Here is a 60,948-nt window from a genome sequence, read left to right as displayed (position 1 = left end):
ACAAATAGACCTTCTCGAACTTCCCAATATAGGAAAGCCGAATAGACCATCACTAATTCCCAATATAGCAAAGACGAATGCAACAATGCATGACGAAAAAAGTAAAGGCGTGTGAGCCTTTAATGAATTATTATTATATATATATATATATATATATATATATATATATATATATATATATATATATATATATATCACAGAATCAAAGGAAATAATTTTATGTCAAACAATCTGTGCTACCTTGTGTGGGTGATGTCTTATTAACACTGCTTGGGACCCGGAAATGACTGATTATTTTGCTATTACATCTTCGAAAGAGTCAATTAATCACCATATCATCGCGATGAAATATTCTTGGTAGTATACCATGACATGTAAATGCACACTGACACAGTCAATACAAGACGTTTGCAATTTGACTCACAAATACACGCACAAACACACTCTCATGCACTTGTGTTATGTCTACACTTACATATGTATGTATGTATGTATGTATGTATGTATGTATGTATGTATGTATGTATGTATGTATGTATGTATGTATGTATGTATGTATGTATGTATGTATGTTTGTATGTATGTATGTATGTGTTTTTATGCACATCCATCCATACTTCCATCCGTCCATCGGTACGGTCAATCCATGCAAGATATAAATCAACGTATATAACAACCGAGTGAAGGGCAAGGTAAACAAGATCGCCGAAGGAAAACAAGTCTAAAAGTATGATTTATCTGGATATTCTAATCAATTTATCTCCTACCAAATATTTGACCGATAAAGCATTACGAGTCGGGTTATCACCTGGAGAACAAGAACTTCCCATCGATACGTACTTGCTTATAATGGATTCTATAGAATTTAAGCGATTTCTTTATTTTGTTATTTTCACGAAAGAGATAACTTGAATCGCATATTCGGGTTATGTTATTTACTTTGTGTTCACTAATTAGCATGTCGTTGAAGTTTGTAAAATTCTTCGCCATTTGATTTATCAAAGATCAGTGTTATTACAAAAATAGGCAAGGTGACCTTTGAAAGAGTTACTTCCTCATAGGCCTGGATACGATTTCAAGTAAAAACACACTTATGAAACTATCGACAAAGTTCATCAATGATGCGATAACGATTTGTCATTGTCACCTGATGTAATTTAGGACATTCACTTCGGTTTGACCTCTTTTCTCTCATCTATGAGTATTGTTTATGTCCGTCTGGTCTACCATCTCAACGTTTTTGTTTTATTTACCAGGTCGCGTTGCAACAAGCCTATATCGAGGTCGAAGCAGAGTTCATTGTCTCGTTTTAATGAAAAATTGACTTGAAAAATTGACTATGTATAGTAAAAATTCTAATTTTCTTTATTTGGTAAGTTCCCGAACTGTGTACAGAGTAATAATTGTCGTCTCAGCCGGACCAGTAGCTGTAAATTTTGACAATTTTTTACGATTTTCCCCTTTTTTGTATGCCAATTGTAGTTCTTGTTCGACTCCTGAAAGCATGTCAAAACATTAACTATTTAGCTTGTCAACGCAGCGTCTTTAAATGCACAGTTATTGTTTAAACTCGATTTTCACTCCAGACCAGAAATTCACTGTAGACAGTAACAATGTAGTTTACACATTCACAGGATGAGTTGACGCACAGAATGCTGTGTATCTCATCAATATGCTTCGGGGTTGAACAAGAAATTGCAGTTGACATGAAAAGTAAAAACTCTGAAAAAAATCATTAATAGGTACTGTAACAACTACTGGCCGATTGTGGAAGTTTTTTCTTATCGGTCTTGTCTGTCTGTCTGTCTGCCCGTCTGTCTGTCTGTCTGTCTGTCTGTCTGTCTGTCTGTCTGTCTGTCTGTCTGTCTGCCTGTCTGTCTGTCTGTCTGTCTGTCTGTCTACATGTTTGTCTGTCTGCCTGCCCCCTGTCTGTCTGTCTGTCTGCCTGTCTGTCTACATGTTTGTCTGTCTGTCTGTCTGTCTGCCTACCTCCCTGTCTGTCTGTCTGTTTGTCTGTCTGTCTGTCTGTCTGTCAGTCTGATTTCCCTTTCTACTTTTATTCTGTTTTTGTCGACTTCATTATTACAAGCACAGAGTAATATCATAGACAGAGTGGCAACAGCTATTGTTTAAGGCGTGAAGCGGTTACGTAAGCAATCCATGTTTGCCTCGCCTCACGAAGCTCTTGGCTCTCTTTTCCTAAGAGTGCCGACCATGCACCCTTCGGTAATTTTCGGATTTTCACCAATTGTTAAGCGAAAGTATGTTCGACAAAGCTTGTGTTATTGTTGTCGTGTGGTGCTGATCGGAATTGATGTGCTGGCGAAAACGGGAGTGTTTCGAGCTTCAGGAAAGTGGGTTTTACCGTTTTAAAAATTCCTCTCATATTTTTATGAATATATAATGAGTGTGTTTGAACCAAATTTGAAAGTCTTTTATCGATACTGTCTGGTTTTACTCAATGGTTTACGGTCAGTCATACCGTCTTTTACACGTGCGCCAATAAAGGACATGTTTATGAAACTGCTGGCGTGTTATGTTTTGATTGGCGTGAGGCAGTGTTTCTGGCCTATGAGCTCACAAAGTAACTATCGTTGCTACGCGACTGGCAGAACGATGCCATCTCGTCGTATGTTTCGCATAATCTCGTGTAATTATCAACCACAAACCAAGCCTCCAAAAAGTTTAACACCTTTTAAGCTCATTTTAATATGAAAAGCCAATAGTCTACCGAGACGACCACGGAACAAAAGGCCTGCAAGTGTTGCAACTCTGTCTATGATATTACTCTGTGTTACAAGTATAACCCTTTGAGTGCCAAAGTCAATCCTTTAGAAAATGTACTCCAGTCAACTTTTTTCAGATGATTGTTAAAATTTTGTTAACAAACTGTAGCCAATGAAATATGATGTCCATTTGGTCCAAAATTATCATAAAACTTAAGAAAAATTCATAAAAATTGGCAAAACGTTGCAGTAAAATTTTGTTGGGAAAATCACAGCTCTCAATTTAAAGTAATAATCTGCGACCATACAATGGCCACTCATTTATCATTAGGAGGAAGCGATAAAAGACTGACAGACTTTACGCTTGATTGGATTATGTTCTAATGATAGTAAACGCATGGTAATGCTGTTTTTAACAATTAGGGTTTGGTAGCAGATATGTCAGCGTGACAAACGACCTTTCAAGAACAAATGTCCATCACAGTCGCCATAACGAGAAGGGTAAGATACGCGTACGCTTATCGATTATGTGCCAACTTATGGAACTTCGCGTCACCAATTGTGCCACAAATTCCTATGTTTCACTGGAAACCAAATAGTATAACTCCAAAACGTCACAAATGTCATTCTGAAGGCCGTTGCTTTCGCTGCTGTTACATTTTCCCGTTTTCTAATCGTCTGGACCAGTAAAATTGTCTGTCTTGGAAAAGTCGATCCGTCTCGAAAATTATAATGTCATTTTCTTATTTTCTTCAAGAAACGGGGCGTATATTATGAGGGGTTTATCGTTCAATGGCCTTTTTAAAAGTTGTCGGGCAAAATAGTTTTGGCTTTCTTAAAGCCTTACGAATGCCGTTTCTCAATTGTCAAGATGGAAAGTGTACTTGAAATGTGAAAAAGATATCATCCTATATGGACAAAGTCGACCTTTTTTCACATTTTTGTAATATCTTGGAAACATGGAATACTTACATAAAGTCACCCAGTGTACAAAATAAGACGGTGCATAACTGCAAAACTGTAAAAAATTACCGCTTTGCTGAATGCAAATATGATTCCGCTTGTGACCTGAAGACAAAATGAATTTTCCTACTCTCATTGAGCAAATGACAAATAAACTTCGACAGAACGTAATTATCCATATCAATATGAAAGGCACAGCTGATTGCAACTTCATTACAAAAGCTTGCATGCTGTCCAAGCTTTGTGTAACATAGTATGTTCAGCCCTGCATGGTGAGACTTGTACTCGGAACTTGATTTTTTGATACGTAAACTGTAAACTGTTTCAATGAATGTTTTTTTTAATCTTGTGTGGCTGCAAGCAGAGTTGGGGTTATGCACAGTCGACAAGTATTACAGCATGTTTCAAGAAGTCAAACATCACGAACTACTCTTCATCAATCAAAAATCATGACATGAAAAGCTAAGAAATGGGCGATTTTGTCGTGCTAATGAGAAGACAAACAAACGACGAAAAAAACCGGGACAACTTCCTCTGCATCCAAGGACGGTATGTAATTGATGCAGTACGCCTGCCTGTATTGCGACTCAGAGCATTAGGTATGGTCAGGCTTCCAGGTGGCTAAGGTGACTGACCTTGACAGGTCACCCGAGGTACACGGAAACAACGGTCATGTGAGATGCTACAGTGCGACAAATCATTCCATCAAAGACTGCTAAAAATTTGCATAAATTCCCATCATTCCATGCTTCTTTGAAATTAATTTTCCGATTCCTGAGTACATTATGACAGACAACGGTACAGAAGATTGTTTTGCAAAGATCTTCTTTTGTATATCATCAAGACTGACGGATTATACTATGCATAAACAACTCTGTGAATTGTGGCAAACTTATGCAAGAAGGACCATCATAACTTTGTTGATGACAGTTGCCATGGTTTTAACCCTTGACCGGAAGGTATTTACATATCTGGTCTCTGGGCTGTTTTTTTCGCCGTGTCGTGACTCGACTGGGTGCAGGGGCCACAAACTGCGCCGGGACGCGACAAGTGCAGACGTGGGTCGCTGCAAGCTGCAAAATTTATCTGAATTGTCTTCACCGTACAAGCAAACCAGCGATAAGTTCTTCTCCAGCAGTCAGCTGCCAACATTAGCGATAAGAAGCGCAAATGGCAAGCAAAGCAATCAAAGAAGAGATTTCAACAGACGTGGAGGGAAGTCCCTCTAGCCCGAGTCAATCTAGGACATCAGGTATGTGTGACTCACTTATTTTTTTTCGCAGGTAAATATTTTCGTCCTGGGGTGACGCCTGCCAAATTCATGCAACGGACGCGGCCATTTTGAATACTCACTAATATCAACAGAATCGTTCGAAGAAAAGTTGAACGATTTCGGAGAAGTGTGCAGCGGAAAAAAGATATAGTTTGGTTTGCGGAATATTTAATGAAACATTTCCAAACAACTTTGGAGGCGCTGCTCGCGGTTCTCAGTTTAATTTTAATTGTGAAAATGCCATCGGGGGATCGACAATGTCGAGCAGGCAGGTAAGAAAATACTATACGATTTCTTTACAGGCAAACAGGTGTAATTTTTCACCACTGCAATGTTTAAAGGCGTCGAAGCGAGTTTTTCTAAATTCAAATTGGATATGTAGTACAGATGTTGTACCAGGCGAATCTTCAGTTGGTGGGAAATCTCAACGTGTTCAAATGCTTACGTGCAATTCACATCATATTGGGGAAGTACTGTGGATCTTGGCTTTACACTGCAATTCTAGAAACTTGAATGGAAGTAGTGATCTGTATAAATACATCCTTTGTGTATATCTTTTACATTAACAAACAAAAACAAAAACAGTATGTAACCCGCACCATTTCTGTGGATTGAAGCTGTTTTTGTCCATGTGACCAGGGTGGGAAATAATTTTGGATATTCAGTATAACGCCCTCCTTTTGTTATTCAAAAAACATACCCTTAGACTTAATATTCATGTTGATGCCTTGCAATTTGCTGATGGCTATTGGTTATACAGTTTATGTCACCACCTATAGCGACCACGAATAACTGAAACGAGCATAGGGTTTGTGCGTCCATCTGTGATCATTACCTGATGTGTTTTAGGTGCCCGCACAAAATCATCTCTGCACACACTTAACAACCCACCATCTTTTTCGAACAATCTTTCTCTTGACAGTCAAACTTCAATGTACAATGACACGCAAAATAAATCAATATATTAGCTAATTATTAGCGTTATAACGCCATCCTCCGATGCAGTGTCGTAAGTCCGGGATTCTGATGCCCACACTGTCGCGCACCAACACGCCACAAACAATATGGCGATCTGGACCCCATTGAGCACCCATCGATCAATGATAGTGCGAGTTCAATTTATCAATTAAAACATGGTCTTCAAGATTAATGCAACATCCAGTTGAATGAGAAAAATGCTGCAAATTATTGCCCCATCAGCAAGTATGCTGCAATATATTGGAGATGCGTTCCTGTTTGCTGTTAAAAGTTGAAATTGCTTGAGTTTGTGGCGTTTGAGGTCGCCCACCGTGACGACAAGACCGGTTCTGTAAGGGCGGTACCTCCATCTTGGAAATTTGTTATTACAACGGTTTTTCTTTAAAATCAAGTATATGCTCTATATCTTAGCTCTTTTTTTCTAGAGATTTCGAGCTTCGAAGGATGAAAGTGTACATCGACGTAAAGCCCCGGGCCTGTCTGTTACTGTTTCTATCTCGAAAATTCAAATAAACGGTGGAAAGAAGTGGGGAACCAGCGTTAACTTCGGTGTTGTAAAATCCAGCAAGACCCCGCGGACCTAACTCGACTGGCTGACCCGCTGCTATTGTATGATATTGTGAATGAACTTTCCGTACCAGGACAAACTCAATACAGAAACGTTTCAGCCTGTGGTTCAATCATAACTTTACAAGTTAGTTTTTACACACATTGCAGACCATGAAGAGATTAATAAAGAAAATCTCGTTTGTACGGCGATACAACCCATTTGCACGGCTACCTCACCACGTACGCCTTACATGTCGGCCACAATGATTGTATTGAAGACTGCACCACGGCCATTCAACCAGGCATTTAATGATTTAGAAATGACATCGTAATTATCATTAAATAGCCTGTACCTTGCTCTGTGATAGTTCTCATTAGCTTCCTTACAAACCCGACTGCCCAGACAGAGAGAGGGCTGAGTTGAAATTTGGTCACAGATCTAATAATTCTGAATGGGGAGTATGACTTGACTGTGTGTATGTATAAGTATCTACATTGCATGCTTCGGTTTTTCAATCGACGACCCCAGCCTTGAACTACTCCAAGAACCAGACAAAAACTACAGCGTGGCTTTTGGTTAGTACTTCATCTGTTCAGGAACGCTGACGAAGACAATTCATGTCTATTTCGAAATTTATGCAAAGGGACAGATATATTTACCTATAACTCATGACTTACTGTTAACATATTTTGTATAAGCATAGACAAGATCAATAATACACATTTTGTGATATTGTGATCAGAGTTGTGAAGCCAGGAAATAAAGAAATAAAGTTTTTAAACTTTATCTTTGAATGTTTGCAGTAAGCTTATGTCTGGTCTTATAGAAATGTTGGTAGTATTGTAACTTTACCTGCAAATTCTTGTTATAAAAGAAGCATTCGACTTCGGCACACCGTTTGCGGTGAGCGGCCCGCCTTGTGTAATCTGATGTTAAAGTATATGACTTTTGACTTGGTTCCAAAATTTCATATTTAACCTTAGAACGTATTGGACATTGATTGGATGTTCAAAAGAGCATTTTATCAATTCAGATATTCTCTGTGGCCAACACATAGTACAAGCACTTATAGACTGGATGTTGTCCCTATCAAAGTTTGTAGATGTTGCATCATGAAGTGTTGTATATGTTTGTCAACAAACTGTCCTTGGCGGTTCCATATGTTACAACGATGGTCACGTTTGCACTCTACGTCGAAAAGCTAACACCTAGGTTTACACATGAAAGCTCTCTGAAGGACTAAAGATTCTGGTTTGTCAATAATTCCAATGTTTGCATTTCTAACGGTGATCTCAATGTACCAATCATGCTGCTCGATAATAGAACCGATTCGATTCGAGAACTTGACTGCAACAGCTGCAAGATTTTCTGCGCGTTTAAACCTCGACTGCTTGTGTTTTGAAAGTTGCAATTGCATCTGTATTTGTCAGACAAGCACACCCATGCCTATCTTTAGGCAATGGTTTGGAAGGCAGAAAAGACAATGCGACTTCATTGACTAATTTTTGGTTATAAGATACAAGAGAAAATTTACGGTTACAGGATCTAGGAGACGTTTCTATGCTGTTTGATGTCTGTCCAAATCTTTGTTATAACTGATCTTTACCCTGACCTGACAGAGCGTAGTGCTAGTAGTACAATATAAGAACCACACTGCCCATTTGGTAAAGAGAGTTGCTACGATATTTAAATCCCGCCCGGCTTGATTCTGCAGTTTTGATGTCGCGGAGTACATTTCTCGACGGCCGGCTGTCTAGGAACAAACTCTTCAACAATTAAGCCATCGGCGACAAAATGGAAAAGGTTAAGCTGCAAGCACAAAGGATAGCATTGCTGTGTCGAACATTAAAACCCAAACAAAGGTGCATTCACTCTTACTGGTTTTATGACAGATGGTAGCTAAAAACAGTAACATGCTATTTCCTTGCCTTGATTGAAGCCCCGAATAAATATTAAAAGCAACGCCCCAATCATTGTGACTGCAATCGTTGAAAACTGGTAACAGTTGAGCAAACCCTCCAAGCACAGTCTTGTATTGTAACTTTACCTGCAAATTCTTGTTATAAAAGAAGCATTCGACTTCGGCACACCGTTTGCGGTGAGCGGCCCGCCTTGTGTAATCTGATGTTAAAGTATATGACTTTTGACTTGGTTCCAAAATTTCATATTTAACCTTAGAACGTATTGGACATTGATTGGATGTTCAAAAGAGCATTTTATCAATTCAGATATTCTCTGTGGCCAACACATAGTACAAGCACTTATAGACTGGATGTTGTCCCTATCAAAGTTTGTAGATGTTGCATCATGAAGTGTTGTATATGTTTGTCAACAAACTGTCCTTGGCGGTTCCATATGTTACAACGATGGTCACGTTTGCACTCTACGTCGAAAAGCTAACACCTAGGTTTACACATGAAAGCTCTCTGAAGGACTAAAGATTCTGGTTTTGTCAATAATTCCAATGTTTGCATTTCTAACGGTGATCTCAATGTACCAATCATGCTGCTCGATAATAGAACCGATTCGATTCGAGAACTTGACTGCAACAGCTGCAAGATTTTCTGCGCGTTTAAACCTCGACTGCTTGTGTTTTGAAAGTTGCAATTGCATCTGTATTTGTCAGACAAGCACACCCATGCCTATCTTTAGGCAATGGTTTGGAAGGCAGAAAAGACAATGCGACTTCATTGACTAATTTTTGGTTGTAAGATACAAGAGAAAATTTACGGTTACAGGATCTAGGAGACGTTTCTATGTTGTTTGATGTCTGTCCAAATCTTTGTTATAACTGATCTTTACCCTGACTTGACAGAGCGTAGTGCTAGTAGTACACACTGCCCATTTGGTAAAGAGAGTTGCTACGATATTTCAATCCCGCCCGGCTTGATTCTGCAGTTTTGATGTCGCGGAGTACATTTCTCGACGGCCGGCTGTCTAGGAACAAACTCTTCAACAATTAAGCCATCGGCGACAAAATGGGAAAGGTTGCAAGCACTGCAAGCACAAAGGATAGCATTGCTGTGTCGAACATTAAAACCCAAACAAAGGTGCATTCACTCTTACTGGTTTTATGACAGATGGTAGCTAAAAACAGTAACATGCTATTTCCTTGCCTTGATTGAAGCCCCGAATAAATATTAAAAGCAACGCCCCAATCATTGTGACTGCAATCGTTGAAAACTGGTAACAGATGAGCAAACCCTCCAAGCACAGTCTTGTTTTCAATATTCCAAATAAGTCACTCATTTTACATTGCCTTATTTCCAAAAAGAACGTGGAAAAAATAATAATTAATGACGAAATAAGAAGGATTTTAGGAGTTCTATCAAGGCTGTGACTACACACGTAGTCCATTTGACGACTTAGGGTTAGGGATTTTGCCGCACTGTGCAATTGGCTCAGCTACAACAGGTCATACCATGGAAAGAAATTGAATAGCTTCAATTGCAAAAACTAGGAGGTTATTATGAAATGATTCAGCTCAGAAAACTGAAAAAGTGGAAGACGATGATGTTAAATGGCGATGACGTTTTGTAGATATCTGTTTATATGAGTGTTTTTGCTTGCTGGGCAGACATAATAATACTGCTGGAGGGGAACACATTTCAGATCTGACACACGTTCACGTTGTTTGTCTTTTCCCTGCCGCACTCAGAACGTAGTGGTGGAAGCCTCAATGGGCATTTGAGTTTGTCTTACATACGTCTAAAATTTACAAACATGAACGAACTCTTGCACTTGAGAGTTGAGTATTTCTGTCTCGACAGAGCAGAGAAAAAAACACCCGCAAACAATATCACAGAATATTATGCACAACGTGTCTCTTTCATCAACCTCAATGAGAAAATAGAGGCTGTTGAGTTTGGAGTTGAGCGCTTAATTTCCTCCAAAAAATAGTTATTTCATGTTGACTATTTAGAAAAGAAAAGTAATCACGTATATTTGCGGTGCTTTGAATGATAGAGGACACACACTGAAATGCTCCAGAGAGAAAAACTACACTTGCAAATACGTCCATGTTCAAACAAAGAGCAAGGCCGATTCTCAAATACTGTATATAAGAATTGACCATACCAATGATAGATTGCTGAAGATAAATACATATGATGTATTACTGTGTATTATGTTTAAGAAAGGGGAAATGAGAGGCCCCAGTGTCTCAATATTTATTAATTGGGGGAAGTCACTGTAATATTCCAAACAAGATAGATTTTGAGATGTAAACATTCCAGCGTTAAACAAACATTTATAGAAGAATGTTCAGAAATCATAGTGTCTTCAAACGTTGTCAAAATTCCCATCGCACGGTCAGACAAATCACAAGGCAGGATATGCAACAGAAGACTGAAAGTAACTGAAAGCTGTAGATGCAAAATGTATGCTATAAAGGACACTACATTTCATACAGTTTTGCACGCTTCGGTTAAATCGGACCTTATACTAATTCAGACATTACACAACGACACAAAACGTCCGTAAGAAGGAAGATACGGGTTCGACAGAATACACAATTAGCATGAGACGGTCACATATAATTCCAGTTACAAGTGTTATTTCCAAATAAATGCTGCAGTGACAGCCCGATTCATCTCAAGTGTAATGAAGTCGGGCCGTTCAAAGTTAAACGGGTATCGAAGGCCGACGACAAATTGCCCACGAAAAGGAAAACCATTGCTTTGGCCATACAAACAACAGTTTGAGACGACAATCGAATCTTTTCACCGATACGCCATTTTAAAATCAACCCTTCAGTACAACCACAAATGCACTTCAACATCAAAGCCCGTTCAACAGTAAGAAAAACGCTGTATTGGTGGAGTAGCATCGTCTTAGGCCAACGCAGAGCGTTTTAGTACGAAGATGCGTCACAAACTAGGCCGTGGTAATCAACAGAGCAATTGGAAAAATACCTCTGGTACAAGAAATGGATGCGGACAGCCAAAAAGAAAAAAAAGATTGTCGAGTAACCTTGGCAGTAAGGGTCTTACCTAAAACGAGGATGATACGAGTATCAAATTAAGAAGAATATACTGCGACGTTTTGAGTCTGAAAACCAGAAAACGCCGAAATGTTGACAAATCTCCCATGAAGGAGAAATGTTTACAGCAGCTCCTGTGCCCTGATCGAATTCTAGGAATTGCGGGTAAAGTTGATGCATTTGCATATTATAATCGCAACATTACACTTTCTATTCGAATTCAGTAATTTGCATGATACAGGGAATGCCAAAAAGCCTGTTTTTGAAATAACTTTTAGGGCTAGTTCAAAGGTCGGCCTTTCCATCGTCTGGTGACAGCATATTTGAGTGACATTACACCAAATCTGACCGCCATGTTGGTTCAGATGACTTTCGTAGGTCAATATCCACCTTTCCTCAATATAGTTTCGTAAAATTCATCAGGAAAGTTTTGGTGATAGGCAGTGTGGTCTTTTCAAACGGATCTGTCCTGTTGTCAGTGTTGTAAAACTTTACGGGATACCCACACGTGTCATGGAAAACATGGAGGACCTATGGATTCAACCTGCCAACGGCGCAACACTACCTAGGATAAATAAACTGGACGCCTCTTCAAGTCTTGCAAGTGATTCATTTACGGATAAAAGGCCCATCTGCCACTTTCAAGGTTATTATCGTTGGAAAACAAGCTGAAGCGATCGTTTCAGAATCAGGGATCTCCATATGAAGATATCTAACCGTGGCTGTAGAAGGTGACACCGTATCGGTTACACAGTGACCTCTTCAAGTTTTTGACACATAGAGTGGCATGGAATTTGAAAGTTTTGACCAACTGAGGTAATAACTAATCTTCACTGCATTTTGATTTGCGAAATCTTCATTATGAAATGGAAAAATAGAGAAACAAAAAAGTGGACAAATAAGATCAGACAGGACTTCTATGTGGAAAACTCATATTAACAAACACATGCCCGTTACTATCATAGGTTAGCTCTGAGGGACCTCTGTGAAATTGTCTGGTGTCACAAAGGACAGCCTTATTAACATAGCTGGGGTTTTCTACCTTAGTCGTAATTTTAACTTTATGAAGTAACTTAACTACTCTGAAAAGGCTGATTTCGATGAAAATTTGGCAAGAATGTGACAAGACGCCAACAGCTTCAGATATGTGCACACTCATGACTTTAGAAAGTTCAAACGTTTGCACAGAATCTCTAAGCGTAAATTTTGATGTCATTATTAATATTACTGACTTGATACCAAAGTCGAAAAAATACCAGAATTTGTTTTTGTCATTATATGTCCGTTTTGTTGTAGCTACCTAGACAGAGTAACAAGTACAGCATGTAGCTATCACAGCAGAATTGCCCAACAAGCCATGCGACTGACCTGATGCAGGGGGACATCAACTGTACAAACGCAAACGAATTAAAACATGTCAGTGTTAAGAATCCAGAACATAAACAGAATACTGCTCATCTCATAAACAAAATACCCTCACAGTTTGCCGTAATATCTCGATATGTTTACACCTTTTGGCTCTCAAAACCCTGTAGAAACACGCAAAGAATAATATCATAAGCTCCACGAGTTGTACCAGCCGATACCAAAAACTGCCGCTTAAAAAACTAGTGTTTTTCCCTATAAAATTTACAGCTGAAAATCTACCGAAAGGAAGGGTCTATAAAGCAGTAGAATTATCTTGCACATTTTGTACCGATGTACCCCCTCTGTAATTGTTGTGTATATCTGTCAGTCATCTTCATCAGAGTATTAAGACTACTCCACTTTTCGTAGCACGTTGCAGAGTAAATGTATGAGTGTCCAATGTGAAATGCATTCAAGACTGTTTACTGAATGCAAAGGGAAGGCATACACATTGAAATTAGCCTGGCTGTTTTATGAAACGTTCTGGAACTTTCCATAAAAACATCAGTTTGAATTCATGTATGTGTTTCCATTTCCAATCATTTCGTGATCACTGTTTGGAAAATTATCTCTCCAAGGCCCACTGCTGAAGTGTGTGACTGAGTGTAAACGAGATGTAAACACTCATGGAGTGTATAAAGCACAGAAAATTTAGCAAATTTGTTCTGGTGTAACTAATTAGACCATTCGCTAGTTGACATAGCCAACAATATACGTGTGTATTGTAAATATTTCACCTCATTTCATTATAAAATATTATCAACACTTTTTCAGGATTATAATAAAACGCAATGGCCTTTCCAAAACATTAAAAAGCACATACTTAGAAGACTGCAATCACGCTTTTGAAAAATAGCACGGCCAATTTCGACACAGAATTAAACACAATTTGAAACTTATGTGGACACCGATATGCACAAACAACATTGATTTTAATTCCTTCGACAGAATAAGAGTTTCCGCCAACAAGTACTAAAAACTGGCAGTCGTATCTGAAGTAAAACACGCTGCTCTTTACCATATCGATAATAAAGTTCGACATTTGTTATAAAGAGTTGAAGTTAAGCTGTCATATGTAAGTGTTACTTGCTTTGGGCTATATTTGAACTTGATCATCGATTCTCATCGAACCAGAGGACATCCTAAGTTATTTTTTTTACCTGTTGATACGTGGGTGTATAAGTGGCAGGCAATATCCAGGCCAGCGGAAAATAACTTGATCAAAACGTATAGGAATAACTTAGCCTGCAAAGTAATTACAGAGGTGAAAACTGTCTCCAATGATGATAATTATTGACATTAAGGGCAACAGTGTCTACTATCTTAACTATTAATGTAGAAGATGAAATCTGTCGACTTACACAAACATACAGCCTGGTAAAAAAACGATAATTCTCAACATCGCCACGAGAAAATTTTCAGTCCCAACACGTTTAGGGCTGTTCGTACTGCCCAAACGACAAATGCATGGACAGCAGGGACTGTGAGATTTAAATAGTTTTGGTCATCATTTCTGTTCATAGTAAAAACGATTCGAGTATGTTTTTGGACAGAAAACATAGCTGCCGTCGAATGGCGGAATTTTAGGCTTGTCAACGCCCAGTTGTGTTTGTCGTTGGTGTCGCGTGAAGACAAGTCTTCAATTTGAAGGCTAGATGTCCCATTTTTAGATCCATATCATGGCCAAAAAAGAAGGTAATTGCAAACTTTATCAAGCTGTTGTCCATAATCAGGATTAGCAAAAGTGATATCGATTCAAAAAAATGCAGAAAGTGCACAAAATTGTCCAGCTAGAAATCTTGACCAAAAAATCAAGATGGCGACCAGCCCCAGTGGTTGAAGCAGTGTTGCATGATGACAGAGGTTTACGAATTCTTGTCTGAAATGGCCGACCTTGATGCAAATCCACTCAGAGAAAAAAATCCACATGTCGTCGGTAACTACCTCTGTCACGAATAAACGTCCCAAACTTACTTGAGAAAGGCAATGCGGATTATGGATACGTGGCGTACTATAACTTATTAGTCGGAACATGTTTGATCATGTCTTATTAGTAACGTACAGGGTCTGAACCCGGTTCCAAGTATAGGTTAGCTACACCAGTTCTAAAGAACAGAGCGGGTCTTTGCTCAATGATTAGTTAACCTGCGTCACGAGGCTATTTAACAAATTCGACGAAACTGGTAGCCATGGTGATAGTTCATGCCAGAGAATATTGTCAAAAGTCGCAGAAACGGAATCTAACACGAGGAGGAGCTATCTGGTATGGATAACAAAAAATGAATCCTGGCTGATCACCCATGCGGAATTTCGCTAGAAATTTTAAATACTTGGAAACTCATCTTCAGAGTGAAAAACAAAGCAGATTCTATCATTCTTAAACTCCTATCTACCGTATATGTGGTCCTTCAAGCTACTTCTAGCCAATCCGCGGAAACAGTCAACAACAAATACCTTTACAAGTCTTTCCTTTTCGCTTTCGAAGCAGCGAAAATGTCAATTTTCAAAGAAACGCAACTGGTCTCGCTCGATATCGAAACTGATTCCTTCAGCGTTTCTCGCGCGATTTCGAATCTGCATCTCTTCAATTGGTAACGAGTAAAATAGGCGATCTCATATCGATCATAGCATATTTGACCGCTGATCATGTACATCTGGGTAATATTATGTCGTGAAATCGAGTTCATCCCTATCAATGCAAAAGTGGAAATTGACATTTCAAAGCACCGGTGTCGGCCTACCGATAACTCTGCGCATTAGACTAAAGTGATCGCATTATGAAAAACAAGCGTTAACTATAATCCTTGCAGTACTTTTTACACAGATTCACTTTTTTAAATGATCGCAAATTTACTATGTGCGTATTACTTAACTCTAAGCGATGCACAGTGTCACAATAACACAGGGTGGTATTTAGCATTCTTACTCCTAAATCTTACGGCAGCATTGGTTTTCTGAGCTAACTTTATTGATTTCTGTATTCTCTGGCTTCTCTTGATTTGAGGCAGTTCTAAACGCCATCCGGGGGTGCAGAATACCTACGTAGTAAAGTTGACACGGTCCAAATCGTCATCTTGCAACATTTTACTAAAAATACTAGCAACACCTCTTTCAAATAGCCTGCATCTTGGCGACTCAACAAGCACAGAATTAGAAACTTTCTGGTCTGGAATAAATACAACTTGTGAAACAGTCCAAAGAAGTTTGTTAAGCAGGTCGGGCGGTTACGTTTCGTTTGTTTCATGTCTACAAATCTCTCTGGTAAACAAGGACAATTTCGATTCGAAAAAAATACGTTAATGAAAAATGAACTGTACACCGTAGTTGCGATGCACGTAAAGAAAAACTGATTTAAAAAAAAATTAATCGAATGTTTTAAATACTGTAAAGTATTTAAAGTATTAAAAAATATCAGTTCTGACGAATCGTGCGAACTGCATGACGTCATCAAATGAAGATGAAACACAGAAAAAATAAAGTAAAGAATTTTACTCTGTAACGTCCATCACATGATTTTATCTTTCGTTCCTTATATGGATGCCTGCCTATTTTGGCAGAAATCATCAACAAACTTACGTCGTGATCGCTCTTGCATTTTGCGTTTCCCTTTCGGCCTCTGTCGGACACGTCGGAGGACAAATACTTTCCACGTTTCATTTCATTGTTCTACCGTTAGAGCAGTAAACAACACAATAATGACACAAACAACGACCGACAATGAGACCGTGAATACGCAAATCATAATTTAGAGTTTGTTTCGCAAGTGTGATTAAACCTTTTGAAATGCGTTCACGTGAAACATTGCTTCCCGTCGCGATCTAATATTCGCGCGATGTTTTGTTAAACTTAACGTTGTTTCGTTCCAGTAGCTTTTCTTTTCCCTGTATGGGGAAATAAAACTAGTTTCCTAAACTTCGCACGACTTCCGAAAAAACACTTTTGTTCAAAATGAATAGAATTCAAGAGTATTGGGCATTGCAGGCACTTCTCTCCGAAACCTAGACATGCGCAGAAGAGCGGGTTACACTGAAGAAATCTGAGTCCGAAATTCTGTTGTCTTTTAACCGAGAAACTATCCCAGTAATAGCATTATGTGTAGAATCTGAAAGGAGCAATGAACAACTAACACAATATGAGCGGACAGCAGTGGAGAGACGTAAAATTGAAAGCAAACTTGAGAATGAGGGTATACAAGTACAGTACGTCCAGAGGCTGAAAGAGACTAGTTAACTGAGTGCAGTGTCCATCATTCAGTTTGGACTTGAGAAGTTTCCGAGTATTACACAAAACAGAGATGTCTACAGGGCAAAGTTTCTTGAATAAATGGAGCATGTGTAATCTGATAATAATTATATATATGTTATATATATATATATATATATATATATATATATATATATATATATATATATATATATATACATATATATATATATAAATATATATATATATATATATATATATATATATATATATATATATATATATATATATATATATATATATATATATTTGTACACACACATATGTGTATGTGTCAATATTGTCAATTTAATGCAACATCATTTGACGCAGTTTTATACTTCGGTATGCCGGCAGAGGAACTATGGGCTCAACCACCGTGGAGGGTCTGTGGCTCAACGTTTGTCTTTCTCTCGCAACTTCTCGCAGTACCAAGAACGAGAGTTGTGAAAACTACAAATAGTCAAACTTTGTAGGAAGAAACAAGGTGTATAGCAGAAGGCATCAGCTTAAATAAGATTATTTTTAAGATTTTCTGCACTACTGACGATATCGAATTTCTCATGTACCTGGAACTTGGAAGAGCAAGTGTAACGGGCAGCACGTAGTCACGTGACACGCACACAGCGGATTTCTCGGAACCTGCTGCATCTGATTGGAATGCGTGCTTTGTGTCCTGAAAGCTAACTTGTTTATAAGGCCAATTTTGTAATTACAACAAAAAGTGCATTTTTCAACATATTAGATTCGTTTTGCGCAGATAAGTTTCCAAAGAAACAAACTTTGCAAGTTGAACCATCGTGACATTGTCAAATTTCGATCCCCACTTTTTCAACTTTGAACCCAAAACAAGCTCCAGTCGGTATATTCTGCAAATATGTACAAATTTGAAGCAAGTGACAGAGATGGGATTATGATATTACAGAAGCGACACGGCATATGTCAATGTGCCAAGCATATCTACGCAATATGAAGACTCATGTCAAATGGGCGCCTTTACACCGAGTTTACCTGCGCATGGAGAGAGGTCGTGAAAAACTGTGTGGGTGACAGAATTCAATGGTGCACACGATAGAAACATTCAACAGAGTGCATTCCCCTACTGCACTCACCGTTTTTTTGGCAGGTTACGTCTGCAGCCGCTAGGAAGAAGCTGTGCATCAGAAGGCAGTAGGGAGATTCAACAGCCTTCGAAATGACTGGAAGCCACAAACTGAATGGTCAAAATGCAACTGAAAATCGACACATATTCGCTGAAACGAAAGCACACATGCGCAAGGCTAAGTCATTCCTTCGCACCAGTCAGATTTGTGCACGGGGTTGATATCGTCTGCGAATTTATTATGATTCTGGGAAACACTTTTCACTGAAAATGAACGGTTTTGCTTTTCGTACAAACTGCTCGTTTTGGGGTTACTGGAATGACATGGCATTATTGGTTTAATTTTGGAGAGCTTGTATTGTTGCACGTGACGCAACCCTCTACAATTCGAGGAATTAGCTGATGGAGCGCACGCGCAATACACAGGTATAACTGTAACTGGTAACACGTACAGCTGTCGTCCTGTCTGTTATAACTGCACGCTAAAATAACACTCCGATAAGGAAGACCGGTCACGACATGCGACATGCGACCTGCGACTTCAAAACTGCGACCTGCGTCCCGCGAGTTTGAAACATGCGACCTGCGACTTCGGCATTTAGACCTACGTGTAACCTGCGACTTCACAACAGCGACCTGCGTGTTTGTCAAACTGCGACCTGCGACTTCACAACTGCGACATGCGACAACAACACGTAACGTTTCATGGTGTTTTCCTCAGTAGGCCTATTAGATTGGAGGCGTCTTGCGTGAACTTTAATCCTTTGAGCGCCAAAGTCTATTTTTGTTCCCTATATATAATAAACCCCTGTCAATTTTTCTCCAATTTTTGCAAAAAAATTGGGAAAAAACCTGTAGCCAATGAAATGTGATGTCGATTTGGTCCAAAATTATCAAAAAATTACAGAAAAATCATACAATTGGTAAAATTTTGCACTAAAATTTTGTTGGGAGAAAATTACAGCGCTCAAAGGGTAAAACGTGGAAAGGAGATTTAACGTTCAACATCGATCAATTAATAAGCCATTGCTTTCGCTTTGGTAAATCGTTCAACACTGATGTAGACGTTTAAAACCCTATTGCTATTGCATTATTTCAGATCGGTTTGCCTTTCGTAAGAAGGAAAATAAATTTGTGCTCTTCGTTTGTGGAATTCTCTACCGTCACAGCTTCATGCACTTCTATCGCTGGTTGAATTCTTTCGCTGGCCGATTTTTGCGTAGGCCAGCGGTGCGAAAATAATGCTCTGGTCGCGAGAATGCGGTAAACCGGCTGTTTTAATATAGTGCAATGGTGTCCCTCGTGTTTTTCAGGCTCGTGTTCAGAGCAATGGTGCGAACAAATCAAGACTGATATCGCAGTTTGACAAACACGCAGGACGCTGGTCGCTGTTGTGAAGTCGCAGGTTAGGCCTACACCTTGGTCTAAATGCCGAAGTCGCAGGTCGTATGTTTCAAACTCGCAGGACGCAGGTCGCAGTTTTGAAGTCGCAGGTCGCATGTCGCATGTCGTGACCGGTCTTCCATACTCCGACACTATATTTACATGCGCGTACCTTACAAATTACGAAAATGCTTATATACATTCAATATACGCAAACCCTTGTATCGGTGGCAGGCATGTGAGGACAACGGGCCCTGTTATATCGGGTGCGAGATGGTGACGACTCATAGCCGAGTCTGTGAAGCCAGGACCGCCCGACAGCTTTAGTACACCGAAGACAAGAAAGCTCATGCATGTACATGACGTCAGCTTTTCGTCCACGGTACAGTTAAGCTCAGGACATAGAATAAACTGACCAGTTACACACTGTGTTGCAACATCGAGATATTGTGCTGCAACAGAGCTCAATTCTTTCCTTCAGTATGTGCAGTGTAATGGACTTAAGAGCAGACGTGACTCGGAAGTTATTTGGTCACATGATCAAATGTGTGACCAGTTCAGGGAGGTCAACAAAGGGGTAAACACAAGTGTATTGACGACAAGTAAATTATATATTGACTGGAGAGACGAGTCAGAGAATGGAAAAGAGGAATTCCTATAAATAAAATCTCTGGGTCACAGTTTTCAATAAAGACTCGACTTGCACACCTCACTCTTTTTCGGTATGCCTACATGGCCATGGATCTCTATCATTCATATTTACTGGGTGATCGCACCGTCTGTTGCGAATAAATTTTATCGTGCCCTCAATGCAAAGTCGATTGCATACGCTGGTGTTGTTGCGTCAGGGCTGGCCATCCGCCATTCAAGCATTCGCGCCTCAAACTCTGCCAGATTTTGTCTGTAACCTTAGATCAGGACAGATGATGTTGTCGCACTATGCTTCGATTTGCCTACAGAGAAACATCCGCGGAACTAGAACAACGACCGGGATAAACGGGCGTCCTATACACAGGAAGGCGGGAAGACAGAACACATCTCCCAAATCTCACGATGTCTGTTTATCGAGCTTGATAAGACTCCCGTGAACATGAGGAGGGGGGGTGCCACAACAGAGACTTACAGAGCAACGGAAAGTCCGTTCAAATCTACTTGGGCAAAATTTAGAGCCATGCCTTTGTCTCATTGTCTCAATTTTTCAATACGCTCCAGAACAGGCCGTTACCTTATTTAATTTTATTTATCCGTTATGGTATTTAATTTAGAAAAAAACAAACGATCGGGATTCAGGTCTGCAATATTTTGACAACAACCAACATCGAGATAAATATGGTCGAATTCTCGGTAAACGCAATAATTCACTGGAAAAACCGGTTGCCCTGGTAACCGAGGCGCAGTTAGGGAGTTCTTGATACCGAATGAAATTGCTAGCAGTTTTTACTATGGGAGGCGCCATGGTAAGTGTATTAAATACATTTTCTCGAGAGTTTTAGCTTTTTTTAGCAACACGGGAATCCCCATTATCTTATTCTGTCACATTTGCATATTTCAAAACCATGGTAGGCTAGATGGATCAGATTTGGTGATTGGCCTGTGAGATCAAGCTGTTCTTAATAGATGGTTCAAGCACGACTCTGATTGGTCTATTCCGAACGATGTTGGGGGGCATTTCCCAGAAAATACCGCCCTAATTCTTCGAACTAGTGCTGCTCTATGAATGCCATTGAACAAACAGATTTTTGCACGGCAGCACAGACTGTGGCATAAACGTTTGTGCACAACTACACAGAGCAGCGAACATTGGTGTTTTCCCCCCTTTCCCCCGTCGACTTGCAAAGAAAGGTAAGGCATTTTGTCAACGTATGTACCAGAGTGTATGCACTGCACCGTCACACCGCGTTAACACATAGCTGCGCTGCATGTGCGTCGCCTTCGTTTCCATGGCAATGATGAAAGACCCGACCGAAGTTTTATGTCGTACGGTTACCTATCGGTTTATCTGTCAGTGCTTGGTGTCCAGACAGCGATGAACAATGCTGGCCAAAACAAAGGCCCGCATTACATACTTCGGCTTTGAAATCGATGCGCCTTGACTGGACAAATGCATACGAATCGATCGCACATAGGTTCGTTTACCTGGCTATATTTCAATACTGGATGGCGAACAATTCGAAATCGGGAAAGTTTTTTCTTTGAGTGACGTTACGTGCAGGAATAATTCCATCTTTCGGGACAGTACCTGCAGGAATTTACCGTTCTTTCAGCGCAATGCGGTAAAACCACGTCTTCGGGACTTCACCCTGGGTTGGATCAACGTGGCGCTGTTTACTCCAGATGGACTGTGACTGACAGTGAGAACGCTAGGCTATTTGCTCGATTTTTTTTGGAGGTGTGATCGTCCTGCTCGCGGAGTTTTGTAGTTTTTGACATGTCGCTCTTTTCTCAACGTAATTTCAATTCAAAATGCACTTTACAACTTTAATCTTTGTCAATTGCGTAACTAGCTGATCTCATATTGATATCTTATGGCACGTTGCGTAAGAGGGGTTATTTTTCAGAGAATGTTTCGACCATCCCATGGATGAAAGTCGCACGTTCACCCGGTTGCCACGGATTAACCTGACTGGACATCGTATCGGACTGCTGTATGAAAAAACCCATGTTGCGAAGAATCAAAAAGTTTATTTCTTCCTTTAGTTTTCACCCTATATCTGCCCGCTCTACCTCCATCCCTCCCCCGTTTTTTTTTTAAGTCAATATCATTTGAAATATATATCTTACATAGTAAATGCAGTTAAATCCGGGAGTCATGTATAAATTTATTGGTGACGCTTACATGTGTTAAACATTTCACATTGTTTCTCCTATTCAACTTCAAAAGCTAGAATACCTCTATAGCCGCAGTAGCAATTTGTGCATTGTTGCATTCTTGTAGAACAATTATGGGTTTTGGTTGTGAGTTGCAGCAAGATATCAAAGCCGACCGACCAGTCCCATTTGTGGGGGGGGGGGGGGCATATTATCTGGAGAGTAAACGCCCTACTTTATCAGCTGACATGGATCAAGCGAACAACGTCGTTTTCAAATTAATATATAACGGTCTGTCCTCGCCGTAACCTCTCAGAGATTTTACTACAAACCGTACATGCGTACTTTGATGAATGAGTCAGTCAGTTTAACTACGTCAGTCGATTTCCATGGAAACGGAATTTCATATTTATGAGAGGCATGTATATTAATCTGACTGTGGAAATAACCCTCTATTATAATAGCAGCATACACAATACGGGTTCGTATTAGAAATGCCGTGTTTTAAAGTGTCATTTTTTAGGAATAACATTTCTATCAGGCAAGAAGCTGAACCTGAGTGGGTTGAAATAAAGATCGATGATAAACAACCTTGAATGATAAGCTGGCACTATCCAGTTTGTGAAATCAGCTGATATTGACAAATCTAGCCGTATATAGCTCTTTTAAATATCTGATGTACAAAGTTTCCCGCCCACTCGGCCATCACATGATGCGCTCTTAACTCCCACGGAAACTTCTTGGCGTATGTTTTTCTCCCGCCCTTAAATTGTATGTTATGCCTTAGAAGCATCTTCGACTTGTATAATTTTTTGGCAGTTTATTTGCTATTTTCCCGGCCTGAACATTTCTAGAAAGTTCAACCCGACAATTCAAGAGTCTATTCTATTTTGAGACCCGAGCCCAAGACTGGGAACTTCCACCTTAACGATAATAGGCATTCCCAGGGTCTGAGACTTCCGGTGGGGGAATTCTACGAATTTCAAATATCACCGACAACTTTCAGGCAAAGTAACCATTACTTATACTCTTTTAATAACTTCAAAATCACCAAAAAATCGTAGACTTGAAGATTTTTCTGTTCTTCCCAAAAAAATCTTGATTCTGTGTCCCCGGGTAAGGCATCAGTATCGGTGCATGCCCCCAATCCGACTTTGGAGGATAACAACAACAGGCACTGCGCGTTAGATTATTCTAGTGTTCACCGGATTATGGTCGGCAAAATAATATGAACCAAATGTAAAAAAACAAAACAAAACCAAAAAACAAAACAACAACAACAACAATAATAATAACAATAATGGACCTGGTGGGATACAGTGATTCAAATCCTAGTATGGAAATTAAACTCCAGACACTGTTCAAACCCTGACACACACTGCTTTATGTGCGTGCTTTGGTTGAAAAAATTGTACACGCAGAAAAATTGCAAACAATATTTAAAATCTTGGACTGTAGTTCTGATAGTTTGTCCCATCATCATACATATTCAACTCTCTGAAACTTAGAGCTCTGTTTCTGTTGGCATTATAACCAAAAGAGACAGGAAAATGTGTGGTTGGGTGAAATGACTGTTTTTGCCCATACAGCAGCACGGGACAGCCAGCCTTGCAGCAAGCTGCTGCATCAATGATTGATCAATATTTAAAAAACCCGCACATTCGATGTTCGCAAATAATCAAAATGTGATTCATCCAGGCTTGAGAAGAGGGAAAGAATTTTCAGCCATGCCAAATGAAAAATTGATATAATGTTGACACCTATGCCAAAACATGAGGTTTTGTTATATGGTGTGTGTGTGTGTGTGTGTGTGTGTGAGAGAGAGAGAGAGAGAGAGAGAGTGATGAGAGAGAGAGAGAGAGAGAGAGAGAGAGAGAGCATGAGAAAGCATGATGAAGTAAAAACAGAGATACGCACGGTTGATGGGAGCTTGGGAATGAGAAGAAACAGAAGACAGAGACAGGCAGACAAAGATGCGTAAATCACGAAAACTTCTGTAACATGATGTACATGGTGGTAGGGAATGCTTGAGCTTTACTTATCAGCAAAATTAGCCAGGAGTTTGGAAAAGGGCCGAACTCTAATTCATGGTGCGATATATTTATACTTAAAACAGAGGTTACACAGGATTGTGTACATATGTAGAAAATTCACAAGGTATACACGCTGACACAGTTGGCCCACGTGGTAACCGTACCTTGGGCAGTAGGTCCTGTATGCCATGCAGGTCCCCTAAAATGTGCGAAGAAAATACCGTAGTCCCTTTAATCAGCTTTGTATTTCGAAACAATAAAAAATCGCGAAGACCTTGAAAATTCGCGATACATACAAGAGCGCCCCCGACTTCGTAAATGTGTGCTTGGCTATGTACCTGTTGGTTTCTGGGCAAATACAGAAGTGCTGTTTTATTCCAAAGGACAGCTCTGCTGTAACAAACCTTTACATTTAATTCACCGATTTAGTTTTTTTCTCAGTTTCCCACGGTTTCATTAGGTAATGATCGTCAACTTTGGACAAAAAGTTGACAATTGTGCATAAGATTACGCTATTTCAAGAGAAGATAAATTCCAACTGGAAAATCTCTTTCTCGGAAATTCCGGTGATTCAGCTAAATTTTGATTCGTTCAATGGTCCGCCATCTTGAATTCTGACTAAAGGGCAAATAAAACTGCATTAACATATCAGACCATTTATAATAGTTGTGCAAAAGTTTGAAAATGTTACTTTATCCGACTCTGGTAGAATAGAGACACGAATCGCTGAGGGTAAGTTAAAAAAAGTCAGTTTTCTCGATAATTTTAAAACAGTAATCTATGTGGCCGCGTTTGATTGTTGGTACTTAAATACTATACTCCACATTCTTTTTGGTAAACGTCACTGCATGCAGACGGCCAGGCTTGTAGTCAGATTGACTTAGTACACTTGTTTAACGACCAGCAAAAACAGCTACCAGCAACTTTTCGATATTATATTTTGTCGACGGGATACTTTTTCTCGCTTTCGATAAAAATGATATTGCCGAAAAGTGAGATGTCAATTTTGACTTGTTGTTAAAATGTTTAAGTGAACGAGCTTTTCGCAAAATTTCGGTGAAAATTTTTTAGCGTCTCAATATGAGAACAGCCTCCGCGCGTTCTTCTTGGCTCTTTTGGAAGGGGACGAGACTTTCTTTAACGTTTGATGATGACAGACAATAAGCAGTACAGTGTGGAGTCCTGATGATCATAAACATCATCTTCCTCGCAATCCGACAATACCTCTATTTGCATTAGATTTAGCACATACAAGAGCAAGCGCTCGGGTAAACCGGATTGTCGCAAAGCCAACGGGCCTTTTTACGGCAACTTCAGCGCAACTTCTCTGCGAGGACATACACGGATTCCGATGCATAGCGGATATGAACTGATCATCACAGTTACTCTAAAACCTGACATGTTAGTGTCATGGTATACATAATTCATATTTACTAAACAACAGATATTTCATAATCGGTGACGAATCACTTTCTGTAGTAAGCTCATGACGAACTCACTGAACTGTACCTCAAATCACGGTCCCTCCACAAAAATGATGATCGAATTCGTCGTCTGCAGAGACAAGAGAAAGATGTGACTAGAACCGCAAAATGGTAGCAGTAGAATCCTTAAAATGAATTCATCATCCATAAAAGGCATGTGTGGTACACATTCTTTGATATCTACACTCACGAACGTCATATTTTGTGTTGACTCAGCCATAATTTTCATAGCTATACCGATAGCTCTGGTAGTTGACAATTCTGTTGAATACTATGCTGTTTCGAATACTGGTATATTACATGGATTATATGCATTGGTAGGAAATTGCACGCGCTTTGTCTTTCGTGCGGACGTAATCACTTTAAACGTGCGCCGTTTCCCGAAAAAAACAGAACTTTCCTTATGTTTCCAGGAATTTTCACCGTTCCAGGGGTGTGTTGTTTTAATCGGAAGAACATGACCCAGATAAAGCGTTGGTTTGTTTCGCTAATCTGCCCGGTGCTGGAAATCAATTTATAGTTCTACTTGGAACAGCAGCGACCAGCTTTCCTACGAAACACCGAACCCCAGAATTCACAGAATTCGCGGAATCGCTCTGCACGCATGCGCACAATCATATGTTAATATCACCCAACATGGCCCCGAAAGCTCTCTCGATATGACGTCTGAACAAAAGCAACCCTGGGATCTTTTATTTTAAAGAAAACGCACAAAGACGGAATTGTGGGCAGATGATTTGAAATTTGTGCTTTTAAGCGCTCCGAGTGTCCACATGATGTCTCGTAAACTTAGAAGGACGGTAACTTGACCGACGGATGGAGTCTCCAGATCCGCTCTTAAACAATATTTCAACGTTAAGTGCCTTTGTGTGGCGTTGGATTTCGGGTAAACATATTACAGGCTATGCTTTTCCCTGGTACGGTTCTCAAAATGGTGAATTGCAGGTACGGTTAAAGTTTACTTATCACGATTTCTATATACATTATTATAGGTAATAACGATACACCCCAGGCGTTTGTTGAGTCGATGCAATCATTGGGGTGAGGGATAGGGTGGGGTGAGGTTAGGGTGCTACCGGTTGTGCATTCGTATCCTGCCCTCAGTGTAAGGCTACTAAACTGAGACAGACATCACGCGCAGACGACCCTCAGACTTCCTTTGTACATGTACGTGTAGGCTCGCAAACGTGTATATCTTCTACAACGAACTTCTATACTTTGTTCATACAATGGCACGCGCAAATCCACTTTAAATGTATTAGAATTTGCCAAATTAAAGATTATTTGGTTGGTGGTTTAGACAAACCATGACACCCAATGGACATCACTATGTCTATTGTATCTATATGAACGTGCCTAACCAACTGAAGAGATCTGCCATTAAAACTCTATTTTGAAATCCGGTTATAAAGTTAGCTTTATGGAGATTGTATCTTGCTATCGCTAGCATTGTGCATTGTGGCTGAGTGTTACCTCAGACGACCTTTTCAGGAATACCCGCGACGATGCTATGACGAGCGCCCCCAATGTTAACATTTCTGAATTCTGTAGCTTCAATCACTTCACGTCATGAACATGGAGTTCTGTTAAACTATATCGTTACACTCATTTTTTCCGCGTTCTAGGAACCAGCCAGATTGCTTTTCTGGTCGACGACAGGCGCCTGTCCTGTCAAACTCGTCTTTTAGAAAGGGCATGGAGGTAGCTACCTCCATGGAAAGGGTAACAGTCAAAATCACTATAACTAGATGATGGCGCTTGCTTATCTCGAAACTTAGACCTTCACGCAGCCCGAGAATTAAGTCACTACTGGAAACAATCTCTGACGCTTATCATATCTACGTTCGTTCAGCAAAGGTCTGTGCGGTGAACGCGCTATATTTAAATAATATAACACTATCGAGCTAGATGATAACCTACAACCTATGGCGCGAACTCACCTATTATAGCATAAAGCGTTATTGCAAAGGGCGAAATTTCCTCTATTCAAAGAAAGCATTTAGTTCAACGTAATAAAAGCTCAAAGAGAGGTTTTGCAATCGTAGATCCCAGTATTGCAAGCAACGGAACTCTACTTTTTTTCAATTTACTGACTGAGACCAAGTCTTGCATCTCCCGCCATCTTTGCTAATGTTTGGTGATTTTCCACAGCATGCATTGGTCTTACATTCGCTTTCTGTCGTATCGATGTCTGTTATTTTGAGAACATCGAGTTGGTAGACTCAGAAGAGATACCTTCACTGCAGCCGAAGCTTAATGGTGGACTGGTATGAGTATTCGCACTGTATACCAACCAGTCTCTTCCTTTGGGCAACAGAGTACGTTGTTCGAGATATGGCCAGCGCCCTCATGTGGTCACCAGCAGCTAAGCTGTGACAGAGGACCATCCTGTGACCTGCGAAGACATCGTTTGAGACGTGTAAAATGATGACTAATGCAGTTGGAACCTCAAAAAAGGCGATTTTACCATTTTATGTCTTGTTAAATATGGTCAGGAGAACAGTGAGAAATGATAAATTTCATTTTATCTTAAAAACTAGTCTGACCCATTATTGGGCGCTGCTGCAACATTTTGCCAACGGTCTCCTATCGGTCCATTTGAGAACTAGTCCGCAAACATCACTGAAATGTTGCCAAACGTGCAGGAATTATTCACCTGTACACAGTCCTCAAGAGCTGCCACTTGTAACATTATACCTTAGGTGGCGCTAGACACACAAACACCCTTTTTTTACTCGAAACCTAGTTAGTTGAACGTCCATTGTGGAATTTGTCAGAGTTGAAAAGTTTATTCACCCATGCTTATTCTTACCTGTTCGTCAGTGAACGCACGCAGCCTTTTAAAGCTCTATTATTACTATTACTAGTGGACATATTATTCCGGGTTCACGGGGTCAAATTGAGGGGAAAGCACAAAGAGGCTTTTAGGAAATCTCAGAGCTTTGAATAATGCTACTGGCATTACGTTACGCGCTCTTTTGTTGCCCGACAACAGTTAACGGCACACAGATCTTGTAGGTCACATATCACTCCTTGATGCCATGGTAGGGGGGGGGGTCCGACGTCGTAGGAAGATCGGGATTATTAGGCCATTAAACACAATCACTCTCTACACACAAGTCTCTCCACCAGCGGGACTGTGGTCTACAGATCGGTTTTGTTTGTGCACAGTCCCTGCGACGGACTGTTGTTGACAGTATATGATATGGTCCGTCTCTGACTGTACGAGCGTACAAACTAATCTCAGCCACGGGCCAATGACAGATCATTTCCTCCGGTAGCATACGGACGAACATTTCAGCCAAAATGTCAAATCATACGTGTTTCCTTTGATATGCCTTGAATATGATTTTCGATTTGTGTAAGTTTTTTTTTTTTATTAGCGCGCTCACTCCGACCGCAGGAAAATGTCAACATTTAAGTTCACGCGTAATTAACTAAACACCGGAGAGATGTGACGGGTTTACTAAGGGCAGGTCAGGTTAGATAAAGGAAACCCATATATCTTGTAATGTAATCGTGCTGCTTGTGGTGTAAGGGAGTGTCCTGGGTGATTTTTTCGGTCTTTTCAGTTCGTTGAGGGCGATTTTGCTGCTGGCTCCAACTCTATGTGTGCCTTAACTAGGATATCACGTGATTGCTGGTCACCTTTCTTCGCATCGTGAAACACGTTTTTCATTTCCAACACCTACTTACAGTGTGGGCGGGTCTTTTGAATACAAAACTTTCAGAATTAATGTAACTTGGTATACTACAACCCATGGTCATGGCATTAGAATGCGGAACTGAAATGTACCCGACAACAGCCAGTGTCCAGATGGACGATCGAACGCTCTATTCATAAGTGTCTTGGGGGTATGGCGTTGTTGAAAAAACTTTCAGAGGAAAATGAGTTCATGTAGACAGCTAGCAAGTGTTATCACAACTTTAATCTGAGGAATTACGACGCATTGTTGCAATGCCACGTTTTCCTGTGATAAACACATATAAAGACGAAGAACAGTCAAACACTGGGACAAGATGAATTTCTAAGAGGGGCAAAGTGCGCCGCATATCCTATCTGTAGCCAACAGATACGCTTTCGTTCAGCCGGTCTAGTCAGAAAGGTCGCTGCATCTTGGTCCGCATATAGTAACTCCGTTTCGAAAGTTCATTTGAAAGGGGGAATGTTTCGCCAAGATAAAATAAAGACCACCTAATCTTGTCACCAGGAAAGAGGTTCCCAAAGTTAACAAACTTCTTCTCGAAGTAAGAATTACGTCGGGAAAGGGAAATTTACTTATAGAGAATGATAAAAATGGCCTCATTCATCTTTCCTAGATTTACAGATATTTTTTGCATCGGCTCTAGAGTTATAAACCTACTTCTGAACTAAACTTCTATTACTTGTATATTGTTACTACTACCGCTATTTATAGTAGACTACTGCTACAACTTAAACAGAGTTTAAATGAGTCTCTATCTATATGCTAAAAATTATAATAATTTTAATAATTTTGATAATTTTTTTGTAGGTACATGTACTGAAAATGAGCAAATGAACTTAACTTTTATCGCGAAGAAATCATTGTATACGGGCTTGTAGGAATTAGTTTGTCAGACAGTATGCCTGCCTTCAAATGAAAGACGCACAAGAAGGTACTTCTCTGTTACGTCACAGCTCTGCGGTGAGAAAGTTTCGTGCCTTCAGGTGTGTTTGTGTGTCAATATGACAATAGATGACACGTCAAAGAATACACCCCGTTGAGTTCGCATTGTTATGCAAATAAAGACTTAACCAGAGATCGTGTCATCAGTATGTCAGTGTAATATTTTAATAATTGTAGATAGCGTTGTCCCAGCTTTCCTATTTGCTAATGATCCACGCTGCATGTGTCTCATAAATTTCAACCCAATGAGTACACCGGCCATCATAGCGGGGCTGCCTCCGCCCCCGCTGTCTCTGCCATACCTCACGTTGTTGAAATATCTCGACCATGGAGGTATTATTTTCCTAAGGCCAAAAAAAAAAAAAAAGCTGTTCAACGGGCGGGATGACTTCGAAGGTGGGTAGGTAGGTCGGATTTTTTTTTTTTTTTTTTTTTTTTTTTTTTTTTTGTTTTTCTTAAACAGAACATATAATATAAACACTTTTTGGGTGTTTCATACTTTTTCTTAGTCACATAACATATACTGGATATGTTGTTTAGTACGTTCATGAATTTCTCAAAATCATCACAAAACCTGTTTTGAAGGCTGATATACCGATTTTTCTTACTTTTGACCCTGACCTAAAACTTGGAGGGGAAGTGAGAGCTGTTCGTAACTGCCCTCCCACTGGTATACACTGAAAATGTGCCTTCCCACTGAATTATGATGCCCACTGCCCTCCGGTATCTACAGTCTGCCCGCTCCCACTGCCTACAACAATTCACGCTCCCCGCTGCCCTCTCCCTACTACTGAAATTCCCCATTGCCAACTAGATGCCCATTATGCAACCCAGATCAACACAAAACCATGCAAGCAGTTAGCAGTATACCTTGGAACATTGCTCCCCTCTAAGTAAGGTTCTATTAAGCACGCCGCTTTCCCCTCCCTCTACGTATTTTCCGTTGCCCACTGTCAAAAATTTTCTCCCCGCCCGCTGAAAGTAATGAAATTTCTTCCCCGCCCACAGTAAATATCGATATTTTCTCCCCGCTCGCTGATTAGTTTTGAAATCTGCCCGCCCGCTGAAAAACTTCGCACGATCACCTTTTTGCACGAACAGCTTCGTTGGCGCCACCTGAATCTAACGGAGCTAATTTCTGTGTTGGTGTCACCAGCCATATGAGCACGGTGCATTCCAACCAAAACTCGCGACTCAGAAACTGACGGGTCAGCCCCGGGGATGTACAGGGTGACATCGTCGAGCGAGGGAGTGAAATTAGACCATTCGTCCTGTGTCCAACTTCCAAGTCAAACAAATGTCACAAGGTTGACTCCTTGTGCATTCTCGACAACGGAAACACAAATCATGTCCGTCCTGCAGTGAGAACTGCTGCTTACAATCACACATTCGATAGGAGAAAGCCATGATGAAAATCGGAACGAGTGATGACTCAAAGAACAATAAAGAGTTTTAAAGGAACACTGAAAATAGGAACACTAGAAAATATAGACTGTACAACCACTCGCACGTGAAATAAGCGCCGGTGAAACAATACAGTACAGAGTGTCTAAGCTATACGGAACACGTGGCGTAATAGTTTATTTTCCACGGCATATTAACCATGCCCTTCACCTAGACCAATTGTTTGTGATGCGCTTCCACCTTTACTCTTCAAATCATATAGCCTGTATCAATCTCACTCAAGTCAATGTCATTGAAAATGTGAAGGTCATTCATCTTACAGACAGATGTTCACTGAATAACATCTCCGCGTTTCTTCAGATTCGTAAAGATTTCGGGAAAAAAAAAAGAAAAATGTGGAGTGGTCCAAATATGGGTCGGTCGGGCCCGTTGAACAGATATTTTTTTTTTCCTCGCCTAAAGGATGTTTATTCACAAGAACTTGTGTAATAAAGTTACCAATACTTCCTCCTTGGACAACACCGACGAGGAAAGTATATGTGGCTGCAGAAATAATCGTGGGTCGGAAACTACGCGAACTCAGAAACGCGTGCGTGTAAATATTCCGTTCCGAGCACAGGGGCGGAGGTGGTGTCCAGTGCGTTTGAATGCTTTCTCATAGCGACATCACATCTGTGTGGTAAATATCCCCATGCGCGTAACCTGCCACAGGTTTTTCTCAAACATCCTTGGTTTAAACCAACCCTTAATTAGACTCGAAATCCTTACCATGAAATAAGCGGGTAAGAGCTTGGGTTAAAAATAACAGAAACGAGCACGTATTACAGCGCAACAGTAAATGACTGCAGTGCTGTTCTTTGTCACGGTCGCAGAACATCGGACGTAGACTCTTCTATTTCACTATCTTGATATCTTGAGGTTATTGTAAAATCATTAAACATCATTGGAACTGCATCGATAGAGATGGAAATTCGGGAGGTCTTGAAAGATTTTGTGCTTTTATATTCTATTCTCGGGATTTTGATTCTCCGGATGTTAGTCCTCAGTTTGTCTCGATCACGATGTTAGGCTGAATGGTTTCGGCACATACCGGTAGTTTGTGCCACCTTCCTCTTGTAGAATACGAGCTCGACGTTACAAAATGGCGGCTCCCGCGTAGAATTAAATGAATTCATCACGTTGGATCGATCGACGTGTACTATGTGTAGACAGAAACGATATTCGGTATCAGACCTGCTCGAAACAGACTGTATAAGTGGTCTGTCAGGGCCAGTCCGTTGACGATAACGTCACGCAGTATGAGTGGGATATAAAGGCAACCGGAATAGCCTTGGGCTGTAGTAACTATCAACCATTAAATTCAATAATGTTAACTGACTTTAATCGAGTTCTTCATATGTCGTTTTCCCAGCTGTTGTATGATGCTCCCGTAATTTGTAGCGGTGTGATTTGTGACAAGCGACATTGTCACGTGACTCAACCGCTCGTCTTGTATCATGTGTATGCTGTAGCCGGCTGCAGATCTGCTCGTACATACGCGTTAATAGTATCTTTTTACTATTAACCAACAATAAATATAGATCAAACTTTAATGTTTAAATGATAGCTGTACTCGACAGGTTTGTGTGATCAGTACAAATACTAAATGAGAGGTACTCTTTGAAACCGTGATGTGGACGGGTAGGCTCACTGCAATCTAATTACTGCATAACAGTACTACACTGGACAACCTAGTCTGCTGCTGTGTAATCTGTCTGGACACTTGCCAATCTCACGTTTCTGTGATTTATTCATACTTTCATGCAAGTAATATTGGCGGGTGAAAATATCTCTATATTTTTTAATTTATTACGTTTTCATCGACTTTAGGTTCAATATCCCAGTAATTATTGTCCTAGTGTTTAGCCTCAATTACATGTATGCTGGCGTGGTGTCAAATCTTTCTGACTTTATACATATTCCGTCTGTGCAAACAGCTTCCAGCAGGCAGTGAGTCCAACTCCATTCCAACTTCAGGAGCTGTGGTCACGTTACAAGCTTCGCAGTTGCTTCTGTGTAGTTTTAGGACTTCTTCCGATACGCGTTCCCTGTTGTCAGGGCGGCGCTTGGCCGCGAGATATGCTTACCTATGTCCCTCTATGTACACCAAAATATACTTTGTGGTTTAGCGTGAGATTTTTTTTCTCTCGCAATTATCGCGAAGTATTAACTTCCATTCATCTCAGCTGTTTGCGTAGGTGCGTGGTCGTCTTGGTAGAGTAAACTATTTGGCCCCCAGTCTGAATGGGCATGGTTGAGTATCAGAATAGTATACTGTTGAGACTAGTCCACTGTACTACACGCTTGGCTTCAGTCTGTACCTGTGCTCGGGTGTTGGTGGTTCGCGATCACCCCTCCATCAAAGGTACAGAGGCGACTGAAGGTTATTTCTTCAATTTACTGTGTTATGAGATTAATAAGTCCACAGACTTTGGCCAAGTGTAGTAGTATTGCACAAGCAGTGCTCAGTCGTGCATTCATGCATGTATGCGCGGATTGATTTTGTTAGTTATTCTATTGAATTATGCAAGTTCACGACAAAAACCCGTCATGCAGGGAATCTTTTTCACTGACCCAGATGGTAACCCCCGCTGATCAAATTGGGGTCTATCTACCTTAGTACGAAGACCTCTCGAGCTGAGTGGCCCATTTTATGAAAAAGTTTTACAAAAAGTGAAGTAAACCAGCGAGACAAGTCGAAACGTAACATTCGACGATTCCATTTCTTTCGAAGGGGGTAAGAGATTTTGCTTGGATGCGAGGACTTCAATGACCTACTTACATTAAGAAAAGAGTAAGTTGATGAGATGACCTACCCGTACATCGTTAGCCCTGTTACGTTGACCAATCAGAGACAGAGAAATGCGGCCCCCACTTCCTTATATGGCATTTGGCCGGTTAGTCGTGAAGCGAAGTATCGGGACAATATTGAAGTTATTAGGTGCGTGGGCGAAAACAATATGTCCACCCACGCCGACCGGAAAGAAATCGCTCTGACAAGTGCAGGAGAGGCGCTCCGATATCAGCTGTTAGATCGGTAATATCGGTTACAGCTAGCAGGAGCAGCCACCTTCCACACAGCGCACAAATTTGCCGTTCCACAATTTTATTTCATTTTTAAGTTCCCGACAAGTTTTCTGAGCGAAAATGTACTACGACACTTCAACCATGAATTTTTCATATTTTCCATACTTTTGCCAATTTGGTAAGTATGTCTAAGAGACTTGACACTTTTTTTTAATTACATATTTCGTGATGCGTGTTTGCAAAATTTGCGTAGCCATACACAACCCCAGGAGGCGTTGACGAAGACTTTGTCAAAGATGTGCCAAGTTTTAAGCGCCGCCGTTGCGTGCGCGCGCGGGTAAATAGCCTTTCATCGCGTATTGCTAACCCTTCATGGTAACGCGCTGCTGTTGCCTACGCCCGTAAATGGCGACAAAGCCTCCGGGCAAGGGCCAACTGGCAGACCGAGAACTTGAATGTGAACACTGCATTTTTCTCTTTTTCTCCCTCTTGGTTTCAAAGCAAAAAACCATTTGCCGTTCAAATCTGAAGATCCGCTTCCTATCCAGGGACTCGGGAATCACCCTCTTTACAACGGAGATTTGATGAGTCACCGCTCGGTAATGCAACGCAAACCTCAAACGTGAGTGAAGCCTCTGCGTTGGCGCGAACTAAAAAACGAAAACAGCGATCTGCATACGTTCTACAAAGTTTAACATAGATTGTCTGAATTCTTCTATAGATCCGTTGTCAACGTGGGTTTCTCCGGCTAAAACCATAAACATTCAAAAAGTGAAAGTCGGTCCAGTGTTTACCAGTAATACTTAAAGCCCTTCCATTTGGACTCGGTATTTCCTCTGTCAAGACGATTAAATTGGTGCTACTTACTAAACTTGTTAGTTATCGGCCGACATTCACCTAATTCGCGCTTTTCGCGCTCTTCTTATTGTCAAGAGCGTTATATTTTTTAAGTTCTGGCCAGGAGACTAAGCTATGAACCGATTTAATGTAAAATTGCTCATCACAGATGTTATAACTGCAACAACTCTCAAGTTGAACGCATGGAGAAAACCCATGCTACACTGTCGAGAATACGTCACCCATTACATAAACTAATCCCGTGTGAGCGCGAGTCGGTTGCTGACGACTTGCTGTCACTCGATAAAAAAAAATCACCACGTCAGCAATATATTGTGCATATCCAGCCTTGCTTTAGCAGAGGAGGTTAATTTGACTATGAGCCCTTGCCAGTGACAAGAAAAGACAATCCATGATAATGTAATACGTAGTAGATTTTTGGAACACCGCTACGATATGTCGATGGGTCATGTGACCACAGCGTGTGTACTATACTATGTCACTGCTCTTGCAGTCGAGATGACGCGTATAATTCACCTTAAATAGGTACTAATTTTAACTTATATAGTACAATTACGGAGAGACTGTAATATTTGGCTGTATACAAGCTTGGTGTATTATTGGCCTGTTGTATTCCGGCGTGGGAACATTTCAAAAATTAAGTCAAAGATGGCTGACGTTGCCAACCCTTTACAACACAGTGTGTTGGAGTGTAAATAGTGACTTGTTACGTTACCGCCATTGTGCCTCATGTTGACACAATTAAATTTAGCGAAACACATAGCTTACTTTCGTCCCCCTTCAGCTGTAAATCCAATTGCAAGAAAGACTTATTAGAACCTCTTCAATATTGGCCTAAGCTTGTTGCTTCACACAACAGTACAGATATAAAAAAATATCCATCAGAGGTTGTTTTACTCCTAGATTGACAAACTATTAAATTTGCAAATCCAACGGTATACCACGCAGTTCGAGCACGCAAAACCCCGGCGCAAAACACACCTTAGCCTGAAAGAAGAGGACGAAATTCGGATTCTTTGGTCACAGCATCTTGTCCGAAAATGTCATTGCAAATTTTAGTATAACATGCATAGTTCCACATGACATTCACTGTACATTCTTTATGTTTTCTACTCAGTGGTGTCGCCAATACCAATCTACATGGGCTCGCGAAGTACGCCGAAGCCGACGGAGAGACTCCGCATGCGAGCATGGCTGGAGACTCAACTGAATACGGGAAGCATACCTGGCTTTGATTGGGTGGACAAGGAGAAAGGAACGTTCCGAATTCCATGGAAGCACGCAGCCAGACACGGATGGGACAGGGATAAAGACGCGTGCCTGTTCATGGAATGGGCTATACACACGGGTAAGTGAGTGTCTTTCACGCAGACCGGAGACTACACCATCGGTTTAATTACTGAGTGCGACTCATAAGTACACACGTCTGCGTCCATTAATTTATGAAAACGTGCTGTCTGCGTATCACAGTAGCAGTCATCAATTAATTATGATAATTTCGATTTTCATGTCTGAACGGTTGTGGCGGGGCCAACGCCTCCACAATATGCATCATGCCAGACAGACTAAAGTACTCACATATTTGACTTGTCAGAAAAATATACTGCGTACAATATAGATAAGGTACGGGTTGCATTATGAACCATCCATTAGGGATTTTGTAACTTTTTGAAGAGGGAAACAGGTTAAGTTAGATAGTTATCACCTTTATTAACTTTGACGCAGAAAGCAACTTTTGAAATTCTCTGACAACCCAGGTGAAAAAAAGAGTTACCATTTTCCCACCAACTTCGAACGGCGTCGTATTTATTTTACTAGTGAACACATATTGGTTTCAAACAATTTCAAGCCCTTTCGTAACATCAATCTGTGCTTTGCGACATCGTCGACAAATGCTACTGTGTTTTATATCATCCGTCAACTTTGATTTTATCCGATTGCTTTTAAAAGGAAAATACAGCAGAGAAAGCGGCGAAAACGGAAATCCCAAGACATGGAAGGCGAATTTTCGTTGCGCGCTCAACTCTCTACCCGACATTCAGGAGATGCCCAAAATGAGCAATAGAAAAGGAAGCAATGCATTCAAAGTCTACAAGTTTTTACCTAGGAAACCTACAGACAGGAAACGAAAAGGTGAGCGGTCCAGAAAGGATAATCTTCCGCGAAGTTCCAATAATTTGAAGAAAAGCGGTGTTACAGTTTCAAAAGGGAATGCGATGCTCTAATGTCGCGGGTGTACTGGACAGTTTTCGTGTCATTTATCGATTCAAAACCAGGTTTTCGAAAGATCGTCCAATTCATCCAGAAAGATCAACTTATTTTTTAATCGGATGTTCGGGCAAACGGTTGGTTTTGTGGCGTTTGATGATGGCAAAATCTAAATCGAAGTTTTGCAAAGAAAGGGAATTCGTGCCTGGCGATTAGCGCGGGGGGCTGACCACAGTCAACTGACACAAAACAGCCACATCTGATAAACCGTTATTTACCTCACTAAGGTCGAAAGGTATTCCCCTACCCAAACTGTCGAAGAAAGTGTGTCTTTCTAGAGGAATTCATGGACCGGGAAGGGAAGGGGGTAAATTTGACGGTCAATCAAAAATTTCCAGAAGAATAACATCCATGCGACCGTGTAGTATATCGCTCTGGAAAATTTGAATCCGGAGCTGAGCAGCACTTTGCCTTTGTATAGACTCACTCATAAAAAAATTGTGTTTCTATAGTTGAGGTACCCTGGTTTATATAATGTGAAATATAAAATGAGATGAAAATCATAAACGTCTTTAAAACTAAACAAAGATACTCCCTCCTGTATACGTGTCGTTATGAGCTCTGTAATTAAGTTACTTTCTGCAGGCCGGGCGCCACACCCACCAGTACACCCTAAAAACGTTACAGATGCCAGGGAAAAATGACGAATATTTCAAGTCTTGAGTTGACCATTAATTTTGATGTAATTATGTCATGTAATACAAGTTTCTGTTAATTTTTATTTTACCAGGGAGCCAGATGAAGACAAGAAGATCGCAAACCAGGACTAACGACAGAGCGAGTACTTACGTAAAAAATAATAAACACAGGTCTGCTACAACAGATAATGTGAGTTTTTTTGGGTTGATTTCTTCAAAGAAATTACATTTTATAACTTCGTTATCAACCTTAATGTCTCGTGTTTCATCAAACTATTTTTTAGCAGGAAGAATGCTCTTTCTTTTTCGGTAATATCGAACAACGTGGACATTCACCGCTTCGAATCCCGCATATGTGTATTGAAAATCCCTCAGCCCTTACAGGGTCATTTTCTTATGTGCACCTCGGGACGTACCGGTACATGTTGTAGATCGGTCGACTTTCGTCACATGGCCGTTATTACTTACGATAGTCTTTTGCGGGAGTGTCATTGATCATGAAATCGTTGAATTTAGATTAAAATATTCATGTAGTGGAACAAAATGAAGCATTGTATGCTATTTTCAGAAGGGTGTCAGCGATTACCTTATGCGATGTAACAGAAAAAAACGAAAATGCGTGCTGGAATATGGAGGACATGAAATATTTGCATGATTTTGATGCCGTTTTATCCCGTAAGGTTTGTTGATTGTTTATCACCATAAGGACATTGTAGTTTAATATAATGATGTTTAATATTCCGGCAGGCTTTGCGCCCGAGGACGAGGTCAATGTCACGTGAAACGGACAGGCTCCAAGAAAACGCGCAGGTGAAGACAGAAGTACAGGAAAAAGTTGATGAGTACGAAACGCACGGTTTGGAAATAGGTAAGACACACTAGGCTTTCTCAACAATTGTACCGCTACAAGAACCAAATCACTATATAAACTTCCATCATTTTTCTTGATTTTCCGAGACAGTGTTTATTATTAAAACTTTATAGCCGTTCTAATAATAAACCAATATTTTTTTATTTCGCCACTTTCGCGGGATTGAAACCAGTTCACTATTACACCCTGGAAACGGATATTGCATACCCGCCGCGTTTCCGAAACTTGTTTCTCCTCCGCTTTTACAGCTCTTCAACATTCACGCGCTTTGCAGTCAATTATAACACGTTTTCTTACATCTGAAAACGTCTTCCCAAAACCGGTTTCTCCTTAATAAAACTCTTTCGTCCGACGAGCATTGCTACGGTGGGTGTGTCAAACATTTTGGTGTGAGGCCGCCATCTTTCCAAATTGTCGCAGCGCGTCGTATCTTCTATCGAAAGAGGGTTTTCCTAATATAGAAGTTTTCGGAAGCTGGTTGTCTCAGCCGAGTGATTCTATTGCTCGATCGGGATGTATCCAGGGCGATAGGGGTCGAGCAAACCATCTTCGCTCGGGTCAAGCTAATGAATCGCGCAGTTGTGCAACGGTCGACTACGCCCACGCCAATCAAACTGTAAAGAGTGACTATTTAGGGCATGGTAAACTAGCTAGCTTTCCAGTACAGTCCTATATAACTTTATTTACAGACAAATGATATCAAATCTTTTAGCTGTTCCTTCTTACTGCTTTTTCTCGAAATGCTTGAACTCGAACGCAACTACTGCCATTCTGTCAGCCGGATTCAACTGAAGAATTCCACGAAAAAATGCAAGTTTTGACACGCTTGCTCTTCAGAACCGTCTGTGCTAACTTTCAGCAATTACCCCAAAAGGAAGATTGACGGCGGAGAAAAATGTTAATCGCTCTAAGAATAAAAAAATTTTGAATTTATTCAATGATCTTATTTCTGCGTTTAATGATATATCTGACACGCACGGTCACTTTACTTCCGAAGTTCCAAAGCTTTCGGAGAATTCGCCCTGGCAGACCCTTGCGCGCTGTTGCTAAGGTGAAGAAAGGTGAATATTCGGTCAGAGACCCGGATGAAAGGCAACTCACCAGCTCGGGCTGACCACACAGCGAGATCAAGAACTGTCCTTGATGACTGATCAAAGACAGCCTACCAACGATTTACAGCAAAACACGCCCCATCGATGTTGACAAACAGATCTATGTTATCCCTAATCGCTCGTCGAATTCCTCAGATTAATAGCTTTACCTCATGCGTCAGAAATCCCTCCACCCCCACACTTTGACCAAATTTGGAAAGTACCCTAGATTAGACGATGGGAATTCGGCGCAAACCATTGATCTTGTGTGGGTGGCATGTGAGGTTCTGAACAAACTGAAGGTATTCAACTGACAAGCCTGACTGGAAAAAAAGAATGGTCGCAGACTTTACAGAGCTGTGAGCGATAGAAAGTAAAGAAACCTCTTTTGGCAACCTATGGCCCACTTACCCACTCTTATTTTTAATATTATGGAGGGGCTCGGTACGTTAGATAATAATGGTGTTTGGCAAACTATAGCCAACGAGTAGCTTTATCTACAGCTGTATCTATTAGTTTGCTCGGTATAAAAGCTTTCATTTTGCATTTTGCTCGGGCGTACTAAAGTGCTAGTCCACCAAGATGACGCGAACACACCTCTGTGAACGCAACAGATGATTATTTCAACTTATACCCGATGAAGACATTCACAAGCCCTCGGAATTCAAGCAAGTCTAAATGTTTGGGCACTGCTTTGACAATTACAATAAAAATCACTTGCCTTAGTTCAAAGAGTACCACGTCAACTCCATATTGTAAACCAGAACAACAGACATGCCGAGTTTTTTTAACCCTCGTATTTTTGTGGAGCGGTATCGCATACGTGACCCTAGTTAGCACCCTTGAACGGCGAAGATATACTATTAATGAACTGCCAAATACAATACGACTGACTTGAAAGAAGGTACGGTTAAAAAATATCGAAAAAGTACGAGAGAAACTGGCGGCCCTCGTTGTCCAGTCAATTTAGGGTTTAACCTAGGACTAATTGCAACAGAAATTATTTCTTCACCATGACCTTTGGAAAGGTCTCACTAATGACATATTAAAAGTATAGAAAAATATAAGGGGTGCAAATTGGTTAAATTTGCATATATTCAAATTAGCTATATATCGCCTTTAAAATGACTGCTATACTCACATTTTGGGCATCTAAACTGAATTCAAGTGACTTTGTACAATTTAGTAAGGTTCAATAAGTTATTTTCTAAATGTCTTGAACGATAAAGAATATGCAAATGAAGTAATTTGCATATTTCACAGTTTTTCCACTATTTCAGACAAAATGAATGTTTAAGCTCATATTTAAACAATTTTTTTTCTCTATGAAATTGTTAAGGTTTTGCAAGAATTACCTAAAACAAAAGAGGTTGACCTAATTTGCATGCATAATTTGCATATTTTAATACAAAATGCCTAATTTGCATAATTGACACAAACGGTCTTCTGAATACAATAAGCCTACAATAGCTTCCATTGACATTTTCTGGTTATTCAGAAATGCAATTAATAAAGAGAAGAGTTTCAGAGCATTACTGTCTAAATGAAGGAATCAGAATTCTTTCTTTGGATATTCTTCTTTTTTTTACGACGATAAGGTTATTCATAAAAAAATCATTGGACGTGCTCAAGTTTTTGACATCAATTGTCATTTTAAGTCATTTTCTCCTACAACATGTTCGATTGCAGTAACATTTTTGATAAGGAATATTTTATGCTTTTGGTCATCATCTTCAATGACGATGGAAATATTCAGTTACTAATAAATGGTTCACCACACTTAACAGTTGTGCCTGTTAATCATCCTTCTCATTATTGTACTATCATTAGTATAAATACGAACATCATTTGAATCACCATGATGGTAGTGGTGATGACAATTATTATGATGGTCATTATCATATCAAAATTTCTTCCTCTTCCTCTCTGTTTACATCTTCCATCTTCATTTGTTTACAGCCAGAATCCTTTCGTTGACAACACAAAGTCTAGATTTTGCTTTCTGTCGGGGTTATTCATGCTGCTGCAGTTCATCGTAAAACCCATAAGTATGGGGAAGGATAACTCAATGAAAAGATGTGAAGCATAGATGATACAATTGTACTGCGCATCATATCAGATCTTAAATGTGCAAGTATCACTCATGGGCTGTTATGTAATGGACTTCCCATTTGCAGATTATTAGACTTTTGTATTATTACCAATAAGATTGATCACTCAAGGAATTGAGAGTCTGGCCAATCTGAGGTGAGACTTCCATAAGGTTCAAATACAGGATAACCAATTTTATGATAATTTGATGTCAAAATTTGATATCCTAATTGATAAACTCGTTAACGGCAGCTTCTGTGATGCAAATCCCTTCACATCTTGGTTTTCTTGTTTCACGGTCATGAAAATTTGAAAGAGCAGCTAGACCATGTAACATTATGAAAAGCATCTAGATTTGCTTTTATCAGTGTTTTAGATTATCATGATTCATTCAACAGATTTTTGTCAGTTTTTCCTCAAATGCTATGGCTTTGTACGGTAAGATTTAACAGGAAATCTCTCTCTTCAGTCCACTATATGACTTTATATTAATTTTCAATTGTTGTCTTCAAGAAATTTCAAAATTTTGAGAAATGCAGTGTCCTTTGATTATTGTAATGTCTTTCAGCTGATAAAGGAACAGCTTTCCTAATCCATATTTCATGATAATTGGCAGTATAGTATAACAATTGTACCTCTCTATCATCATGATCATTATAATTTATTTATCATTATTATCATAAATTTCTGTATGTGGCATGAGCAGGCAAGTTGCACACAGTCAAAAGTATATCTGATTTACCAGTGACCACACAACCTGGTCTTTAATTACATTTTATCTACACTTAATCTATATTAGTAATACGGGTAAGGGTGAAAATAAAAGAAAATAAAGCTGAAACACAATTTTCTTCAGCCTCCCTTAGTACAAAGTGTTGGTTATTGGCCAAGCATTTTGGTATGCATTAAGAAAATCCAAACCAAATCTTCCAGTAAGTTCCCAATGTTATTGACATTATGCAAATTCTCTAGATAATTGAAATGAACTATACGAATCAATCATTGTTTATTTTTACAGGGCTTTTCATTCTGTATGGCCTATTAGTATATAATCATTACAATGAGTTAAAATACACAGAAAATAAATAACCATGTCAATTTCTTTGTACTGAGCAAAATGTTCATTCAAGTTATAAAATGGATATCTTTCGATAAGAAGAATTTAAAGTATTAAATAACTTAAACAAGTAGTGTCTCTTAATGTAACTTCTCATTTTACTGATAACATAATTAATTAAAATAAGTTGACGTCAATTTGAAAAATTAAAGAAAATTATTTTAATGATCATCATATATGATTTATGCACATGAGGAATCGCTCAAAATTAGGTAAAATATATTTAGCAATGTTAGTAAAAACTTCCAATCTCTCTTTACGATATTGTAAAACCTTTCAAGTTTCAATTATTACATTTAGTACAGTGCAGGCATTTCCTATAAAATCTTTTAAAATTTGTCCTTTGCACAATGTAGATTGTATTAGGCTTTGAATATACCATTCTTGGACCTTTTAAGTATTTAAGGTGAAGAAATAATTCATGTTCCAATTAGAAAAAGGAAGTGACATGGTTGACTTATTGGACAAATGCAAATAAGAATTTTTTTATGGCTGTAAGATATATTTGAAAACATTCCCTGAACTAAAAACAAGAAAATGATGTTACATAGTCATTACAATGTCAGCTTATCTCTTAAATCACTTTCGTAAATAGATTATCAGCACCAGGTTTGTATAGCATCTATGACCCATTTAGCAATTTGGTAAATTAGCTGTCTTATGCACAACTTCATTAAATGCACTTTTCGCGATCCCTGGGATCGCCTTTGTTCTAGTCTGTAAGAGAATGATTGAGGTGTAAGAGCCTTTTGTTTTCCATTGAAATTGTAATCTGGTGGGTAAATTTTCTGATGAGAAAATAATCTGGTGCCAACACAGGCCTTTAAACTTGCGATATGTAACTTCCATGACCCTACTAAAATTTAGTTCTAATGATCTCCGTTGTTTTTTAACATTATATATAGTCATTTATACTATAGGTCAAAAAGGGGAAAGTATATTGGTAGGAGAGGCACATTGCAGTTATGTAAATGAGGACTCTTAAATGATTTTATGCATTGCCTAGAAACACAAAAAGTACATTAAATAATGAAATTGCTTGAATTAAATATCAATTTGCTGAATATATTTTTAAGAAATCTATTAACAGCAACGATTTTGTTCCCTTTTCTAAGTTTTATATTTATTCAAATTATGCACTGTCTCCCCTCTTAACAGTCATTCTGATTGTCATTCTACACGTTCAATACAGAGTGGAAACAAAAACTCTTATAGTGTAGATTAAATATAATTTTTAAGTGAAATGCAGTGGCAGCCATACTTGATTTAGGCAAATTAGGAATATTTCTCGGCCGATAAAATGTATTCAAAAATATTGCTTGGACAAAAATTAAGAAAAAAATGCATACATTACTTGAACATAATGTCGCATTTTTCTCAATTCAATATGCATATTTCTTTTATCAGTGAATGTATTGCTCCCATTATCCGTTTATATCTATACAAATAAGGTAATGTTATAAATCTTAGATTGTATTGGTCTTCTAGTATGACATTCTAGGACCTCTCTAAAATACACAAAGAAAATTTAATTCTATTGCAGTCAGAAGTAGCTTATATAGTTATTAATTAGGGACATACAAAGAAAAACGAAGTGTTGTGGTGGCCATATTGGATTTATTCAAATGAGGAATATTTCTATGACGACAAAATATTTTAATCAATATTGCCTGAACCAAAAACAAGGCAAATAAGCCCAAAACCCGCATATATCATGTTTAGCCAAATATTTTTAGTAGCAACATTCTATCAGCACCTAGTTTGTAACCATAATCTTTTACATATATGCAAATTAGGCATTGTTTCATTTCTAGATTGTACGAGGCTTTTAGTATGTCATTGTAGGGCTTCTCTGAAATACACAGAGGATAAATAATTCTATTGCTGTCAGAAGTAGCATAAAAATAGTTATTAATTGGAAAAATACAAAGAAAAGTGAAGGTTGTGGTGGCCATATTGGATTTATGCAAATTAGGAATATTTCTATGAAGACTAGATATTTCCATCAACATTACCCAAACCAAAAACAAGGCAAATAAGCCAAAAACCTGCATAACATATCATGTTTAGCCAATTATTTTTAGCAGAAACATTCTATTAGCACTTAGTTTGTACCCATAATCTTTTTACATCTATGCAAATTAGGCACTGTTTACAATTCTAGATTGTACTAGGCTTTTAGTATGTTATTCTAGGACTTGTCTAAAATACAATGTGAAAAATTATTCTATCGCCGTCAGTAGTAGCTTAAAAATAGTTATTAATTCGAGAAAAACTAAGAAAAGTGAAGTGTTGTGGCGGCCATATTAGATTTATGCAAATGAGAATATTTGTATGACGACAAAATACTTTCAACAACATTGCCTAGACCAAAAAGGAGGCAAATAAGCCAAAAAACCCTGATCAAAAGCATGTTTAGCCACATATTTTAAGTAGAAACCGTCTATCAGCGACAATTTTATACCCATGAGCCCCCTTTACATTTATGCAAATTAGGCACTGTTGCACCCCTTAGATTTTATTATACTTTTAGTATGTTATTTCTAGGACCTTTCCAAAATGCATGGTGAAGAAATAATTTCTGTTGCAATTAGTCCTAGGTTTACCCCTTTTTTGGCTTAGATTGACTGGAGGCTATCGGGTTGGAAGACAGTAATACTCTACTCCAGTGACGTCAGAGAGTGATGTGTTTCATGCAGTCATTTTTTTCTGTACAAACTATGATAGTAGTAAAAGCAACAGTCACATAGAGTTACATCATGTGTACACTGTTGACTGCTCTTACGAAGATTACAAATTAAAATGGTCATTGTAAGTTTGTCGTAAAAAAACCTTTATTTGACTGCAAACAATTAATTCCAATATCGATATCCTACCCACAGAGCCAGACGAAAGACAATGGTCAGTCCCGGCAACGCAACCCACAGCAGACCCGTCAACATACACCCAGCTACATGATGCATATCCCACACCACCACAGTCAGCAAGTTTCATGACACCGAGTACTGTCAGCGGGTTCGTTCCCCCGTACGTACCACCGGTCTCCCGTACAGTGACTGTGACCAACACCCCGATGACACCCATACCGTCCCCAATATCTTCGCTTCCGATAATACCAGTGCCTGTTAAAGAGGAAGGCAGGACGGACAGAGATGTAAATTACAACATGTCTATTGACGACGATGGTAAGTCTCGTGAATTTTCAATGCATAGAAAACTCTACCAAAGGAATCTCAGATGTAACTCTTAATAAAGTATTGACCTTTGTAGAACTCAACTGATGAGGGCATCGCATCTTTCAATAAGTTCAATTGAAAATGTGCAATCTTCCAAGTATCATTGCTATTCACAAGGAATGAAGGTAGATGCTTTTCGGGGACGAATATGAGGACTCTCACACTTTTACAATAGTTTTCTAACCTGCCGCTTGCCAAGCTTTGTTTTGAAGCTTCTAAAGTAAATACAGTTTTAACGATCTCATTCTTTTGAAGATCGTAAATTTCATTTTTTTTCCCCGTAAAACTAACATAGGCTTGGCGGCCATTTTGAATTTCAAGTGTCCATATATTGGGTAATTTGCTTCACCGGAGCCACGGTTTGCATGGTGACTCTGATCTTAATTTCGAAAAGGAATGATTTAAAGTTTCTTTATGAAAAATGTGTTCAAAAATTTAAGTCTATGTAATTTCTAGGTTCAGTCAGGAAGAGAGCGTATGTAACAATGTAAAGAGGAGAGCTCATTTGCAGACTGGAAGCTTAAACATGAAAGTAATTTGTGATATCATCTAAAAAAGTAAAAAACAACTATAGTACGTAAAAGTTACCAGTCAACACGTTTACAGATTCGATTTTAGAATGCCAGAAAATTGCAGTTGGAAATTGTTGACTGTATATTTCCAGCTCTATGTTTTAGAATTTATAAGTTAAAAATCCCATCTTTGTTGTTGTCATGACAGGAGGGAGCAGCGGATCGGGCAGCACGCCTTTGACAGACGATGAAGTTGTAGATGTAAGTACGGTTAATTTCTTCCTGTTTAAGAGTGTGTACGCTAGATAAGAAGAATAAAAAGTAAAATATTTATGACATTATTAAAAATTGGGAAAACTAGGTCATGATAAATTCAATCTAACATATACTTGATAAGGGATAATTCAAATATTAAATTTATCAGTGATGACAAAAATCCTTATTTTTTGATTATAAAGCAGTTTTTTTCGTATATTAAATGTGTAAATATTTTGTTTCTTTGAAAAGATGGTGGATGAAATGACAAAGGACAGTGGATCAGATTCGCCTGTCAATGGTTTCCATAACGACGAAGCCTCCTGGCAAAACTGCCAATTGGTGCCGACCACAACGGCATTCTTGCCTCTTACCTTTGGTGAGTAAACAGAACGCCAAATGTTCACTTTAATAAAACTCGCATCAAATCATCTCATCGAAAATAATTGCTATACTCTCTTGGTATACTCCATCAACGCCCTTTCAACAAAGATGTGATGCATCCGTATTTTGTAACAAAATTGAAGTCACAGGCTTTTTGCAACAAAAACTCATATTCTTAGCAGCCAGCGATTAATTTCCCCATTTGTCACCACAATTTTCCCTGAGACACAAAGATAAAGGCATTGCAGATCGAAATAAGTTTATTTTTTAAGGCCATACAACAAATCAGAAAAAAACAAATGCTGATTGGCTAATGAAAAGTTTCTTAAATCAGAAAAAACAAATGCTGATTGGCTAATGAAAATTTTCTTTCCACCGGGTATTCAAATGTGAGGACACTTCTCGACTCCTGATTGGCTGACAGCATGGTGACTCAAATCAATTTTTTTGTATTTTTTCTTGCTCACTTGCAGCTTCAATGCAAAACCATAATAGCAACACCCGCTGTACAGCCTTAGAATTGACGGAGTCGTGGATTTCACAGTTAGATAGTCAGCAAGATAAGCCCAGCAATGGAGAATTGCCTATTTTGACAGACATTCCTAGACCTACATTTATCAAGGAACCAGGTACAAAATCCTTCCATGTTGCCATATTTTTTTTCCACACAAAATAGTGAAAACTGTACAATAGTGTTTTTTTAAGTGCCCCTCGTGTGTGACTTTTTTAGTTCAGCTAACCTTTAGACTGCACATTTGATTCATTCTAAGATAATTATTGTCATACATTTTGTTTTCTTTTGCTGCAAATCACCCACTGTACATAAACATTAATTTTTTAAAGAGCTGTCCACGTTAAATATCACACTTTTCAGCATCAAAAGAAATTTTTATGTCACTTGCTTTTAGTTGACACCATGCATGCTGCATGTTTTAAATTCTGTCCTTTTTCACATCACATATTTCACGTGGAATTGATTTCACACAGTGCAAGACAATAAACTATCATCAGATGTAGTTTGTACAAATATCCTTGTTAGCCTATGTTCTGAATAAATCACCAATATAGTACAAGATCAGTTTTAATGTTTGAATAACCGACTAGAAGAAAACATGAACAGAAACTGTTATTTTCTGTGTTGACAGGACTTGCAAAAATAAGAGTTTTTAATGGAAATTCTGACAGAGAGTTTGTTGTAGTAGACAGTAAAATTAAATTTTATTTTGTTCATTTCAGGTGATCTGGATCAGTACAGTGAATTCGCATCAGACAACTCGCCACTTGAGCTTTTCCAAAGGATTGAAAATCTGACGGAATGATGGAACTCTGAGAACCAGTTTACCAATGAAGACCTGTGTTACAGAGTTAAAAAATTCAGTGTTTATTCCTGAGTTTATGTCAGCCATTCTGATTGGCTGTTGGAATGGTATTCAAAACATTTTGTTTGTGTGATTGGTTGTCACATGAGACATGTGTCAGTTTATTGCCTTATAAGGACATTCTTTCCTGAAATCCAATAATTAAACTTGTCACACATAATCCACAAACAAGGCAGGTGACAATGAGAAATACCTTCCTGATATAAAATTATCAGTGTGATCGAATCACAAAGCTTATCATTTCTTACATTTACAAATGATAGGTTGTCAAGATTTCTGTATTTGTTAAAGTAATTCAGACCTTTCCCTGGTTCAGTTCTGAGGGTAGCCACTGAAACAGTAAGTTAAGAAATACAGTGTTTCCAATACACTGACATTAGAATTAAGACAAAAATGTCAATGGCTCCAATGCAATTCCTTTGCTTTCGGTGTTAGACAGCTACAATCAGCCATTGGAACAGTTGTGAGCTGTTTTGTTTTTCCTTCTGCAAAATATTAACTATAGCAAAATCTTTGTTAATCTGCTTCTGTAGTTCTATATGCACATGATGAGAAGACATTTGCTGTAATTGCTAAAAAATTGTTAAACTCTTTGTGCTTCCAGCAATATCTTTGTTAGAAGTTTTGTTACTTTTCATCATTCGTCCAACTAAACCAGTATTGTAAACAATTTTCACGACTTTTGTGCCAGTTTAATAGGTTTTTTCCTTCAGCTAAGGTTTGACTTCAAAACTCTTCAAATGGGACTTATTAATCTTATCTCAGGGTCTGTAAGACAACCTGATCAGTTTCCCATTTATTGGCTTGTCTTGCCACTTCTCCGGGGTCAAATATGTTGGCTCAAAAACTGAATTAATCATATACTCAACAATATGAAATGTTTTATGGGCAGATACTCAGTAGTGATGTCTGTTATGTTCAAAGTTGATATAAATTGATTTGGAGAAAAAAATTACTCTTTTGGTGAGTGTAACAGAGACACTATCGATGGTGCTGCAGCTAAAATATACAACTGTCATCATTGAAACATAGTACAGTATCTTATGTGTATTTTGCATTATTAGGCATATTTTCCGTTTTTGTTCTGTAGGGACGTATCTTGTATATATTGCTTTTAAGAGTACATGTACTGAGCATGTGACAAGCAGTACTCTTTCTTAATCACCACTGAAAAATAAAGCCTGTTTATTTTGGAAAAAATACCAGATTTATAGATTTGTAGAAAAAAAAACTTTTCTTACTTTATGCACCATGGAGTAGATACAGTTATCACAATTGTTCAAAGCTAAACAAAGGCATTAATAGATTTATCTGCATGCAGTGCATAAAAGACAGAATCTGATTGGCTGCCTCACTTGTCAGCCACCAAACTACAGCAAAATTCACAAACACATCAGCCAATAGGATCAAACGTTTGTTGTGCTCTGATCGGCACCAGTGTGAATAAATTTTAAAAAGAGGCTTATGAGATTATATCTTTTCCTGAAAGGGGGGAGGGGGGAAGCAAATTTTGTATATTTAATTTGAATAAATTTAAAGGAATTCAAGAAATAGAAAACTGTATACTTTGCAAACTCTGCTGATGTCATTTGTGTGTCTCAGTGTTTGCTTACAGTTGCCATGACCACAGCCATTCAATTAGCAAAACATGAGCCTTTCTAACCCTTGCAGTGTTGCTAATCCCTGATGCATGATGGGAAATCTGATGCATGATGGTAAATATGAGTCTAGCTCTCCTCTCCGTCTTATTTCTTTCGGCGAGAAATTTTTGCCTGCTTTCCCATGGCAGTAAAATTTGTATTTACACGGTGTCATATTTTCAAGTTATATCTGATGTGGAGTGTTTTCTCATGTTAAACACATACATACTGTAGTTATATGAGTAGTAAACCCGCCATGACAGACACAACTGTTTATGGAGTATAGTCTCATCAAATCCTAGGAGAGCAACTGTCTTTAATGAACATATCTCACTGTATACCAAGTCAACATAGATAGTTACATATACACATAGCTACATATTACGGGAAAATACGCAAAGTTTTCTTGTATTTTTCAAAAATCACAAACCTCTTTCATGTTTAATGAAAAACTATCTGGTGCAATCTCCTCACTTATTTGAAATATTTTTTCCCTTTTACATCAAATATCTGTACACATAAAGGGAGTTCGTTCATGAAATAAACTTTGACATAAAAAGTGAGACATGTGAGTTGGCGTGTTTTATGGAATAGAAGGATGTAATGGGAAAAGGGGGGTCAAAGTTGAAATCTTATTTTTTCTTACATCTGACGTACAAAATGAATTTCCAAAATGCCTTTTGTATTTTGTTTGATGGTAATTTGACAGGCTGAACCTGCGGGAAAAAGATGCTGCTAGCCTTTATCCAGTAAACATTGCGATTTGTTTGGGCGTCATCTCTTTGTAATTTGACATCAAAATGTCTTGCAATTTGCTCATATCTTTGAATTCTACCCATTAAGTGAAACAATATTTCAAACATTTATATGGGGCTGAAAAGCCAAGTGAAATTTGAGTTTTCACTTTATTGCAATATCCTGCCATTTTTAAAAACAGACAATTGAATGCAGCATGTAAATTTCTGCCATGAGTTATAAATTGATGAAAACACCTTTCTTTCAGGATTCAAATGCCCATGCAACGTATCCCACCTATAAATATTTTGTATAGCTACATGAATGTATCATTTTTGAGTGGGAAACTGTTTGTTGTTTACTTTGTTCAAACTTGTAAATCCACTTCAAGTCCATGGTCAGTGATACTGGTAATGGTACACAAGTCCTTCACTACACACACTGGTCTGCATGGTTTAAACTGCCATAGCAGAGTGCATCTTTCATATCAACAATGCTCAATCATGGGTGTTGAATTCCTGTTCAAACAAGATTGCTCAATATTTGATTCTGTTTTCCCAGATTTTTGTGCTAAAACTAAAGAGGAAACAACTTTTCACACCACAGATAAAAATGTTGATATAATGTAATTAACCCTCTTTGCAGGCAGGTATACACTATGTTTATGTACAACTCACTTCATACAGCACTAACTTAAATAGATGCTTGAGCTACATGTCACACATTGTGCCAAAATCTCATGTATACCTGCCAATGGCAGGGGTTCTTGTCATTATGTCATATCAACATTTGTATATATGGCATTAAAAGTTAAATAGTTTACTTTCATCATAATATGAACAAATCTCAATGAGAACATTACTGGGAAGCAAATGAGACGCTAAACAGGACAGCAGCTGTGAAGGGGAAGGGATTCATGATCAAGTTTGGATGCTAACTGTTATTGGGGGCTCTTGGTAGTACAACTTTGCTCTGGAAGAGATGTACCTTCTTTCTTATATTTGCTTTTGTAAGCTACATTAAAAAATGTTCCCTCTCTCATCTGTAAGGAGTGTTCCTGGCTCCATGATATGTCATTTATTTTGCAAGGGGATATCTCATTCTTCCATAAACAGAGAAATTTACAAAAGTGTTCAACTTTACCAGGATAATGATTAGAGCCTACTATTAAACTACTGTAGTGGGTGAACAGATCACAACTTGGTCATTCTACACTTCTGGCCTCTCCCTCAATGACCTTTGCCCCGGTGAGCTCAGTGGACTATTTTGTCAAGCTTTGACAAGGTGTATGTCACAGTGTCAGCAGGTCAAATGACAAAGCAGTTGTGACATAACAGTCAGGATACCTTCTGATGTACAGATTTCTGACCAGTTTGAACTGGAGACGGAAAATCTGGTAATTTCAGCAAGTTTGCTTTTTATCAATTAACACATTATGTAAAACTTTGAGTCGACGAGAACAACACAGGGCTAAAGATGTGTAAGACTGGCTTAAATGGTAGGTTGGTGTGGAATGTGATTGAAAAGATCCCTCCGTCATGTTGAAATGGGAAATAGAAATGACAGATGTAGTAAGTAACATGATGTTAAAGTAATGCCTTTGAGCAGCAAAGAACCAGTCACTCAAGAAAACACTAGATCATCTTGTGACATTTCATTTATTACAAACTATTTTCAAAATGGCTGTACCTTGAAGTGATGGCAACAGAAAAGCTAGGATTTTTTACAAGTGCAAAAATGAACAGAACAAAATGAATAAATATCGTTTTTACTGGGTTTATTTCAATTGTAAACATTTGTTGACCAAATTCCAACTCTGACGTTCAAGATAAGTTTTGAATTTTTTTCAAACACAGTGCTGTGTGAAGTTATTTGACATTGACAATTATTTTTTGGCATAAAAATACTGAAACACACAAACGTCTACTGCTTTGAAGGAAACCACACACTGCTGGCTACTCATGGCTTTTCATTTCAAAATTTGAATCCGTCATCAATGAAACTACCAAACTTTAAAATTGGTATCCATGAACATCAATGAGGACCACATCACTTTACCACCATATATTTACCCTCTTTCTGAACGTATGTATGGTAAGCATCTGTGTAAGCCAGGAAGAATCTCCAAGGATCATTATCAGCACCATTTCTTTGAGTCAGATGATTAACTTTGTTTTTCCTTTTTAATCATACAAAACTCTTTGAACTTCAGAATCTCGTCTAGCAAACCTAAACTTTTAGACGGAATGAAAAATCAGATTCTGCAACAACAGTAATTTTACTTTTCTTTAAATAAAGGTATTACTATACAAAACAAGTTGATAAAACAGTCATACTGGTTTCTAGTAATATTCAGAGTGATGCCATTAACCCTTTTCCTGCCAGACAGTAATAACTGTATCACTTTCCCATCAGCCAAGTCAGTAAAAGCAGTATTGAGCCAAAAACATGACGTATTTTCACCCCATTGGCTTGGTCTGTTATAGCATCTTTTGTCCCAAAAAAAATCAACTTACAGTATTATGTTTTCAACAGCCTTCAAATGTACAGTATTATGTTAAAATACATCATATGGAATACGTTGTGTTTCATTAATTTTAACCATCTTGACCTGATGGTGAAATATGGACTTGGCAGGAAAAGGGTTAAGATTGCTAAACAGCACATGAATAGCAGAGAAAAATCAAGAACTGAATGATGCTTCTTTAAAGACGGACCCAGTACATTCCACCACGGACTCTGTTGTAATCAGGTAACTGCTCTATTGGACCAACACCGGCTACAGCTGGGCATTTATCGTAGATGTACTTTGAACACACATCTCTGATGGTCTTTGCACTAACAGCATTAATTCGGGCATCCAGCTCTGGGAGAGGCATGCGTCGGCCGAGGCACAGCATCTGCCTACCGATTTCTTCACAGATGGGCGTTGAGCCATCCAACTGAAGGAGTGCGTTGGTTTTCAGTAGGTTCTTGGCTCTCGTGACTTCACTCTCTGTCACACTGGTGCACAGCCTCATCCATTCCTTCTGCAGGTAGAACATCATATCTTCGATGGTGGTTTTGTCGCTCACAAAGTACATGCCCCACAGCCCGGTGTCGTTGTAACAGGTGTTGAAGGACTGGAAAGAGTGACACAGGCTTCCCTCTGCACACACTGACGCCAGCTTGCTGGCAACATTAGTGCCACCGCCATGCGAACGATCCCAATTACCGATCAGGGACTTCGCAACCATCAGTGGAATGGTATCAGGATGGGACCAACCAGCGCTCTCGATCGCTATGGCAACGTGGGCCAATGGTATGTCGTCATCACGGACACGAATCTCACTACCGGTGAATCGGCAAGGCGGCAGAAGGGGGATTTCACCCTCATACTCGGTTCCCAGGCTTCCCAGGTTCCGATTGGCCAGCTGGACAAGCTGTTCGTGATTTACACCACCGGCTGCTGACAGGACTACCCTGGGCCCCTTGTAGTGCGTCGAAATGTAATCCTTGATGTCTTCGTTGGTAATGGACTTGATGTTTTCTGTTGGTCCGAGGACGGTTCTTCCCAACGCTGTTCCCTGGTATGCTGTGGCATGAAGGTGATCAAATACGACTTCCTGGAGGTTGGTTTCCACTTCCTCCATTTCTCTGAGGATGACACCCCTTTCTCGGTCGATCTCAGCTTCATCTAGACTACTATTTTGAACAATATCAGCAAGTATTTCAACAGCCTTGGGAAGATCACTGGAGCAGGCCTTAGCGTAGTACACGGTTTGTTCTCGTGACGTGTACGCATTTAGATGAGCGCCCATGTTTTCAACTTCGACCTCTAGAGCCATCTGTGAACGGTTCTTGGTACCTTTGAAGATCATGTGTTCTAGAAAATGCGCCACGCCGTTGGTTTTCTCACTTTCGTACCGGCTTCCGGCATCTATCCATAGACCGACGGTACATGTTTGAATGCCTGTGTCCTCAGATGCCACCCGAAGACCATTTTCAAGCGTCGTCACTTTCGTTTCGGGAACATTCAGAAGTGTTTGGGGATATGTTGCTACTTGCCTTCTTTGGAACCCGCGAGTACCAATCGGACTAGCTGTTTGAACGTACGGCCGTTGTAAACCGGTTTTACAAAGCCGGGCTGCCGCTCTCGCCAACTGGGACGCCATGTTGGAAAATGTACGGGTTTATTCTTCACCCAGAATTCTCTGCTTCCTTGACTTCCGTTTCCTATGTCTCTGTATACGTGCAAGTGTACCTAGCCCTGCCAGTGTTTCTCCACAGAAACTCTATGAACTCCGTTCCCATTAAATAAAAAAGCAGAACACGCCATTAAATAAAATATGCAAAACAATACATTAAGCAATTATTTTCAATGCAAATAAAACTTCTATAAAATGAACCTGCATAAATATTGTCTTCACAGAGTCCAAAAGGACGGTGACCCGACATGAAGGTGAATTTTTACGTCCATTAAAAGCTACTAAAAACACGGGGACAACTAACAAAACAAGCAGAAAAGCAGAAACAATAAATTCTAGATCAAGCTAAGGGACTGGTCAGTTTCTTCGGCCTGGGGGGCGGTGGATTCAGGGGGTCACCCTGTTTTTGACTTTGGTGATAGGGGGGTCACCATGTTTTTGAAATGCCCAATTGGGGGGGGGGGGGGGGTCAGTGAGTTTTTTAATTTCGACACAGGCTCATCATTGCCTAAAATGCATCGTGTCAGCCACAAATTTCATCATTCAGTTGCATTTTTCGGCGCGCCCAACTTTAACATATCAGGCATACATATATCAGAGATATCTGTATGTTCAATATTTTTCAGCGTGCTCTTCGAGCTCATTACTTTAATATATCGGATATTTTTCAGCACGCCCTTCCTGTGCATGACTTTAATATACAAGACATATATATCAGAGATATCAGGATGTTTCATATTTTTGGCATGCCCTTCAGGTGCCATACTTTAATAAATCAGAGATATATGCCAGAGATATCTTGAGATATATGCCAGAGATATCTTGATGTTTGCTAAGAGTAAGTGTACCGTTATGAAATCTGCATTTCATATGAAAAGCATGACAAATTCTCGATACGTTTCTGTTCTCTCTATGAGAATTCAGTATGAGAAAGCAACATGCACAAATATTTCACAATATATATTTGATACAGTGATTTAATTTAGAGATAGAAAAATGACAAGATATCTTTCGTTCTCATTGATGCAACTATTTTCCTTTGTGTCTCAGGTTTTCTGTAGAATGATGCTTTTTTATGACCAAAATAACAGTTAAAAAAGGCAGTTTTTGTCATTATTAGCTGTGCTTTTTATGGTTTCAATGTTACAAGAAAAAGTCATCTCAGACACTGCACACATCAGATTTGGCTAAAATGCCTTATGGCTCCTCAGGAGATTTAATTGGATGGCTAGCAAGTCTTAACACCCATTAAAGTTTTTGATTTACTGCTTTTTCCTCTTTGATATTAATGATTGACATCCATTTCTGTACAACAGTTCAGGACATCTGGTTAAGCATAGAAAGTGTGAAATACATTCACAGCTCATTTAAAATGTACTGTATTCAAACTTTATGATTGACACTTTGAAATTCCTATCTTACAACTGACATGTCAACAATTTCATTAAAACACAGAATGACTGTTAAAATATAAATGTATGTAAAATATAATATATATATATATATATATATATCTATATATATATATATATATATATATAGGGCCTATATATATATATATATATATATATATATATATATATAGGGCCTATATATATATATATATATATTATATATATATATATATATATATATATATATATATATATATATATATATATAATTTATGTCCACCTTTTGTTTTACAGTTGTCGCGTGCGGGGGGGGTCACCCTGTTTCGAAATTTGGAATAGGGGGGTCACCCTGTTTTCAAAATTTGTAATAGGGGGGTCAGCCACTTTTTGACGTCGGCAAAAAATAATCTACCGCCCCCCCCCCCAGGCCAAAGAAACTGACCAGTCCCTAAAAACAATCCATTTTCGGCTTTTAATACGATTTTGAAAAAACGTCGCGAAGAATATGACGTTCATGATTCGACCGTGCAATAATAAGCTTAGTAGCTGCACTGATATTTTGTACATGTTGAATGCACGAATCAATACAAGAGGAAAGAGTCGCATGAAATAGTGTTCAGTGGCAGACCTTGACAGAAGAACGACAAATCCTACGAACCGGGACTTGATAATGAGAGACGGATGCCCCCAGGGGGTAATCATAATATTTTTTATAAGCTTTATACGAGGAAGTCCGCCCAAGTTGACAAACTTAAGGAACATTTACCGTTTTTGTATGTGAAGTTTCCCTAAAGCATGCAAGGCGACATTTTCTTTTCGTTATCGACCTATATTTTCTGATTTTTATCTTCAAACTGACTAGACTCATTTTCCGTGGGTTTTTTTGGGTTTTTTTTTTTTGGAGGGGGCGGGGTATAGATATGGTGACCAATTTTGGTGGCACATACCCGTACACCTTTCTCTGGGAGTACGCCTCCGTGGGGGTGTATTGCGGTAAATCTCTTTGCTTGACACTTGCTCGGGTGAAAGACATGACCCAATGGACCAATGTGAATCGTCTACACAGAAAATGTATAGATATTAACCATATACAACTGGCAACCACATCGCCCAAAGAAAAACCTGTGCAAATACTGGAAAAAATGGGTCAAGGATAGAGCAGTGAAGACTGGTGCACTTGTATCAAGAGGAAAATAGCTAGATTGAGCAAATTTTATAATAGATTATCTTTGCTCAGAAACTAAGATTTAAGACGATCGCTAGTAAACAGACGAATGTTAATAACAAGATTGTAATCAACAGTAAGGTCCAACAAACACTATGTCACAATTGTGATCTTTAGGAACAGGAGTAGAGAACAGCATGATTGTAAACCGACTGTACACCTTCTTCTACGCAATTTGAAGCGATGTTGACTATTAGGCTGATAACTTGAAATATCAGATTTGGAAATGGACTATATTTTTTATGAGAACATCAAGCGAGGATTTCTAAATATTAAAGATTTATAAAAAAAATTTGTTGAAATAGGAGGAAGAAAGCTAGAGTACAACGAGCTGTTAAAGGTTTCAGAAATTGAAGGCAACAAAACACGTAATCTCTGTCGTTTTTAGGTCTTAAACTGTAAAGGCGAGATTTTTTAGGATCCGAGAATGGACAGTGAATATTTCCCGTTTCATGTATTCACTCTTACTTGAAGTCGATGTGAAACTCACCATTTCTTGTTCAATCATTCGCAAACCAAACAGAAATTACCATTGTCATATTAAATGTACGGAGCTTCCGTATTCATTACTTCATTTGCTGGAGCGAAAAAAAACATTCATCTAATGAGAGGGACCGGATAAGTCTGACCATATAAACGCAAATGCAAACGTCATCAAAGTATTAGTGTGTCATAAATCAATCTGAAACGTTTGTGTATCCCCTGTAGAATGTGAGTTTACAGTTGCAATTTATCAAACCGCAACCCACGCAAATTCTCATCAGACAGAAGGCAAGGTCAGAAGTTAAGTCTTAATTATCAGCATGTGCGTCAAGGTGAAGGCAGATGTTAGCACCATAGAATTCACACACTTTAAACAATCATGGTCAAATTATGGTTACGTAAATGTATGGGGCATGATTGATGGGTACAAATTAAGGTAGTATGCGCCTCAAAAATGAAAGACATAAGCTTTCGCTCAAATTTTCTTCAAGGAATCTTTCAACCGTTCACTTTCAAAATCAAGGACATAAATCGGGGGGTAACCGTGCAAATTTTGGTACTACAGAAACACTAGGTGTCCAAATATCTGTCCCCTATGCGCGTTCTACGTTAAAAGAAGTTTATTTCAATAGAAGTTGTGCCGATAGCCTAATACATGCGTCGGTGAATATCTCACAGCGATGATGGACAGTATGCCTAAAATGAAATTTGGGGCCTGCATGTTTGTTGCTACTTATATGTAGCTTATTAGTCCCCGCGGACGAAGTCCGGCGGGGACTTATAGATTGGGTCCCGTCTGTGCGTCCGTCCGTCCGTCCGTCCGTCCGTCCGTCATCAACAGTTTCTCAGACACTGCTAAACAATTTCGTTCAAACTTGGCACAAAGGCATAGCACTATGACCTACAGATGCACGTCGATTTATTTTGTGATACGATCCAATATGGCCGCGAGGCGGCCATTTTGTTGCGATTTTTCATGTCTTTGGACCATAACTCAGACATCCTTGAACAGATTCTGTTCAAACTTGGCACAAAGGCATAACACTATGGCCTACATGTGCATGTCAAATTATTTTGCGATACGATCCAATATGGCCGCGAGGCGGCCATTTTGTTGCGATTTTTCATGTCTTTGGACCATAACTCAGACATCCTTGAACAGATTCTGTTCAAACTTGGCACAAAGGCATAACACTATAGCCTACATGTGCATGTCAAATTATTTTGCGATACGATCCAACATGGCCGCGAGGCGGCCATTTTGTTTGCGATTTTTTCATGTCTTTGAACCATAACTCAAACATCCTTGAACCGATTCTGTTCAAACTTGGCACAAAGGCATAACACTATGGCCTACATATGCATGTCAAATTATTTTGCGATACGATCCAATATGGGCATGAGGCGGCCATTTTTTTGCGATTTTTTCATGTCTTTGAACCATAACTCAAACATCCTTGAACTGATTTTGTTCAAACTTGGCACAAAGGCAAAGCACTATGGCATACATATGCATGTATCAATTAACCTTGTTA

The 60,948-nt window shown here is 39.1% G+C and overlaps 1 protein-coding gene and 1 pseudogene across 12 annotated transcripts; one reads left to right on the top strand and one right to left on the bottom strand.

The window, feature by feature from the left end:
* Window positions 1-4,465: 4,465 nt before the first annotated feature.
* On the top strand, window positions 4,466-51,952 carry LOC139122727 (interferon regulatory factor 1-like). Of its 12 annotated transcripts, none has more exons than XM_070688386.1 (10): window positions 4,466-4,941; window positions 37,025-37,255; window positions 37,858-38,040; window positions 38,906-39,003; window positions 39,561-39,681; window positions 46,866-47,168; window positions 47,940-47,992; window positions 48,239-48,365; window positions 48,844-48,999; window positions 49,607-51,952. In XM_070688386.1, exons 1-10 carry the CDS (start codon window positions 4,860-4,862, stop codon window positions 49,687-49,689), a joined length of 1,437 nt encoding a protein of 478 aa, XP_070544487.1. In that variant the 5' UTR covers window positions 4,466-4,859; the 3' UTR covers window positions 49,690-51,952. The 12 variants fall into 12 exon arrangements, with proteins under 12 accessions (XP_070544487.1, XP_070544494.1, XP_070544492.1 ...); XM_070688391.1 differs by lacking the exon at window positions 4,466-4,941 and adding an exon at window positions 5,011-5,234; XM_070688388.1 differs by lacking the exon at window positions 4,466-4,941 and adding an exon at window positions 21,308-21,447.
* Window positions 51,953-54,661: 2,709 nt separating this feature from the next.
* LOC139122726 (mitochondrial-processing peptidase subunit beta pseudogene) lies at window positions 54,662-56,309 on the bottom strand (annotated as a pseudogene).
* Between the last annotated feature and the right edge of the window lie 4,639 nt (window positions 56,310-60,948).

The sequence above is a fragment of the Ptychodera flava genome, chromosome 22 (genome assembly GCF_041260155.1).
Source record: "Ptychodera flava strain L36383 chromosome 22, AS_Pfla_20210202, whole genome shotgun sequence".
Classification (NCBI taxonomy): domain Eukaryota; kingdom Metazoa; phylum Hemichordata; class Enteropneusta; family Ptychoderidae; genus Ptychodera; species Ptychodera flava.
Note: the sequence above shows the minus strand (reverse complement) of the source record. Positions and strands in the feature narration are given on the sequence as shown.

Bases quoted from the DNA above. Each gene is read 5' to 3' on its own strand.
- LOC139122727 (XM_070688386.1), top strand. From the start codon at position 4,860: ATGGCAAGCAAAGCAATCAAAGAAGAGATTTCAACAGACGTGGAGGGA. The intron at 37,256-37,857 runs GTAAGTGAGTGT...TGCTTTTAAAAG, and splicing joins GGAATGGGCTATACACACGG to GAAAATACAGCAGAGAAAGC. The intron at 39,004-39,560 runs GTGAGTTTTTTT...ATATTCCGGCAG, and splicing joins GGTCTGCTACAACAGATAAT to GCTTTGCGCCCGAGGACGAG.